General features: G+C 43.5%; 5 protein-coding genes and 1 long non-coding RNA gene across 16 annotated transcripts in view; 4 read left to right on the forward strand and 2 right to left on the reverse strand.

Moving 5' to 3' along the window:
• Nucleotides 1-420: 420 nt before the first annotated feature.
• Nucleotides 421-1,739, reverse strand: LOC124045061 (transcription factor HES-5-like). The gene is made up of 2 exons (XM_046364287.1): nt 1,603-1,739; nt 421-1,480 (listed from the first exon to the last, which is right to left on the reverse strand). The coding sequence occupies exons 1-2, from the start codon at nt 1,648-1,650 to the stop codon at nt 1,058-1,060; spliced, it is 471 nt and encodes a 156-aa protein (XP_046220243.1). The 5' UTR covers nt 1,651-1,739; the 3' UTR covers nt 421-1,057.
• Nucleotides 1,740-29,995: 28,256 nt separating this feature from the next.
• On the forward strand, nt 29,996-32,061 carry LOC124045062. 2 transcript variants are annotated; one of them, XR_006840774.1, is made up of 3 exons: nt 29,996-30,145; nt 30,591-31,186; nt 31,309-32,061. It is a non-coding gene; the product is annotated as an uncharacterized LOC124045062 (long non-coding RNA). The 2 variants fall into 2 exon arrangements; XR_006840773.1 differs by having other exon boundaries at nt 30,591-31,032; nt 31,309-32,058.
• A 7,662-nt stretch (nt 32,062-39,723) lies between these two features.
• LOC124045767 (protein-S-isoprenylcysteine O-methyltransferase-like) lies at nt 39,724-44,298 on the forward strand. Its single transcript, XM_046365361.1, has 5 exons — nt 39,724-40,350; nt 40,785-40,873; nt 41,322-41,491; nt 41,734-41,951; nt 42,293-44,298. Exons 1-5 carry the CDS (start codon nt 40,135-40,137, stop codon nt 42,476-42,478), a joined length of 879 nt encoding a protein of 292 aa, XP_046221317.1. The 5' UTR covers nt 39,724-40,134; the 3' UTR covers nt 42,479-44,298.
• An 11,685-nt stretch (nt 44,299-55,983) lies between these two features.
• LOC124045770 (60S ribosomal protein L22) lies at nt 55,984-58,666 on the forward strand. Its single transcript, XM_046365374.1, has 4 exons — nt 55,984-56,051; nt 56,565-56,678; nt 57,673-57,797; nt 58,474-58,666. Exons 1-4 carry the CDS (start codon nt 56,040-56,042, stop codon nt 58,616-58,618), a joined length of 396 nt encoding a protein of 131 aa, XP_046221330.1. The 5' UTR covers nt 55,984-56,039; the 3' UTR covers nt 58,619-58,666.
• Nucleotides 58,667-59,990: 1,324 nt separating this feature from the next.
• On the reverse strand, nt 59,991-67,202 carry rcc2 (regulator of chromosome condensation 2). 2 transcript variants are annotated; one of them, XM_046365372.1, is made up of 11 exons: nt 67,067-67,202; nt 65,743-65,963; nt 65,471-65,564; nt 65,158-65,301; nt 63,627-63,847; nt 63,395-63,509; nt 63,060-63,226; nt 61,991-62,171; nt 61,527-61,705; nt 61,307-61,384; nt 59,991-61,198 (listed from the first exon to the last, which is right to left on the reverse strand). In XM_046365372.1, the coding sequence occupies exons 2-11, from the start codon at nt 65,947-65,949 to the stop codon at nt 61,094-61,096; spliced, it is 1,491 nt and encodes a 496-aa protein (XP_046221328.1). In that variant the 5' UTR covers nt 65,950-65,963; nt 67,067-67,202; the 3' UTR covers nt 59,991-61,093. The 2 variants fall into 2 exon arrangements, with proteins under 2 accessions (XP_046221328.1, XP_046221329.1); XM_046365373.1 differs by lacking the exon at nt 67,067-67,202 and adding an exon at nt 66,737-66,890.
• Nucleotides 67,203-68,443: 1,241 nt separating this feature from the next.
• LOC124045768 (rho guanine nucleotide exchange factor 10-like protein) overlaps nt 68,444-71,163 on the forward strand; it is a 30,043-nt gene continuing 27,323 nt past the window's right edge. For 5 of the 9 annotated variants that reach the window (XM_046365365.1, XM_046365369.1, XM_046365368.1 and 2 more), the window contains exon 1: nt 68,445-68,957. The gene's annotated coding sequence lies outside the window, so the exon portion shown is untranslated. Of the gene's footprint in view, nt 68,958-69,188; nt 69,243-71,163 lie in introns of all 9 variants that reach the window. The other 4 variants (XM_046365362.1, XM_046365364.1, XM_046365367.1 and 1 more) reach the window with 2 other exon arrangements.

The following is a 71,163-nucleotide window of genomic DNA, read 5'->3' on the forward strand; positions in this document are numbered from 1 at the left end:
CATTATTTTAGGCACAGATTTTGTCCAACCACAAATAAACAATAGGTTTCAAGGTTGGGGTTTGTCAACCAGGAACCAATATCGATCTGACATCGTGGGACATCGTGGGATAGGTGCTCCTCACAATCTAGATTTAGGTTTGTGAATATAGTCAATCAATATACTTACTAGATAGTATGTTGTTGTCTTCATAAATTTGTGGATGAAAAAGTTAGCCACTACTGATGTCATCACAGTGGATGTGGGTGGTGAACTTTGTGCAGATATGAGTTGATACGACAGAGAAAATAGAACCAGAAATGTAAATGTTGAGAAACTTCAATTGAAGTTCATTTATTTTCAAAAGCTTGATGACATATCACTCCAAATAGTGTCATTTAAATCAATAAAGGCAAACAAACAAACTTACACAAACTCGTGTTGAATACACAACATCCCTTTATGAATGGGGTCTCTTCGAAGTTAGAATGAACATTTTAGCATTTTCCTTTGTATTATTAATAACATACATTTGACATAATCATGACATGATGTACATTTAAAGTAGATTCATTGGATCCATTTGTAGCATAATATTCATACATCACCAAATTGATACATTGTATCATTGTGACAATTTATTGTAAATAGTTTTTTTTTTATGCAAAAAAACCAGGTGGTGTCACAGACACCAAATAAACAGTAGCAACCCATTATGGGTTAGACATACAATAAAAGTACGTTATTAGCATAATTGAACTCTGTTTGTACTTTCAGAGTTATCGTTCTCAGACAAGAACATGCATAATAGTAACGCTGTTAATTCAGTGTACATTTTCATATACAGAGTATGTATCCAAACCAATCTGAATCATTTCATAGAATCCTTCCTTTCAAAGGAATACTGGCTAAATATGCCCTTGCTTCATCTGGATGAAGACTACCGACGTAGCATCTCTTGCCAAATGCAAAAGAATTAGACCTTCGTCACTCCGAACACCACTGTCCATGCCTGTCATAATATAGACTGGCCTGTCCAATTCCGTTTGTCTGACATGAAAAAGGTTGAAGCATTGCTCTACCAGGGCCTCCAGAGTGGATGGGAGACAGGACTCATCACACCCTTGGTGGTGGCCTGGTGGACTGGAGAGCCCGGCGGGGAGAAGGACCAGGGAGCCTGACTGTGTTGGCTGGATGTCTGCAGGCTCTGGAAGTGGCTCAGCAGCGAGCTGTAGGACTGTGTCTTCACCTCACACTGAGACAGGAAGCTGACAGCGTCCTGCACACAGCGAGAGTAGCCCTCATTGGCTGCTGCAGTGGAGGAACTTCCTGCCTGCTGCTGGCGGCTCAGGAAATAGACAGTCATCTCCAAGATGTCGGCCTTCTCTTGCTTGGAGTCGGGCTGCTGGCGGAGGAACTCGGGACCCAGGAGGGACTTGAGCTGCTCGATGCTGGTGTTGATGCGATCCCTACGCATCTTCTCCACCACTGGCTTCCTTATCTGCACAAAGAGAAAACAAGGAACAATTTAGTCAACTTGATCTGCCCTGTACTAGTATCCACAGCAATAGAATAAGAAAGAAATGTATTTATGTATTCAAAGACTTAAAAGCATTTGTTTACCTTAGTAAGTGAGAGGTGCTGCTTAGGGTTAGTCATCTGTCTAATCATAGTTGGTGCCAATGGATATAGCAGTAGTAGTTATTTTGAGCTGAAGTCTCAGTAAAGAGCCAATTGGATATGTGCTGTCTTCCCTCTGGTTCTCCCTCCTATTTATACTCCTAAATCTCCATATGAATGTGTGGGTCTTGGGCTTGTTGGAGTTTCTCACAGTCCGGAGCCAATGAGAGGGCTGGGAATGGCATTGATAGATGCTGGGCTGCCACATGCTCAATGAAGTGTTTATTGCTGAGGGGACAAAGAGTGTGCCTCCAGGGAGCAGGTGGAGGGATGGGGAGGGAGAGGGATGGGTGGGAGGGAGGGAGAGGGAGTGGAGGGAGGGGGGCGGACATGGCGCCGTGTTGTGGATCTGGGAAAGTGGTGACCCCAGAGGAAGGAGTGTGCTCGTCTCTTGCCAGGATCACAGAATAAAGGGTGAGCACAAAGTGCTTTGGCACAGGGCACACGTGGGTGTGAGACTGAGATAGGACTGTGAGTCAAATAGCTCATGGGGCTACTGTTTGTCCACTAGCTTAATCAAAAGGGTTGCTTTCAGATCCATGAAGATCTGTTCATTTCCTTGGATCTTTGGTGCCATGTCATGTAAAGATGTATTAATGGGGTGGTGATTGGGCAACATTAAGTTTTAAGTTCAACTTTGGTGTGATCTGTATATTTGTCAGGTAGTATATTTATGTGTTATAAACATTGCACAGTTGTAACTGCCATGAATAGTCTGCATTGTAACCCAGTATTTATCCAGAATTGAGTTTTGGAAACCAACCCATGTAGATATAGATTGCCAGCGTTGCTACAGCACACACCTGCTCGCTCTGCCTGCGTCCCAGTCACACGCTCCCCCTTCCTGCCCCAGTGGAACGTGAGAGCCGCCGTGCTCCTGTGCTTCCCACACTTCAGTGTTAATGACACTGGGGCGAACACACAAAGGAAGTGTGCCCCGTCAAACAAAGCTCGAGTGACCAGGGCCCCCCTCCTCCCTACTGCCCATGCACAGTGCAGTCAACAAGGCTCTCATAGGGATCTCACAGGAACACCATCTGGACAGATAGGACACTTATCACCCAATGGACCATGTGAGACCTGCTTTGTGAGAAACAGGGAGATTAAATAGAATGAGTGAGAAAGTAAGAGAAGGAAATAAAATAAAAAGTCAAACTTCAAAGTCTTTTAGATATTATGATGACTATTTGACTAATACATGAAAATGTACGATTTTATATTATAAACTGGGTGTTTTCGAGCCCTGAATGCTGATAGGCTGACAGCCATGGTATATCTGACCGTATACCAGGGGTATGACAAAACATTTATTATTACTGATCCAATGATGTTGGTAACCAGTTTATAATAGCAAAAAGGCACATCGGGGGTTTGTGATATATGGCCAATATACCACGGCTAAGGGCTGTATCCAGGCACTCCGCATTGCGTTGTGCTTAAGAACAGCCCTTAGCCGTGGTATATTGGCCATATACCAAACCCCCTTGGGCCTTATTGCTTAATTATACTATTACCACCAAATCAAATAGTCAATGCGAATGACTAATATCAATTTAGCAATACCATTTTAAAGGGCACCTCCAACCTGTTCATTTGGATCAGGGCCATTGTATTTAATTCATTCATGCACTTCTTATTGCCACATGAAATACAGAGTCATCCTCATTTCAAAGCAGGCAAAACAAGATCTTACAGCACATTCAACATGACAGCTCATGGCAGCTCTATGCTGACCTTTTTTTACAAGAAGCACACGTGCGCCTAAGTTGAAAACTATAGGCGAACACAAAGAAATGTAGGAGCACAATGAAAAATATTTGAGGTAATAAAGCTAGAATCGTACATTTAAATTCCAGGCCACACATCAAAATATTTAAGCTCATATGTGAGTAAAATGGTCGCACTGTAGAGCCCTGCATGAAGGACCAACAGACCCTGTAAAGACCACATCAAATGGACATGGATATTAAACTGATGAGAAGATGTTATGGGAGGTATATACTCTGAGGTTATTTAACATATGTTTCCCTTCTTTGTTCCCACAGTGGTAAAGAGAGAAAGTGCACTGACAGGGTGGAGAAACTTTACACAGAGCTCATGAGCCAATGCCATTTTTTGGGGTCTCCAGCACAGACAATGGGGTCTCCCACACGTCCTTCTCAGTCAAGAGTCCCCTGCTCTTCCACAATGGCTACTCAAAGTACTCCAGAGATACTCTACGACTGTCTCCATTACCTGTTGAAGATGTTGAAGATGTTGCCCCACTGTTTATCCAGTTAGGATCTCCATGGAAACACCAAAACCAGCAGTGGGACTGCGCATAGTAACCATGAGCAGTTTTTGTAGCCTATGCAAAGTTACTCTCACACCAAATCCATCTTTATCTCTGGAAGAATTAAAGATGTGGACTATGTCAATTGTTGTGGACTATTTTGCAACTGAAATTTACATTTACATTTAAGTCATTTAGCAGACGCTCTTATCCAGAGCGACTTACAAATTGGTGCATTCACCTTATGACATCCAGTGGACTGATTGGGATATATTTTTTTAACAATAAAATTATGTATATATTTTTCCAGAGACTATTATTGATAAAGTGATTGACTTTTAATCTATGGTCTTTTGTAAAAATAGAGTTTTGTCTCCATACTGTATGTATATGCTGTCCAGACTGTGATATTCTTTGGTCAATAAAATAACCATAAAATGTGCATTGTAGGCCTTAAGAAAAGCATGAGTTGCTTTAGTATTCATTGCAGAGATGTTCATTGAAGACTACTCTCTGAAAAGAAGAGTTGAAACAGAAAGCCATATTCCTTCATACAAAAGGAACAATATTGTTTTTATGCCTATGCTTATGTTGAAATAAGTATAGTATAGGCCAAGGGCGCAACTTTGGTTTTAGAAGTGCGGGGGACATCTTTTTTATTTTTTATCAAGTCGGATAAACACTCCAAACAGCCTACCCGAATGCTCGGAGTTGTCCACGCGGTCCTAAAGCACGCCTTTGCCTTGTTTGGTATCACATTCCATTGATAAATCCAAGGGGGTCAAAAATGCAATTTCAGAATGTGGGGGGGGGCATGTCCCCCCTTCCCCAGTGAAAGTTGCACCCCTGGTATAGGCTACAGTAGAGCCTCATGGTAGGCTAGAACACAAGTGAAATTATATATTTGATATGCAATGTAAAACATTTATTGTTCAAAAAAATGTGTCTGCTTTTTTTGTTCATTCTCAGTCATTTCTTCTCTATTGCTAAATCACTTGACAACTATGGATCATGATAAAGAGTACATCACATTTATTTAGTAAGCATTTCCCAAATAACATAATAGTCCTAAATGTGCAGCTCTACTAGCCAGTCTTTTCGTATGTTCATGTAACATATACATGCAAGCAGGCACACATTCAACTTTACCGAACCCAACACACAGTTTGCATATGGCTATTTTGCTGGTAGCCAACAAACAAATGAGAGAAGTGCTGCTTTTCTGTCTACTATTTTATGTAAACGATACTCAGTCTTATCTGGGTAATAAATGCATATTTTCTTCTTACAGTTCATTTTGTAGAAGGCCGACCTGGGTACTGCATGCTGCCATTAGCAACTTAATGATCCTGTGTGCGATTTTAACATAATCGGTTCAAGGCCATACATCTGGTGTAGTAGATGCAATTATTGGTATCATGATTGTCTTCCACAAATGGTACCAAGAATATGCATAATCCTTGCTTCAGGGCCTGAGCTACAGGCAGTTAGATTTGGGTATGTCATTTGGGTGAATATTGAAAAAAGGGGGCTATCCCTAAGTTAAATTATGATTTTAATGAATGGAGCGAATTTGGTGCGAGAGCTTTTTTTCCTGTGAGCGTGGCAGTTTTTAGCTGAGCGGTAGGAAAGGCCGGAGCGGATTTCCAACCGCTCAACTCAACTCACATGCTCTGATCCCATGTGCACAGAGACTGGCGGTACTACAGTTTAAAACTGATGCCAAGCCCAGAAAGACAATTCCCACAGACGCTCCCATAGAGAAGTACATTTACAACATTCCTAAAACGATACTTTGGTTATCACCTTTGTGCAAAAAATATCAATATTTTTTTGCATGAATTGTCTTTGAGGGTTATTATTTTTTCATCACTCACAGCCGAAGTAATGTTATATAAATATTCATACACATAGCTCATATATTATACAGCGCTAAGCTCATCCGCCTGACTCAAGTCATTTTACGTACCCCTGCTAAAACAGGAACCAGCTCACACACCCAGCAAAAAAACTGCCCCCCCTCAGCTCTGTTGTCTCACGACCCCAGAAAACACAGACATTCCATCGCAAGAACACATACACCCAGCCATAAAACTGCCCCTCTCAGTTTTCTACCTCACGTTCCCCTGACACACAAATATATTCTTGCTTAAACACACACATCTCAATCCCCTCTACTGGTCGGGTGCTCAGAGCAGAAGACTCTGATGTGCACCAATGGGGCTCCTGCTCTGGCTAGAGCAGGTCCGCCTCCAACCCTTCGGGACCATTCAGAAGACCAACACGACAAGACTCCACCTACATATTCCATGTATAGAATCTGCTGTAACCAATGTCTAAGTCCCTTTTTCACCTGACTCCTTACTGAGTTATATGAACTAGGTCCGTGCACGTTAAATCTGCAGGACAAGATATCTTTTGACTCAATAAACTGCCTTTTGTTACAACTGAAATCCACTCTGTCCAGCGTCCGTGATTTGGTCTCAACTCTCCAGTATTTAAACACTAACAAACTTGGTAGCATGAGGATGGTTATTCCTGAATTCGATCTATGATAAGTTGGTGTGAGAGGACGAAACAAATCAACGGCTCAAAATCAGACGGAAGAATGACCTGTCCACAGGAGAAAATCAGCCATTCATCTTGCCTCAGGAAACCTGATCAGAGCGCTCTACTTAAAAGGTAAGCAGAGCCTGTTAAATCGAAATCTGCATATTGTATCTTAGCCTAAACCAAATTTTGATCAGAAAGTACTGAGCGTGAGTATGAATCGTTGCCAAATTATTTTTACATAAGAACCTAAGGCATTGATCAAGGAGATCTTGTTTTGCTAAAAGAAGGGAAAATAAATATATATATATATATTTTATTTTTATTTTTAATTAATTGGCCTATACTGAGTTATTTTAATAGGAATATGTGAATTGTGATTGACCAATGTGTTAGATTCCTTCTGGGACCCTAATTGTTCTGAAATCTGCTTAGAAAACTGTCCTAATTATATAAATATTGGGTTGTGTATAGAGGTGACGTTAAATAGTGGCTGTGTTCTAACACGTAAAGGACACAATTATGGATGTTGGAAATTCAATGTGAATTTCGTACAAATGAATGTAGTATTGAGAAAACGTATGAACTAGAGTTGACATTCCACGATTTTGAGACCGGGGAAATTAAATTGAGAGAAACGTTTGTTGAGGAGTAACCGCCATGCTAGGTTACGTAACTGGGCTATTGTGTACGCGTACTGCTAGCCTAGCCACCTCGTAGTCGAATCACCGTGCAGCTTTGATTGACAGCCGCCGGGCTCAAACACTGATTTTCACTTTTTCATTCCTGTTGGTATTGCCTAAAGTTTAAAATTGTTCTGACAATTGTTATAGAATCGCCTGAATTTTCTGATATATTGTCCCAGAAGGTGATTGCTGAATTATTTTCAGAAAGTATTTAAATAATTCGCTGAACAATCTTTTAGTTTTCTATTTTTATTTGATATTTCCTAAAGCACTAGAATTATTCTGGCAATTGTTATAGAACCGCTTCATTTTGCTAACATATTGTTCCAAGAGGTGATGGCTGAATTATTTTCAGAAAGTATTTAAATAATTCGCTGAACAACTTTTAGTTTTCCAAATTTCTATCTACATTTCCTACAGATCTAGAATTACTCTGACAATTGTTATAGAACCGCATAAATTCACTAATCAAATCAAATCAAATCAAATTTATTTATATAGCCCTTCGTACATCAGCTGATATCTCAAAGTGCTGTACAGAAACCCAGCCTAAAACCCCAAACAGCAAACAATGCAGGTGTAAAAGCACGGTGGCTAGGAAAAACTCCCTAGAAAGGCCAAAACCTAGGAAGAAACCTAGAGAGGAACCGGGCTATGTGGGGTGGCCAGTCCTCTTCTGGCTGTGCCGGGTAGAGATTATAACAGAACAGGACCAAGATGTTCAAATGTTCATAAATGACCAGCATGGTCAAATAATAATAAGGCAGAACAGTTGAAACTGGAGCAGCAGCACAGTCAGGTGGACTGGGGACAGCAAGGAGCCATCATGTCAGGTAGTCCTGGGGCACGGTCCTAGGGCTCAGGTCCTCTGAGAGAGAGAAAGAAAGAGAGAATTAGAGAGAGCATATGTGGGGTGGCCAGTCCTCTTCTGGCTGTGCCGGGTGGAGATTATAACAGAACGTGGCCAAGATGTTCAAATGTTCATAAATGACCAGCATGGTTGAATAATAGTAAGGCAGAACAGTTGAAACTGGAGCAGGAGCATGGCCAGGTGGACTGGGGACAGCAAGGAGTCCTCATGTCAGGTAGTCCTGGGACATGGTCCTAGGGCCCAGGCCAGTTGAAACTGGAGCAGCAGCATGGCCAGGTGGACTGGGGACAGCAAGGAGTCATCATGTCAGGTAGTCCTGGGGCATGGTCCTAGGGCTCAGGTCCTCCGAGAGAGAGAAAGAAAGAGAGAAGGAGAGAATTAGAGAACGCACACTTAGATTCACACAGGACACTTGAATAGGACAGGAGAAGTACTCCAGATAAACAAACTGACGCTAGCCCCCCGACACATAAATTACTGCAGCATAAATACTGGAGGCTGAGACAGGAGGGGTCAGGAGACACTGTGGCCCCATCCGAGGACACCCCTGGACAGGGCCAAACAGGAAGGATATAACCCCACCCACTTTGCCAAAGCACAGCCCCCACACCACTAGAGGGAAATCTTCAACCACCAACTTACCATCCTGAGACAAGGCCGAGTATAGCCCACAAAGATCTCCGACACGGTACAACCCAAGGGGGGGGGGTGGACCCAGACAGGCCGACCACAACAGTGAATCAACCCACCCAGGTGACGCACCCCCCCCAGGGACGGCACGAGAGAGCCCCAGCAAGCCAGTGACTCAGCCCCGTAACAGGGTTAGAGGCAAAGAATCCCATTGAAAAGAGGGTAACCGGCCAGGCAGAGACAGCAAGGGCGGTTCGTTGCTCCAGAGCCTTTCCGTTCACCTTCCCACTCCTGGGCCAGACTACACTCAATCATATGACCCACTGAAGAGATGAGTCTTCAGTAAAGACTTAAAGGTTGAGACCGAGTTTGCGTCTCTGACATGGGTAGGCAGACCGTTCCATAAAAATGGAGCTCTATAGGAGAAAGCCCTGCCTCCAGCTGTTTGCTTAGAAATTCTAGGGACAATTAGGAGGCCTGCGTCTTGTGACCGTAGCGTACGTGTAGGTATGTACGGCAGGACCAAATCAGAGAGGTAGGTAGGAGCAAGCCCATGTAATGCTTTGTAGGTTAGCAGTAAAACCTTGAAATCAGCCCTTGCTTTGACAGGAAGCCAGTGTAGAGAGGCTAGCACTGGAGTAATATGATCAAATTTTTTGGTTCTAGTCAGGATTCTAGCAGCCGTATTTAGCACTAACTGAAGTTTATTTAGTGCTTTATCCGGGTAGCCGGAAAATAGAGCATTGCAGTAGTCTAACCTAGAAGTGACAAAAGCATGGATTAATTTTTCTGCATCATTTTTTTTTCTGCATCATAATATATTGTTCCAAAAGGAAATCGCTGAATCATTTCTAGAAAATACCAAAATAAATCGCTGAACAAATTCAAATTACATGCCGGAGAGGCACACACGTAACTGCCACCACATTACTGATAAAATCTTTCTGTGCGAGGGTGGGGACGCATGAGATAAGTCTGAGCCAGCACCACAATACATCCCTGGTCTCGATCAAGGACGGGGTAAGTATACAAAGATAACACATATAACACATATACACAGGACATAGGACACATTACAGACAGGAACTAAATAAGACCTTTTTCAGATAATCACTGCCTTAGTTATATCCTGCCTAACCTCGTTAATAATTACCTTAGCATTTCACGTAATTATTTTGTGATAAAATGGCTGCAGCCACCACGCCCAAACTTAAATTCAATGACTTTTTAGATCAGCGCATGACTGATAGAGCGGGAGGGAAAGGACAGTAATAGAAAGATACCCACATTGAAGGCATAGTGAAGGGAAAGGTGACGGACGTGACCGACACCCAGAGGGTCACCACCACCCGGACGTCTGTCCGACAGGCTGGACTGAGAGCTAAAGGTGTTACCGCTAGAGAACTCTGGGACTCTGAACGGGATGGAGCCAGCATGTATCCCCTACGCCCAGCAGCTGGTCCACACTACTTAGAGTACCAACCTTGGAAAATGACTGACCTGACCACCGGTCCACCCAGAGGGGTGTGCTACAACTGTGTAACTCCTGGCCATTATTCACGGTATTGTCAACAGCCACTCTCCACTCAGCAACAGCAATGGAGAGAAAGAGGACATGGAGGAGCACCAGGAAGAGGGAGAGGAAGAGGAGGACCCCTCATCTACACTACAACCACCCCGGACCTACTCACATGCAACAGCAGCAGGGAGGATACAACCAACCGCAGTTCCAGGGAATAGCTGGGGACACCATGCCCTGGCCATGAAGATGCCCACCACCTGCGGCAGGAGGGGGAGCCGACATTTTCAACTACACACTGAACCAACTATGATGTGTGTTGAGGGTGTTCCCCCATAAGTTCCTGGTAGACACAGGATGCACCTATTCTGCTATCAAGTTCCCTTAAATGCTGTCATCTGATTCCATATCGGTGGTAGGGGTCACGGGATCACCTGAGGCTCAAAGCCGCACTATCCCTTTAACATTCTCCTGGGAGAAATCTCAGTTGAAACACCAGTTCCTGTACTGTCCAAAATGCCCGATCAACCTACTAGGACGGGACCTCTCATGCAAAATGTGGTGCACCATATATCTTACTGAGAGTGGAGTGGCAGTATCCACCAACCCTCCCTCTTCAACACCTGATCGCCCAGTAAGAATTATGATGATGCCACTCCTGCCGACGCCCACGCTGTCTGAAACCCAAGAAGTGTACTGGCTAAAATGCCTACCCACAGGGCCTGTCACCCCTCACATCCAGTTTAAGTTCAACCAACTGAAAGCTCAAATCTACACTCTGCACCCATATAAGACTCCCCAAGCTGAGACACTGATGACTACCCCTACACTGAAGACTGGGACGAAGACATGATGCACCTGACCCCGCCTATCAGGTGTTGTATATTGTGTGTGGCCCAGAGGGGGTGGCAGCACCGGTCATCCTACGACCAAGGAACCTCCATGCATCCCTGGCCTGGACGGCTGAAGCATCAACAGCCATTGCACTCCTGAAAACAGATCTATCAGCGGCAGCAGCTCTGACTGCACCTGACTACAAGAACAAGTTCCATTTGGATGTTTCTGAAAAGGAAGGATTCACCTCATCCGTCCTATTCCAGAAACAAGAGGGGGAGAGAAGGGTCTTGATGTACCACTCTTCCAAACTTGACCACATTGAGGTAGGACAGACAACATGTTCCAGATACTTTGCTGCAGTAGCAAAAGCTATTTAAAAAACAGCTCACCTCGTGATGTGTCATCCATTGGAGATCCACACCCACCATGGCGTTGCTGCATATCTAATGAGTAAAGAATTCACGTTCAGTGCTGAAAGAAAAACCAAGATCCAGAACAAATGCACTCAGTCACATATCACGTTTGTGAACACCGACAAAAAACATGGCAGATGCACTCAACGCAGAAGAAGGACTGCCCCACTCTTGTGCTGAAAGAGCGGCACAAGAACTAAAACTGAGACCAGACCTGAAGAATGAACCACTGACTAATCCCGACCACTGGCTGTACACTGATGGCTGCTGCTACAAAGGAGGAGAAGGAAACATAGCAGCCTACGCGGTGGTACAGCAACTCCCAGACGGCTCACACGTCACACTTGAATCAGCCATCATCCCTCAACCAGCACCTGCCCAATTAGATGAAATCATCGGATTGACACAGGCCCTCATCAGAGCAAAAGGAAAGACTGTGAATATCTATACAGACTCAGCCTATGCCCATGGAGCAGTCCACACTGATGGACTGTTAGAGGAAAATATAGTTTAGATGATCAATTATGTATACATTAATGATTGGAACCATTTATGCTAATACTATTATGTTATGATTTGAAAAGTATGGGTTCTTAATTGTACTGTTACTGAAAATGTAAGCATAAATCAATTGTGTCTGTGTCTCCTGGGAAAGTTTAAGAAGGAGGGATAAGATAGTTTTTCAAACAGATAGAATGTTTTGGTTGGATTCCATTAGTGGAGAGAAGTATATCCTTTAGACAGGTTGGAATGTAGTTTATGAGGGGAGTGAAACTATCTCCAGGACCGAATACTACGCCATTGTAAGGCTGGGAGAGGGTGTGAAACTGATGACATCATTTTATGTCTTCTTTCTTTAAAATGTAATGTTCTTTGTATTTTGGGTCAGTACTCATCAAGAATAAATGCTGAACTTGTTTTTAAGACTGCTCTCTTGCTAATTCATGCAAATGATAAACTTACAACTTATCATGAATTAGAAATGAGTGCGAATTGAATTGATTTTGGCAATAAAACATAAAGGGATTAATAATTCCTCTATCAATTTGGTCCTTCGAACCGAATCTAAACATCTCTCTCTGTGCCTGGAGGTAGTAAGCTGGAAAATCGTGCACGGACGAGTTTGACTCGTTTTACTAAAGACCTGACCTCTGAATTGAGGTTAAAATTGAAACAGGCCTGCATATTATCACAGAGGACAGAGAGAGTGACTAGATACAACGAACATTGCTTTCCCAGTCGGCGATAAGGTCAGTATTTTTTATTCTTGATTTTGGGGGGGATTTGAGTTCTTTGATTGATGTTCTAAAAATTTTTGAATTCATCAATAAGGGGAGCTTTGCCATTCCCACAGGGTTTGTATGACCATCATACACTGGGTTTTGTATAACCGATATACACTGAAGCAGGTTTGAAAATAACCTGTGGTAATGTGCACTACCGTAAATAAACTAAACTTAATCATGAGAGGTAAAAACGCCCGAGATTAAGACGGGATATTAAAATAGGTACTGGGGGATAGGACGGTGATCTTGTAAAAATACTGGGCGTAGAGAGACGGCAAGCGCAAGATAACTGGATTGGTCTTGTGAATAGTGGCAGTATTGATCACCGTCCCGATTCAACTAATACTACGGGAAATATCCAAATAAGGAGGAGAGGGAAACTTAAATCTAAAGAAATGAGATAAAAGCCATATTTGTAGACATGAGGTTTCCAGGCGAGAGGGAAATCTAACAATTAGCGGCGTGAGATAACGATTATTAGCGTTCTTTAAATGCCCTCTGACACAACCGGAAAATACTAGGGCTTTACAAACCCTGGGCTTATGGTTGTAAGGTTAGACCTAATGTTTGTTTCAAAAGTCAAAGCTATTGGTAAGATTTCCATAAAAGAGCTAAACTTAATCATGAGAGATTACGACAAAAAAGGAAGGATTGTTTAGCCGAATAAGGGGGAGAGGGTAACTTAAATCTAATGCGAGAGGGAAATATAACAATTAGTGGCGTGAGATAACGATTATTAGCGTTCTTTAAAAGCCCTCTGACACAACCGGAAAATACTAGGGCTTTACAAACCCTGGGCTTATGGTTGTAAGGTTAGACCTAATGTTTGTTTCAAAAGTCAAAGCTATTGGTAAGATTTCCATAAAAGAGCTAAACTTAAATCATGAGAAACGCACCCGACCGAGATGGAAAATACATACTGATTATTTTTAAAGGGACACACACATAGGCAGGCAGAATAGTAACTAGAAGTAACTAAGTAACGGTAAATTACAAATTTATAGAACTGCACGCACATAGAATTTAAAATTATATAGAAAGGCATAGATAAGTGTTTAAAGACCATAGCTACTAGTAACGGTAAGGATTAAGAATGGGGAGAAATGCCTCCAAAGAAGCCCCAGAACTGACGGCGAGAGGGAAATATAACAATTAGTGGCGTGAGATAACGATTATTAGCGTTCTTTAAAAGCCCTCTGACACAACCGGAAAATACTAGGGCTTTACAAACCCTGGGCTTATGGTTGTAAGGTTAGACCTAATGTTTGTTTCAAAAGTCAAAGCTATTGGTAAGATTTCCATAAAAGAGATATTAACCATAAGGTGTTAAATATTGAAATGACTAGGCGTAAGTAAATAAGGATTCCAATAAAGAGAAATTAACATAAAGGGTTGAAGATTGGAATTATTAGGAGGGGCAGGAATTTATTATAATGGGTAGTAACACTTCTAAACTGCTTTCTGCAAAGACGGAAGATTACCGTTATATGAAACAAAAAGATAGAAGGAATGTAAATTTCTGTCCTAAATGGGAAAAAGGTATGGTTTTGACGGACGCCTAGATGTCGAAAAGTTAGAATCCCTTCTAAAACAGATACAAAGGGAGCGAGATTAATGAGAATCCTAAACTGAGAGAAAACGTTGGGCGTTTAAATTTGGGCTATTTTCTGTTGTCTAGATGTCGGAGTAACAAATACAATTAACTGTGAAAATGGGTATATTTGCGGAGAGTCTCAGTCAAAATCCATTGTGCTGGTAGGGGAGTGGTGAGCGCGGCAGTCTCACCAACGGTAATCCACGGTTCGGTTCCCGTTTAACTAAAATTGATTTTAGATCATAATTGACCTATTTGCATGTTTTGCCTGAAAAATATGGTCGCCAATGTTTGCAAAAGATATAACTGAACAGATATTATGTGTTCTAGATAGAATTGATAAAAGAAGTCATTAAAAAAACGGCGAAACAATTTCGCTCATATTTCGATACAATTTTGAATCATATTCCGCCCAAAATGATCTGGTGGAATAATAATGTATTGAGATGGGAGTCGTAATTAAATAGATGTATCATAGAGGAGAGAGAGTTACCTAAAGTTAAATGGAGGGGATAACGGAGAGATGCAATACAATTCCAGCCTGCCTGGACGTTATGGCTATTTATGAATCAATTGACATGAGAAGTTTAACACAAAAACAGGGTACGTTAAATGTTAGGGTAAATTAAATTGAGAAGTTCGGTTGGGTTTATTCTGATGATTAGAACTTAAAACTGAACTCAATCGGAATAGGGAATATATATTTTACAAAGGCAGGCAGATTTGTGTCTATAGCCAAGCAACGGAATTGCTAGACACTCAAATGGGGCTATATAGTGCAACGCTTTTGACTATAAATTAGGTAAGAATAGTTTAATCGTAAGAAGTTGTGATTGTTTTTCTGATTATTGATTTCTGGTTAAGGTAACGCCAGTGAATTTGAACAAAAAAGTAACGTATTCTAAAAACGATCTGGTTTCTGTTCTCATTGCGGGGAACAAATGAAAAGTCTTATCTTAAAGGGACAGTGCACGGTAATCACAGTGGTTTGAGTGTATGACAGTGGGAAAAAATATTGTGGGACGACAATTCGAAGAGAGAAAAACAAGTTACATGATACATCAAGAGATTTAAAACGAACGACGTGAAGGGATCATAAGAATTATTGGGTGTCGTTGTAGGAGTAAATGTTTGGGTTAAGGGGATTTCCCTGTTCCCAGAGACAAGGCATTTTTAAGGCGAGCACTCACTAATGCTGGTCTGAGTTTGTAATTAGACAAGTGAATAATGTATTGGGAATAGAGTTGTAATTAAAAATACTAAGTCAAAGACGAGACAGGTACTTAGAGCAAAATGGATTCAAAATGATAACAAAGAGACAACTATAATTCATGCCCATTATGCCCATCGAAATGTTTTTATAAAATTAGCGAATTGAGAGATGTTGATTGATGTTGTAGACTCTAATTCAGGATTCAACAGAGGTGATAAATTAGGTTTGGTTTATCGAACCCGAAATACTGTTGTCGCAGACCATTATTTACAATGAGTTGAAAATCGTTGCGATATGAGTCAAGGTTGAGCGCTTGTTGATGACATCACTCGCGAGGCTTCCGTCGCCACGGAAAATGATGTCGTGACTGGGGGTAACGGAGAAAGTGGTTCGTGTCTTTTAGAAGGAAAATGCGTGCATTATTGTTGAGTCACTTTCCAGAAGTTGATAAAAATGTCGAAATACATTTTAAAAACAAGTATGTAAGTCGTCAGGAAAGATGCAAAAAACTAGCAGCTGATTCGCTAGATGGGTATCATTGTTTTGTGGCGTTTATTTGGACTGTAATTAGGCCATGAGAAAGGGAAATTGAATGTCTGAATCGTAAAACATCGTGAGAATAGATTTTCATGGTTATTGATTCTTGGTTTGATTGTTTAAGTAACACCAGTTAATTTGAGCACTGTTTCCATTATGTGGAACAGTGTCAGGGTATTAATGGTGAAAAGCAACCTCTATAGTAAAAACATAATTATATATGTTTCGGGAAAGTAGCTAGGTTGAATTTGGTCATTTGAGCTTTTCCCTTGATACGTAGACATACGTAACAGGGGCAAGTTGTTTTTCCTTGAGGATGGTGTGTTGTTTTATTGAGATGTAAATGTAAATTAAAGGAGCCATGAGAGAATGCGAATGCATAATTATTAAATATCGGGGATTAAATTACGGATTCCTTACACTGCGAAATGTACGACATTTGCGGCAGAGAGAAAAAGTAATGCATTGAATAATAATGTTATCGGGTTAATCGTATCTAAAGGTAGCATGGTCATTTAAGTAAACATATCCGTAGACAATGTTTAAAACTTATGATTATTGATTTGAGTCAAAGGGGAATTATCATTAGGTTTTAGAGGCACGCTCACACAGGTGACTATTTCTATTGTAAGGATAAAGGGATCTTTATGTCTAATATGGTATGACCTTTTGACCTTATCATGACTGGCTTCCGAGGTCTGATCAGCCTCGGGGAGAGTCATTTGTATAATGAATGGGGTCATATTGAGTTACTAGTTTTAAGGTAAATTCATTAGAAATGAAGCAGTTTTGGTTGAGGGCTTAGAATTACTGTTTGAACCGCAAATGAGAAAGTGGTTCAGGATTATGTTTTATAACATTGCTGTGAAGTTTTTTTGAATAGGCTATTAGGGATTTGGTATTGTAACAGAGAGAAAGTCATATTTATCATTGAGAATAAATAGGGGGATTACATGATAACCAATTTGGGACAGTTCTGGGATTGGAGAAGAGGATATCCTTATAGCATAGGGAATACCACAAAGGTGGATAGGTTTTCCATGATATGGGGGAAACCTGGGAGCACTGTTGAACTTTGTAAAGGTGATGAAATCCTACTAACCATCAAAACTATTTAGCTCTCTGATGCAGGCACTTACACCCCCGGACTACAAAGGACCGGGACAGACACGGTGGGTGTGTTTTCTATTAAGGTACTGCCAAAACCGGAGGTCTCAGACGGACCAGGGTCGGACACCCTCCTCTATCACCCCTGGACCGAACCTGTCACCACTATGCTAAAAATCCCATTCAGGTAATTAATGTTAGACTATTCAGCTATTGATCAATTAGGCACGGAGACTGGTTTTGATGGTAGGGACAATTTGTGGCTGTCTTATACAGAATGGACTTGCTTAGAATATGCTTCTTGCTAGTCAGGGGGGAGTCTGAAAAATGTTCAGTGAACAATGTTGTACGTATATCCCTAATAACACCAGTCCAGATGGTAGTATATCTAAGGGCCTTAAATGGGCTTGATGCACTATCTGCTGAGATGAGGACCATGGCGGGGGTAGAGGAGTCTGACTGTCCACCTGGTTGGGAGACTGGTTTGGTAAGTATACTGGTATGGTGGTTACTGGATTTCTGACCCTAATTCTTGTATTGTTTGTTATTGATGTGATGTGTTGCTTGCATCATACCGTGTTTTAAGAAGCCTGTTACAGATGTGGTGAAGGCTTCGGGCATGATGCCTTAGCTTGATGCTCCAGTTGGAGAGGCTGAGGTGAAGCATGCTTTGAGGGGAGGATAAGACTGACTGAGGATGAACCATGTATGTTTGTTCTCCCTGTCGTGAAGGGTGGCATGGTGCCCACCTGGTGCTGGATAAGAATAGCTGAGAGGACCAGATGGGTTATAATAATGCTTTGTTCTGCTTTACTCTGTTTTACAGGACCAAAGTTTTATTCCACACTTTGCAACACATATTAAATCCATGTTATTGTCAGATAGAATACTGAGGGTCCCCAAGGAGAGGGCTTGTTAGTGTAGGAAGGATTTTTAATATGGTTAGCATTTATTAGATTATAAGTTTTTAAATAGTATTATATTTAACAGGAATATAGGACATCTATGAGGAGTTAGGATTATTGTTAGGATTAAGATAGATTGATTAAGGATTTTGGAGAAAAGCCACCCATAGACATGTTGTTTTTTTCTAAAAGAGGGTCCATGGGTTTGTAGTTCCCATGTAGTTCAAATTTGGAAAACATGAGAAACATACAGAGGAGCCCTCCCCCGCACTGCAGAGACCTTGAAGGTTGGAGAGCAGAGAAGTTAGAGGGGGGGCCAGGAAGAGCAAAGATAACATAGTGGGTAGATAAGTTACTGAGTGGAGACAAAAGTGAGAATTGGACATGTGGAAAATGAAAGGGACACTCCTAAATGGAATTTCAGACATAAGGATAATTCACTAAATCTTATCTAAGTCATTGTATAAGAATAAGGCAAGGTTGTTACCTGGGCAGAGCCAGGTAACAAAAGGGGGATGGGTAAATAGTGTTCTAGAATAGGATGTGACCTACGGGATAATTAACTAATTAAAAAAAAAAAATTGTTAATTGGGTTGACGAATAAGAAACTGTTTTATTAACCAAACCTGTATGGTCAAAAGTGTTATGCCCAGCAGGAGAACTACAGAGGGAGGTGGCACACGAGATTCAACCAGGAGACTGGATCTGGATCCAATCACTAAAGGAAAAAAAACTGGAAGCAGCCTCGGTAGGAGGGACCATTCCAAGTACTACTGGTGACTGCCTTCGCTGTGAGATTAGCCGAAAGAGCTACCTGGGTACATATCACACATTGTAAGGGGGTAAGTCACACTAGCACTGTCGGACGATCACAGGAGTAGGAGAGGAACCGTGACCCATATGGAACGGGGGTCAAACTCCTTCTGAAGATTACCTATACCCGACCTTTCCCCAGCTGTGAGCGTTCATAGAAGTGAAGTGATGGCTTGGCCTCTGGCTGTTGATATGTTCTCGGGGAGAGGGTGGGGCTTCACGTGCGCACTGACCGTCCTGAGCTGTTTTATTGTGGGGGCCATATTCCTGATTCACCATGATCCCCCGGAAAGTGCCAAAGAGGATAATTTGACTCGTGCTAGATGAGGGAAATGGGATGTTACCTAAGATTCTCAGAAGGTCACTGAAACAAAATAGTAAGGAAGTGAGGGTGGAATTGGGCAAGGATCTCTCAGTATAATTTTGTGTAGATCAATTGGGGTCATTCACCCCTTGGCAGTCTAGAACCATGGGACTCTATGGGAAGTATTTGTGTAAATCACCATATTGATCGTGGACAGGTCATAGCTCACACTGAAAGGGATGGCTACGTAAACCCATACACTCAATTTGGGACCAGGTGGAGTATAGTAAGGGTTGGCGTTTTGGACTGTGTTCCTGAACAGAGGAAGTATTGTATAAAGGTACGAATAGTTCAGACCAAAGACCTCAAAGAAGTTATAGAAGTGGAGACTGGGTTTGGGGAGTCCAACTTATGGTTGGAATGGATTCAATAACGCTAAACCCCAGTTAACAACTATCCCTTTCCCACTGAACGGAATTAATTCCCCTAAGGGAATGGCATGTATGGTAAAGCTGTTCATGAAAGCAGGAATGCCAAATAATGATAGTTGTATTGATTTACACTATATATATCCCTAGGGTCCACTTAAATCAAGACTTCCTCCCTTTACCGTGACGAGAGGAGAATATTACTGTTTGGCCAGATACAGTACACACGGGAAATATGTGGGGGAAGTTGGTACCTGTAATAAGACAGAGAATATTACCACTGACGAGACCATGTCTGATTTGACAGGCTGGTTGAACTCTGGAGATTTCAAAATTTTGAAGGTGGCCAGGGCTGACATCTGGTGGTTGTGCGGGGGAATGAGTTTGTGGCCGGTATTACCGACTGATTGGACTGGACTATGTGCTTTAGTACATTTAGGAATGCCTTTTACACTCATACAACACCAAGACATGAAGATAGCCAAACGAGAGAGAAGAGATGCTCCATCTGGGTCTTTTAACAACAGAGTATATATTGATAACCTTAGGGTTCCACGAGGTGTGCCGGATGAGTTCAAGGCAAGAAATCAGATACTAGCAGGATTAGAGTGGTCTACTCTCAATAAGAATGTAGACTGGATTAATTATAGTTACCAGAAGGGTTATTAAAGGGTTTGTAGAACAGACTGAAGCAATCAGCTGGAAGACCTGACAGAAAAGAATTGCATTAGATAAAAGGAGGAAGTGGGCGTGGTAATCAGGACCGTGTCTTACATCCCGGGTAGCACAGCTCCGGACGAATCAGTGCCCGAAGCCTCAGCTGGTTTGACCACCCTGGCTCACGGGTTGGCAGAAAACTCTGGGGTGGATATTTCCCTGACTAATTGTTTTGATAGTACATTTGGAAAATGGAAAAGTGTTGTAATCACGGTGTTTTGGGCTGTATCTACCTGTATGACTGTTTTAATTTTATGCGGCTGTTGTCTAATTCCCTGTGTGCGAGGCCTTGTTTCCAGGACTCTGGAAAGATCAATGACCCTACAGATGGTGCATTATGGGCCGATTCCAGGTTCTGACCCATGGAGGACTGAAGGCATGTCTACAGAGGAAGTGGACGAATCCGGATCTGTCATTTGTGGGGAATTTATGTTTGATGAGGCTATTGTTGATATGAAGGGGAATTAGATTGTAATTGGTTTCCATGATTAAACTGTTTTTTAATGAAGGTCGTGATGAAAATCCGGAAGGAAGAGTTATGATTCTGATGTAGGTTTAAAAACAGTTGGAGTTAAGGTTAGAATTGATTAATGAAATGTGACGAGTTGGATAAACATTTATAATTGAGCAGAAATCAATTGTGTCTGTGTCTCCTGGGAAAGTTTAAGAAGGAGGGATAAGATAGTTTTTCAAACAGATAAGAATGTTTTGGTTGGATTCCATTAGTGGAGAGAAGTATATCCTTTAGACAGGTTGGAATGTAGTTTATGAGGGGAGTGAAACTATCTCCAGGACCGAATACTACGCCATTGTAAGGCTGGGAGAGGGTGTGAAACTGATGACATCATTTTATGTCTTCTTTCTTTAAAATGTAATGTTCTTTGTATTTTGGGTCAGTACTCATCAAGAATAAATGCTGAACTTGTTTTTAAGACTGCTCTCTTGCTAATTCATGCAAATGATAAACTTACAACTTATCATGAATTAGAAATGAGTGCGAATTGAATTGATTTTGGCAATAAAACATAAAGGGATTAAGACTTCCTCTATCATGGACCCAGAACTTTTACGAGAAGCACATGGCCCCACACACGAAGGCAAACTAAAGACCCTTCAAAAGGTCTCGCACATCTGGTGGCACCCTCACATGAAAGAAATGACTGACTTATTTTGTGACGAATGCAACATATGTGGCAGCCACAACCCAACGAAACCATATCAAACACCAATGGGCTCATACCCAGTACCTAATGCATGTTTTCAGGACATTAGTATAGAATACACCGACATGGGCGCTGATAATGTAACCAAAGGGAAACGCTATCTCCTAGTTATGGTAGATAGGTTCTCCAAATGGGTAGAAGCAATACCAACAGCAAAGGGGGACGCTAGGTCAGTCGTTAAGTGGCTACAAACCTAACTAATACCCAGGTATGGCATCCCAAGACAAATCAGATTTGACAAATGGCTCACAATTCAGTAACAACCACCTAAGACAGGTGGAAGAAAGATTTGGCATAACACACAGATTCGGTTCTGTGTACCACCCCCCGGTCCCAAGGTCTGGTGGAATGTGCAAAAGCTAAGATAGCTAAAGTATGTGCAGGTACGAAGTTGACATGGGTTGAAGTCCTGCCTCTGGTGCTGATGGCCATGAGAGCCTCACCAGGAGCAGGCACCCATCTCTCTCCTCATGAGATAATTACTGGAAGAGTCATGCCTGGTCCACCAAGGGAGGGAGGTCATATGCCCGCTCTTGATGTACAACAAATTGTAATGTCTGATTATGTGAAAGAACTGACGGTTCTCTCTGCAGCACTCTCTACCCAGGTTCACAAGGTCCAGGAGGGGGAGCTTCCGGGGGACACGCCACCACTGAAGGTAAAGGTTGGTGACTGGGTGAGGGTTAAAGTCCACAAGAGAAAGTGGCTGGAACCCAGGTGGACTGGACTGTACGAAGTGAAGGAGGTTATTTCACACTCAGTCCAGGTCAAAGGTAAATCAGGCGCACCTTGACACCACCTTACACATTGCACTCCAGCCCCAATTCCTTCTAGAACACTGACTGAAGTCAGAGCTGATTTGAACAGCCTAAATTTGATTCCAAATGAAGAAAGTCCTGACTAAGGGGATGCGGCATCAAACTCCGCCTCCCCTGAAAAAGGAACTGCGCCCAGTTAGAGGGATATTTCTCTCTCCCTGGGCAAGGCTAGGAATATCTGAACCACTGTTTGTGATATTCCTACTGATATTTGGAGTAACCCTAGGCACTCTCACATGGTTAATAGAACAACAAACACATACTAAAGCATCAACCCCTCTCACCCCAACCCCTATCCCTGATACCATTCCTAGCCCCACTCCCTTCAATCTCACACACACCAAACATAGCACTACACCTACAGACCCACCATGCACAATAGACAAGGTTAGAAGCACCACCTTATGTATACCCACGAATGCAACCACCACCATTGCACTATAGTTTTCACGTCTTAAAAGACGTGAAGAGGGGGACTCAAAAATTTGGTTCCTACCAAATTGTTTGGTTGCTTCATATTTTAGTTCTATTGTTCACGTCTAATAGATGTGAAGAGGGGGATTTGTTATTGTTAGAGGAAATTATGGTTGAAATGACTAATTATGTATACATTCCAATCAGAACTGACTAGTCCAAATGCTATAATGTACTGTACATATGAATTTTCTCTCTTGCTCCCATTCCCAATTGTATATAATGTAGTCAGGAGTTTGGTAACAATGAAGGTCTGTTCCTTAGTTCATTCATTTGCACAATCTCTAGGTGGCAGGAACAGACTATCTCCAGACTGTCTAGAATGCTGATTTATACTGACCGACCTTGACTTCAGGCGTGGAGCGAAAGCTCGAGAAACTATAGGGCCTCTATGAAGAGAGAACATTAAAGAAAACGCTGACGTCAATTTCAGTTTATAACCTGTAGAAAAATGTGTATGTGCTAGTACTCTCTTGAATTAAACGCTGTTACCTGGCTTTTAAGACTGGTCTCGATCTACTTCATGCATAATTAATGAACTTACAAATCACTAATGAAATAGAAAGAGTGCGAATTTGGTTTTGGCTACAAAACATATAGGAATTTAAAATTCCACTAACAGTTATATAAATATTCATACACATAGCTCATATATTATACAGCGCTAAGCTAATCCGCCTGACTCAAGTCATTTTACGTACCCCTGCTAAAACAGGAACCAGCTCACACACCCAGCCATAAAACTGCCCCTCTCAGTTTTCTACCTCACGTTCCCCTGACACACAAATATCTTCTTGCTTAAACACACACATCTCACCCCCCCCCCCCCTCTACTGGTCAGGTGCTCAGAGCAGAAGACTCTGATGTGCACCAATGGGGCTCCTACTCTGGCTAGAGCAGGTCCGCCTCCAACCCTTCGGGACCATTCAGAAGACCAACACGACAAGACTCCACCTACATATTCCATGTATAAAATCTGCTGTAACCAATGTCTAAGTCCCTTTTTCACCTGACTCCTTACTGGGTTATATGAACTAGGTCCGTGCACGTTAAATCTGCAGGACAAGATATCTTTTGACTCATTAAACTGCCTTTTGTTACAACTGAAATCCACTCTGTCCAGAGTCCGTGATTTGGTCTCAACTCTCCAGTATTTGAACACTAACAGTAATTAACGTTTTAATCTTCATGTTGATACATGGACGAGATTGGCTCACAATGCACACGGAGGAAGAATGGAACAGTGGAATCACTCATGCACTCTTGTCCAGTACCTGCTCTTAGTGATCTAATATCACAGTCTCAGGTGAGCGTAATGTAATGACCCGACTAGATCATAAAGGAACAATTGTCCAGACAGAGGCTTGAGTTTACGAATTGACGGTTTATTACACCAACTTTACACAGGCTACTGTTTGGGCCGTAGCACACGCCAAATAGATGACACAAGCCAATCGTGACCTTCTCTTGTGAAGCCCAGACGTAAGAGAGAGAGAACAAAAGCTGAACCTGGTCTTAACTTCCAATGCTCCACCCCCCTGCCCAACCCCCCTCCACGCCACTCCGCCAACCACCAGGATGCCCGGCATCAGAACATTCCAGGCATTCCCGTGATTGGCAGATAGCAGGTTGATTGACAGGTCGGACCCCGCGAACACCGGGTACTGGTCAGTACAACACAACCACCTCCTAGCCTAACACATAACACACAGCTGTCTGTGCGGGTCGCTACACAGCCCCCCACCACAAAGTCCCTCGTCCCCGAGGGAACAAACAAAGTATCTGAAGCGACCCGGAGGTCTCCTTTGCCTGCGTGGTCGTGATGGTCGCAGAGTGCCCCTCTGGGACCCAGGGGATGAAGGCAGGGATATGGGTGACAAGGAAGCGGGAACGGGTAATACAGTCCGTGGCTCTGGGGAACCACGCGGTGACACAGGGGGAGACAGGGGAGTGGGCTGTCTGGAGCCTTGTCTGCGGCACCTGAGGGTGGGTGCCTGGAGAATGTCATTGCCAGAGAGGGGAATTGTGGGGGTTCCTGGGGTTTGGGGAGAAGAGGCCCCTCTGTATGGGGCTAACCTGTCCCGGTGCAGTGCCACCTTTCTCCCCCTGGGAGGAAGCTGCACCTGGTACACAACCTCCCCTACCCTCTCCAGGACACTGCAGGGTCCCACCCAGTGACTGTCCAACTTGGGGCATCTGCCTTTTTTTCCTTAGGGGCTGTAGACCCAGACCAGCTCCCCAGCCACAAAGTGCCTTCCCGGGTGTGCACGTCATAGTTCCTTTTCTGCCTCACACCTGCATTCACCAGCTGCTCTCTGGCGAAGGTGTGGGCTGTCTCCAGGCGGTCCTGGAGTCTCCGGGCATACTCCGGCCCCGGAGGAACATGAGGGCTATCCAGGGGCCGACCAAACGCCATCTCCGCAGGGGTGCGGATCTCTCTCCCCAGCATGAGGAGGGCAGGCGTGCAGGAAGTGGAGTCTTGGACAGCGGAGCGGCATGCCATGAGGACCATAGGCAGGTGCTTGTCCCAGTCACGCTGGTGTTTGGAAGAGACGATGGCCAGCTGCTGTCCAAGCGTTTTGTTGAAGCGCTCCACAAGGCCATCACTTTGAGGATGGAGAGGAGTAGTGCGGGTCTTGTGCATACCCAGCCTCTCACACATGGTGGCGAACACACGGGACTCAAAGTTTCTGCCTTGGTCGCTGTGGATGGACTCTGCAGCTCCAAACCTGCTGAACATCCCCGCTGTCAGGGCGTCGACGATGGTCTCTGCCTCCTGGTCAGGCAGAGCATAGGCCTCGGGCCATTTTGTGAAATAGTCCATGGCCGTGAGCACCCAGCGGTTTCCACTGTCTGTGGTGGGGAACGGCCCAACTACATCCACTCCCACCCTCTCCATGGGAGCCCCACTGGGAACTGTTGGAGCTGAGCATGAGAGCGGCCTGGGGGCCCTTTCTCGCTGTGCAGTTGTCACAGCGGCGACAAAAGTCCTCCACATCCCTCTTGTGCTGCCCCCAGTAGAAGCCCTGACGGAGACGGCGCAGTGTTTTTGTGACCCCAAAGTGTCCAGTCCCCACCCCCATGAGTACTCTGGAGCACAGCCTCCCGCAATGCTTTTGGGACCACCACCTGCCACCTCTCCTCTCCCGTAGCTGACTCCTTCCATGCCCGCTGTAGCACGCCATCAGCCAGCCGCAGTCTCTCAAACTTCGACCACAACCCTTTGGTCGCGAGTGAGAGCGCTGTCACCTCTTCCCATGGTGGCCTCACCTGCGCCTCTACCCACTGTAGCACTGGCTGTAGGTCTGTGTCCCGTCCCTGCTGCTGCCGCCATTCAGCCACGTCGACAGTCTGCAGCTCACAGCAGACAGGCCCGCTCGCCCGACACACTGTGGCACAGACACCCTCCTCTGCCCGCAGCTCTCTCTCCGTCCCTCTCTCCGTTCACAGTGGCGGCAGCCGTCTGCAGTACAGGGCCGACGGGACATGGCGTCGGCGTTGGAGTGGCGTGCCCCTGCCCTGTGCACCACCGTGAAGTCATACTGCTGAAGCTCCTCCAACCAGCGTGCCACCTGCCCCTCTGGCTCTCTGAAAGACATGAGCCACTGGAGAGCAGAGTGGTCAGTCCTTACAGTAAAGGGCAGACCACCCAGGTAGTACTTGAAGTGTTTGACGGAAGCCACAACAGCCAAGAGCTCCCGCCGGGTGACACAGTAGCGGCGCTCATGTTTGTCAAATGTTTTGCTGAAGTACGCCACCACTCTCTCCCCCTCTGGCCCCACCTGGGCCAGCACCCCACCCATGCCCACATTGCTCGCGTCTGTGTCCAGGATAAAGGGCAAGGTGAGGTCAGGGGGGGCGAGCACGGGGGCCTCGATCAGTGCACGTTTGAGGGTGTTGAACGCCTCCTCACACTCCACTGTCCAAGTGAAAGCCTTGTCCTTCGGCAGCAGGCGGTTCAGTGGAGCAGCAACGCTTGAGAAGCCCCGTACAAACCTCCTGTAGTACGAGGCCAGGCCCAGGAAGCTCTTCAGCTGACGCTGGTCGGTGGGGGTGGGCCAGTCTCTGACAGCCCCTACCTTGTCCTCCATGGTGCTGATCCCCTCCTTCCCCACTCGGTGGCCCAAGAAGGACACCTCTCTCCTCATGAAGTGGCACTTCTCGGGGTGGAGCTTCAGACCTGCGGCAGCCACCCTCTCCAGCACACGCCGTAGCGCCCCCAGGGCTGACTGGAAGGAGCTGCCATGGGCCAGGATATCATCGAGGTATACCAGACACTGCTGTCGGGGGATGCCATCCAGCACCCTGTCCATCAAACGCTCAAAAGTAGCTGGAGCGTTGCACAGGCCAAAGCACAGGACCTTGAACTGCCAGTGTCCTCTGTTAGTGGAGAACGCAGTTTTGGCTCTGGCCTCTGGGGAGAGGGGCACCTGCCAGTAGCCACTGCGGAGGTCTAGTGAGGAGAACCAGGAGGACCCCTAACCAGGTCCAGCGACTCATCGATACGTGGTATGGGGTATGAGTCCTTCCTGGTTACCTCATTCAGCCGCCTGTAGTCCGCACAGAACCTCAGCTTGCCCCCCTTCTTCGGAACCATGACGACTGGCGCCGCCCAGGGGCTGTCTGAGGGCTCAATGAAGTCTGCCCGCTGCATCTCCAACACAGCCTTGTCTGCCGCCTCCTGGCGTGCCAGCGGGATACGGCGGGGACGCATCTTGATGGGTCGAGCATCACCTGTGTCGATCTCATGCTGCACCAGATGAGTCTGACCCACCTCTTCCTCACTCAACGCAAAGCTGTCTCTGAATTCAAACAGCAACTGCCACAACCGTTCCTGCTGCTCAGGGTCAAGACCAACACAGTTCCTCCCCCATATCTCCCTCACTGCAGACAGTGTCCTCTCCTCTCCCATCTGGGGTAGCTGGGCTGGGGGTGCGACCCGGGCTCACAGAGGGCTGTGTCATGGAGGTAGCTGGGGGAATGTAACACACCGCCGTAGGTGACAGGGGGACTGGGGAAAAGTCACACACAGCTGTGGGGGGGGGCGCAGCCATGAGTCTCTGCTGCTTTAACTGTTGGAGTAAAGGGTTTGTTGGGTTGAGTGAATGTGACATTAGGGGGGCCATGGTGACTTCCGTCCCTCCCTGGAAGCTCAGTGTGCCCCTATTTAGGTCTAACTGGCAGCCTGTGCTCCTAAGAAAGTCCAACCCCAGGATACAAGGGTCCTGCACAGCCGCCACCCACACAGGATGACGCACAGTCCTGCCCCCTACTGTCAGAGTCATTATTCCCTTCCCTTTCATGGGTGCCAGCTCACCTGTGACTGTGCGGAGCTGCACAGTTGTAGGCTCACACTGAGTCCAACCTGGCACAATATCTGGCCTCACCAGGGTTACTGTGGACCCAGTGTCCACCAGGGCGGAGCAGGGCACCCCCTCCACAGTGACAGGGACATGACAAAAGTCCCCAACACAGGTCCGGCCCACCACAACAACAGGCTCCATCCGCTTGCCCTCGTCTGCTTCTGGGGGAAGTGGAGCCTTGCTTCCCGTCTGTGCCGGTGGGCTCCTCCTGAAGATGATGGTGGTTGGGATAGAAAGCCAGGGGTCCGCACTACCCGGTCTATGCGGACCCCGAGCCGTTTCCCTGAGCTCTGGGGGACATGGGGCAAACTCGGCGCAGATGGCCTGGCTGGCCACAACCCCAGCAGACCCTGGGACCAGGGCGTGTGTTTCGTTCCGCCTGTAGCGACACAGCACGAATGAGTTTTGTCATTTCGGCCACCCAAGCAGGCTTTTCCGTCTCCGGGCTGCTCTGCCCCCCAGCTCGCACAGAGGGTGTGTCTCCCTGCACCCCCACCAAAGCCCCAGCTGAAGCCCCAGCCCACACCAGCTCCCTCTCCAAAGCCATCTCCAAGGCTGTCTGCAATGACTCAGGATGAGCCAGCTGGGTCTGTATGCGCAGCTCCGTAGGAGAGAGCGCCTGTATGAACTGGTCCCGTGCTAGCTCGCTCTGCACGGAGGGGGCATGTGAGCATATGCCCGCCGAGAGAGGCTCTCAATGTCATTAGCTAGCACCCGTAGAGGCTCTCCAGGCTGCCTGCGTCTATTACTCAGTTCGGAGCGCAGTAGCCCGGGCTGTACACACTGTCCATAGCGCCTCCTCAGTGCTCCCACTAAAGCCCCATAATCATGCCTGTCCTCGGGGCTAATCAATATCAAACAGGCCAGAGCTTCATCCGTGAGGCATAAAGCCAACTGCAGTGCCCTTTCTTCATCCGACCACCCCTAAAATGAGCTAACAGTTCAAACTGAGCATGAAAAGCTTCCCAATCCGCCTTACCGGAATACTTCGGGGTCTTAACAGATACGGACGCAGCCGGGAACTGGGCGCCGCCATGTTTGTTTACATCCTGAGCCCCAGATTCCTCATCACGCCGCGTCGACGTCACCACTTCGGTCCGCCCACCAGAATCCGCGCGAAATACATTCGACGACGCACTCATGCCCGCTTCAGCCGCCATCGCTCTAACGTCCTCCCTCAAGCGGCCTCTGCGCTCCGACGCCCTGGCGATCTCCTCAGACAGAGCCCCGACGTCCATTCACACGCAGCTCCTTGGCCATAATCGTCCCCTACCTCCACCTTCACTTTCGGATTCCCTCGAAGCATTTTCCATCCCCGTTCTCACCTACGGTAGCTAGCCACATAAGTCAGCTAGCTAGCTGGCTAACTTGTATCAACGTTTTTACTTCTGACACCAATGTAATGACCCGACTAGATCATAAAGGAACAATTGTCCAGACAGAGGCTTGAGTTTACGAATTGACGGTTTATTACACCAACTTTACACAGGCTACTGTTTGGGCCGTAGCACACGCCAAATAGATGACACAAGCCAATCGTGACCTTCTCTTGTGAAGCCCAGACGTAAGAGAGAGAGAACAAAAGCTGAACCTGGTCTTAACTTCCAATGCTCCACCCCCCTGCCCAACCCCCCTCCACGCCACTCCGCCAACCACCAGGATGCCCGGCATCAGAACATTCCAGGCATTCCCGTGATTGGCAGATAGCAGGTTGATTGACAGGTCGGACCCCGCGAACACCGGGTACTGGTCAGTACAACACAACCACCTCCTAGCCTAACACATAACACACAGCTGTCTGTGCGGGTCGCTACAGTAATTTGTTTTCGTGAATTTTCATACCTGTTTGTGGCTAGACAAGCTCGCTAGTTGAGTGTCTTGATAATAAAAATCTAGCCAGCTAATGTTAATTTCTGTGCACAGCTGGTAGGTTAATTTCAATATAATTTCATGCTAGCTAGCGGTTTCCACTAGATAGCACAGCCACAAAGTCAAAATGGTCTGTCGTAAAAAATGCATATAAACAAAAATGAGCTTTTTGGTCTTAATTTAATGTAAGGGTTAGACATACGGTTAACGTTTGGTTTAAAATACGATTTTTATATGATAAATTGTAGAATATAGGCAGGGTTTATAACTTTGTGGTAACTAGTGATGACCCTACTAGATAACTAGCTAGCAAACGCTACTGTAACGTTACTGTACTTGCTATTGTGTGACTGAAAAATATTGTGTATAAATTGTTAGCTGGCTATTTACTTATAGGCTACTAGCTAGTCATGTAATGATGTTTGCTTGATGGTGGGGAGGGGGTCTGAGAGTTGGACTTTCTAAGTCTGTGCATACTGTTTCTGTTTCTCATTCCAAACAGCCTACCAGTTTATGAATCTGGAGACACTGGAGGTGTTTGGGGTGGAGAGGACAGTGGACTCAGTGGAGGACATCCCAGCCACTTGGCAGTAAGGGCATGCCGGGCGTGAGCCAACAGCCCAGCTCTGACCAACGGCGAAGTCAGCTCAAAGTTATTTGATTGCTTTTGATTTAAAAAAAAAACATTTATCTGCCTTCCCAATGAAAAATAGTTTGAAATGTCGAACATATATTTACAGAAAATAGATTTATGTTTCTGAATGATGCACCATGCTGCTTTGTTGACAACATGACTGAGCTGCACAAGATTACTGTTCCATTTGAGAAGGGCGCTCCTCCCTCACGGCGTTTTACCTTTCACGTCACTGACCATAGCTGGGTGCACCGCAGCTCAGGTTAATAGAACTCCCTCAGTGTTGGCACTGCTACTTCCTACCTGATGGGTAAGAGGACATCACACACAGAATTAGGAGTCTTCCACTATTTACATGTTTGGGTGTATGTGTGTCAGAGGTGAGGGATGATAAGCCAGTGTTTGAGTAGAAGCGTCTGGTGTGTTAGGACTTGTGGATGCACTCCAATTTCCTGAACAAAAAGGTGACATTTAAGTATTTCTCTACACCCTAACTATTAACCCCTACTCATACCCTGGCCTAGCCCCTTACTTTCAAACCAGTAAACCCATAAGTTTCCAATATGACCTGGTGTGTGTTACACAGGGTGTTACAGGAGGAATTGAAGGGGGAGCATGCCTTGTACCTGCGGCAGCACCCGGATTTCCGAGCCATGATGGCCGACTTCTTGCAGTTCCTGTTACTACAAAAACAAGCGACGTCATCATGTTCGCCTGTGAAGACTTCTCCACTGGGGGGCCTCTTCAACACCTCTTCACCTTGAGGACATACTGTGGCTTCCTCTCAAAGGCCCTTTAGTGAGGACAATACTATTCTGGTTAGCAGTTGTCACTAGTATGTACAGTGGCCCTCGAGATCCTAGAGTATTGTTTTTACATTTTGTAATACTGTTTTTACTGTCTACTGTTTTTGTTTGCATGAGCTGTATTGAAACATTCCAATCAACTCATGCTCATCTGACTCAAAAAGTAAACTATTGTATAACTTTGCTGCCCAGATTGCCTAGGAATGTAACAGCCTTTGAATAATACAATTATATGTGTATTAATAGTCCAGACAATCTTGCAAGGCAGACTAAAGGTCTGCTTAATAGCTGAAACAGTTCAGCAGAGTTTGTAAATATATTATGACTGCATTTTGTGATGTTTTGAACTTTAGTGAGTGTGTTTTTCGGCTGTTTGGATACAACAACAAAAAATCCTAGAAGCAAGCCAAAGTTCAGAGCCGAAGTCCATGTCCCTTCGTCGGGGGTGGGTAACAGTAGGGGTTCTTCAATAAATTATTTGTTGTCATTAAATGAGAGACGACTTGTTTTCATGCACAGTTTTTCATTGAAAAATACTGTACCAAACATCTTAGTTAGATGTAGAATTGCAGGACGAAGATCTCTTCGGCAAAAACGTCAGAATTAATGACAGATTTCCTGAGTTATCTTAGATTAGTTCGGACTATTGTGAGACTGGCTACGGCATCTCAAAATTGACAAACGGTACCATTGTCGCTTTTAAGGGAGTGAGAGCACACTCATTCGAGTGTGGATACACGCCAACCAAACTGAAACATACTGAAGCCTTATGACAGCATTGACTTTCCATACCAAACTACCTCACCCCTATAAAATAGACGAAATGGTATTTGAGTGCAAATTAAAAGCAACATTTCATCCATGTACATGTATCTACTGATGCACTGGCACTTCAGTGCACTTAAGAGAGAGGATTAACTCAGTGGGGACAGGTCAGGATGTTGAGCGCACACCAGATACAGCTACATTACGATCTTGCACTATAAATTTTCTACATGCTTTAGTTTCACAATAAGGGAATGTATTATCTAAAAAACAAACATGAGACACTGGGAAGGGGACTCGAGTCAGAATCTACTGTAGCCTACACCAAAGTCTAATAAACTTGTCTTTTTGATTCAGTTTTCAACAAAAAAAATAAACAAAATCAAAAACACCTTTGATTTGCTGAATTAAGAGGACTACAGTTCCCAGAGTACACTTGATGTTTCCAAGCTACAGTTGCGTCAAGTCACGGTTGTGTGATTGCGTTGTTTTAAACAGAAAATATCATACAACTGTCTCCTGAGGTGCAAATATATACTGAACAAAAATATAAACACAACATGCAAAAATGTCAAAGATTTTACTGAGCTAAAGTTCATATAAGGAAATCAGTCAACTGAAATACACTGCTCAAAAAAATAAAGGGAACACTTAAACAACACAATGTAACTCCAAGTCAATCACACTTCTGTGAAATCAAACTGTCCACTTAGGAAGCAACACTGATTGACAATAAATTTCACATGCTGTTGTGCAAATGGAATAGACAACAGGTGGAAAGTATAGGCAATTAGCAAGACACCCCCAATAAAGGAGAGGTTCTGCAGGTGGTGACCATAGACCACTTCTCAGTTCCTATGCTTCCTGGCTGATGTTTTGGTCACTTTTGAATGCTGGCGGTGCTTTCACTCTAGTGGTAGCATGAGACGGAGTCTACAACCCAGACAAGTGGCTCAAGTTGTGCAGCTCATCCAGGATGGAACATCAATGCGAGCTGTGGCAAGAAGGTTTGCTGTGTCTGTCAGCATAGTGTCCAGAGCATGGAGGCGCTACCAGGAGATAGGCCAGTACATCAGGAGATGTGGAGGAGGCCGTAGGAGGGCAACAACCCAGCAGCAGGACCGCTACCTCCGCCTTTGTACAAGAGCCAGAGCACTGCAAAATGACCTCCAGCAGGCCACAAATGTGTCTGCTCAAACGGTCAGAAACAAACTCCATGAGTGTGGTATGAGGGCCCGACGTCCACAGGTGGGGGTTGTGCTTACAGCTCAACACCGTGCAGGACGTTTGGCATTTGCCAGAGAACACCAAGATTGGCAAATTCGCCACTGGCGCCCTGTGCTCTTCACAGATGAAAGCAGGTTCACACTGAGCACATGACAGACGTGACAGAGTCTGGAGACGCCATGGAGAAAGTTCTGCTGCCTGCAACATCCTCCAGCATGGTGTGGGGTGGCATTTCTTTGGGGGGCCGCACAGCCCTCCATGTGCTCGCCAGAGGTAGCCTGAAAGCCATTAGGTACCGAGATGAGATCCTCAGACCCCTTGTGAGACCATATGCTGGTGCGGTTGGCCCTGGGTTCCTCCTAATGCAAGACAATGCTAGACCTCATGTGGCTGGAGTGTGTCAGCAGTTCCTGCAAGAGGAAGGCATTGATGCTATGGACTGGCCCGCACGTTCCCCAGACCTTAATCCAATTGAGCACATCTGGGACATCATGTCTCGCTCCATCCACCAACGCCACGTCGCAACACAGACTGTCCAGGAGTTGGCGGATGCTTTCTGGGAGGAGATCCCTCAGGAAACCATCCGCCACCTCATCAGGAACATGCCCAGGCATTGTAGGGAGGTCATACAGGCACGTGGAGGTACCACACACTACTGAGTCTCATTTTGACTTGTTTTAAGGACATTACATCAAAGTTGGATCAGCCTGTAGTCTGGTTTTCCACTTTAATTTTGAGTGTGACTCCAAATCCAGACCTCCATGGGTTGAAAAATTTGATTTCCATTGATCATTTTTAATTTTGTTGTCAGCACATTCAACTATGTAAAGAAAAAAGTATTTAATAAGAATATTTCATTCATTCAGATCTAGGATGTGTTATTTTAGTGTTCCCTTTATTTTTTTAGCAGTGTACATTCATTAGGCCCTAATCTATGGATTTGTCATGACTGGGAATACAGATATGCATCTGTTGATCACAGATACCTTTTTTTTTAAAGGTAGGGGCGCAGTTCAGAAAACCAGTCAATATCTGGTCTGACCACCATTTGCCTCATACAACGCGAGACATCTTCGCATAGAGTTGATCAGGCAGTTGATTGTGGAATGTTGCCCCACTATTCTTTAATGGCTGTGCGAAGTTGCTGGATTTTGCCAGAAACTGGAACACGGTGTCGTATACTATGATCCAGAGCATTCTAAACAAGCTCAATGGGTGACATGTCTGGTAAGTATGTAGGCCATGGAAGAACTTCCTGGAATTGTGTACAGATCCTTGCGACATGGGGTGATGGCGGTGGATGAATGGCGCGACAATGAGCCTCAGGATCTCATCACGGAATCTCTGTACATTCAAATTGCCATCGATAAAATGCAATTGTGTTCATTGTTTTTTAGATTATGCCTGCCCATACCATAACCCTACCATTGGGCACTCTGTTCACAACGTTGACATCAGCAAAACGTTTGCCCACATGACGCCATACACGTGGTCTGCGGTTGTGGGAGGCCGGTTGGACGTACTGACAAATTCTCTAAAATGACCGAGGTGGCTTATGGTAGAGAAATTAACATTAAATTCTGTGGCAACAGCTGTGGTAGATATTCCTGCAGTAAGCATGCCAATTGCATGCTCCCTCAAGACTTGAGACATCTATGGCGTTGTGTGACAAAACTGAACATTTTAGAGTGGGCTTTTTTTATTGTCCCCAGCGCAAAGTGTACCTGTGCAATGATCATGCCGTTTAATCAGCTTCTTATTATGCACCAGCTGTCAGTCAGGTGGATGGATTATCTAGTCAAAGCAGAAATTCTCACTAACAGAGATGTAAACAAATTTGTGCACAACATTTGAGAGAAATAAGCTGTTTGCGTGTATGAAACATTTCTGTGATCTTTTGTTTCAGCTCAAAAAACATGGGACCAACACTTTATGTTGCGTTTACATGTTTGTTCAGTGTAGAACAAGCTAGAGCACATTTCTCTTAGTCCTGAATAATGTACTTGCAGACAGCATTCTATTAATGTTACCAGTGGTTGTGTGGTGGCGCTTCATGCCTGCAGATTTCCCCTCCCCACTAAACGAATATTCACAACCCAGAAACCAGAACAAGCTTGATGTCAATTCCCACGAATTGGCATGTGAGACCGTGAGTACAGTGCATCCAGAAAGTATACAGACCCCTTGAATTTTTCCACATTTTGTTACATTACAGCATTATAAAAGGGATTAAATAAAAAACATTCCTATTCAATCTACACACAATACCCATAATGACAAAATAAAAACAGGTTTGTAGACATTTTTGCTTAATGTAAAAAAATAAAAGTGAAATGTGACAATTTCATAAGTATTTGGACCCTTTGCTATGCAACTAAATTGAGCTCAGGTGCATCCTGTTTCCATTGATCATCCTTGAGATGTTTTTACAACTTGATGGGAGTCCACCTGTGGTAAATTCAATTGATTGGACATGATTTGGAAAGGATCACACCTGTATATAAGGTTCCGCAGTTGACAGTGCATGTTAGAGCAAAAACCAAGCCATGAGGTCGAGGGAATTGTCCATAAGAGCTCAGAGACAGGATTGTGTCGAGGCACAGATCTGGGGAAGGGTTCCAAAACATTTTTGCAGCAGTGAAGTTTCCCAAGAACACATTGGCCTCCATCATTCTTAAATGGAAGAAGTTTGGAACCACCAAGACTCTTCCTAGAGCTGGCTGCCCGATCAAACTGAGCAATTTGGGGAGAAGGGCCTTGGTCAGAGAGGTGACCAGGAACCCGATGGTCACTCTGACAGAGCTCCACAGTTCCTCTGTGGAGATGGGAGAACCTTCCAGAAGGACAACCATCTATGCAGCACAACACCAATCTGGCCTTTATGGTAAAGTGGCCAGATGGAAGCCACTCCTCAGAAAAAGGCACATGACAGCCCGCTAGGAGTTTGCCAAAAGGCACCTAAAGGACTCTCGAACCATGAGAAACAAGATTTTCTGGTCTGATGAATTCAAGATTGAACTCTTGAATGCCAAGCGTCACGTCTGAATACTTTCTTAATGCACTGTAGATTACTTCAACAGTCGGCCATCTTGGAGGCTGTCTCTCCAGTTCTTACAACAGCTCAATGGCTTCAGTGCACTATCAAAGACAGTACAGTATGAAGATAGTTAGAAACTGCTTCTCCAATTGTCAAAACTATTGGTAGCTAAATCCGGGGGAAATGACGGACCATATAAAAAACTGTTGGTCACTAAATCCGTCTGGAATGACTACGTAAAAACAGTTAGCTGGTATGCCCTCAGCCGTCTGAGTGGTCAGCTGTGAATGCCCTCTCCACTATATACTTATAAGTGATTAGTTTGGTTCTGACCTCTATAGTGCTGTCTGGTTAGAACATGATGTTGAGGCCCATCACTGTAGTCTTGATCGTCTCCACCACACAGACACAACTGTTTCGATTTGAGGATGTTCATATGATTTTGGTAATCCGAATGACTTGGAATATTATTGTTGTGGTTATTTTAATGCATGCACAACCTTCAGACATTTGTGTTACTGTCAACAATAAAAGGTCCTCAGAAACATGCGTCTTCTCCCTTCAGATGACGATAAAACTCTGACCTGAGTGGGCGGGTGCGGTGTCAAGAGCAGCATTCCAGGCACTCTGATTGGTTGGGAATGGCAGGGCTATAATGGGTGAGGGATAACTAAGGTAGGTTAAACAGCCAAACTAACGGGATTTAGGGGAAATTGAAGGGATTGTGAGGGGAAGTTAGTTAGAGAGGAGAGGAGCAGGACGGTATTTTTTTTACACCAATAGAAAATCCAGATCACGCTTGTAGGCGATGTCATGGTGACGTTGGGTAGCTAATCATCCGGTGCAGAAACATGTCATCCGGTCTAACCATTGATGTGTCTACATGCTGACCAGAATGGACACGTCGCGTGCGTGAGCGTTGCAAAATTAATTTAGAAATCCATGTTATTCAATTATTGCACCCACACTGCTCGCTCTCCAACGAGCGTCTGCGTTGCCAAGGGCTAAAAATAGAAGTCATTCCTATTTCTGACACAGATCGCGCTGCAAGTCCTGCCTCTCCCATCTCATCATTGGTTATAGAAGCAGGTACCCACGTGCCATCTCCTCATTGGTTATACCCACGTGGGTGATACGGACTGTTTTGCCGGTCGTTGTGGTAATACTATGACAGTTTAGATGCCAATCACCATATAAGTTCAACATGAAAAGGCCTGGAAGGAGGAGAGATGACTAGAAACGATTCGGTCGGCCATTTTATGTGCGGAGTAGAGGAGCTTGTGCACTTCAGATAAAATAACAACTCAATGTTTCTATCCCAGGACAAATTAGCTAGCAACAGCAAGCTAGCTAAATAGGACAAAGTAGCTAGCAAGTGCAAGCTAACTTGCTAAATTGCCATACATGTTTAATGCTGTTCGACCTGTCCCCAAATTAATGTCATTGGTTCAGAGTTTGTTTTGATATTTTAACCTGCGTGTCGTGATCGCGTTTGGTGTAGGGGGACAAAATACATTTATGCACAATAAATCAAATCAAATCAAAATTGTATTTGTCATATACACATGGTTAGCAGATGTTAATGCGAGTGTAGCGAAATGCTTGTGCTTCTAGTTCTGACAATGCAGTGATAACCAACAAGTAATCTAACTAACAATTCCAAAACTACTGTCTTATACACAGTGTAAGGGGATAAAGAATATGTACATAAGGATATATGAATGAGTGATGGTACAGAGCAGCATACAGTAGATGGTATCGAGTACAGTATATACATATGAGATGAGTATGTAGACAAAGTAAACAAAGTGGCATAGTTAAAGTGGCTAGTGATACATGTATTACATAAGGATGCAGTCGATGATGTAGAGTACAGTATATACGTATGCATATGAGATGAATAATGTAGGGTAAGTAACATTATATAAGGTAGCATTGTTTAAAGTGGCTAGTGATATATTTACATCATTTCCCATCAATTCCCATTACCGGCGTGTAGCCGGTTTGGGTTCCGTGTAATCGTCTACAAATGTAGACATTAATAAATGCATTTCTATAGCTTACAAAATCTTTTTTTCAATGGAGGAGTACCAAGATGGCTGCACAGTGGCTTCATCACTAGCACCTTAGAGGCTGCTGCCCTATATACATAGTCTTGAAATCACTGGCCACTTTAATAATGTTTACATATTTTGCATTACTCATCTCATATGTATATACTGTATTCTATTCTACTGTATTTTAGTCTATGCTGCTCCGACATTGCTCATCTGGGCTCCCGAGTGGCGCAGCGGTCTAAGTCACTGCATCTCAGTGCAAGAGGCGTGATTGGGAGTCCCATAGGGCAGCACACATTTGTCCCAGCATCGCCGGGGTAGGCCGTCATTGTGAAAAACAATTTGTTCTTAATTGACTTGCCTAGTAAAATAAAGGATAACAAACATATATATTCCTTACTTTATGTGTGTATTGTTGTGAAATTGTTAGATATCACTTGTTAGATATTACTGTACTGTTGGAACTAGAAACACAAGCATTTCGCTACACCTGCAATAAAATCTGCGAAACAGGTGTATGTGACCAATCATTTTTAAAATTTAATTTGAATACAGCGCCCCTATCAGTCATCATTGGGGTTAACGGTTTTCCACTAGTTACCACAGCCACAAAGTAAAAATTATCAATATCGTAAAAATGTATTTTTTTTTTAAAGGTGCTTTTTGGTCTTCATTTTAGGTTATGTAGGCATCTCGCGCCGAACTGCAGATGCGCGTGCTGTCAAATCAAAGGCACTCCACTTTTTTAATAAAAATATAAATGTGGCAGTTTGTCACTTTCACGAGGTTGGAGTAATAACATGTTAAACTACTTAAGACATTGGCTTTAATGTAGGTTGTACTTTTAGAAAACTAACAAATAATGAGTCATTTTTCACTTCTCTCATAAGGTCATTTAGTTCTCAAACCCCCGGTCTGGTTTGCTTGGTCTGCTTCGCAAGCGTTCCCGAAAGTCTCTCGATGTTGTGCCTCTGTCTTTTAGAAACTCTGTGACGCAATTGATTCTTCACTTATGAACGAATGGTGTCACGTGATCAAGAGCTTTGTCCTTTCATATATGCAGTCATTGCTCTGTGCTATGTCCTCTGCTCGACAGTTGCAAAAATGTAAATGATGTCTGGTCAAACATTTCTTGCTGGTCTTCAAGAACTTTGATTATATGGCTTTAAAGCGCCATCTACAGCCAATAAATAGTAAAAGGTCCTCTGGCACGTCACGTATATAGGCTTTCCAGGTAGGTAGTCTTTATTAGAGTCGCGTTGCGAAGTTGATCACATTTCACAACGCCTGGAGAAGTGTTTAACGTGTCAGGGACAACATAAATAGAATAAAGAAATGTTCCCAGGCGTTCTCAGAAGATTGCTGCCATATTGATGTGGGTCCTGCTGAGTGTGTGTGATGATTAAGTGATCATATGCATCTGCGCCGCGTGACCACCTGGAACGCAGCCAAGATTAGTGAGTAAATTTTGCCATTGTGGAAAACTCGCGAGAGCCCATAGGGAGTAACGGTACTTCATCATGGCAGGCAAGTTGGTGTTAGAGGGGAAAATAAGTATTATAAGCTTTCTTTTAGGACTGGGTGTTGTTATAATTCCCCTTATTAGAACATTCGCTGGACATCTTGACTGGGTATTCGACTATCTCACTGGAGTGAGGGGGAAAATCGCTATTGCTGTGTACATCGCTGTTATCAATGGCTTCTTGCTTATCATATACAAGGGACCTCTATATAAGGTAAGCAAGCTAACTAACGTCTGAAAGATGGATAGCTATAACGTTAACTAAGCTCCTTAGATAGCTAGCCATCTTGATTTCTATTTTATTTGCCCATTAGCCAAAACGGCAGCCAGATGGCTAGGCTTTAGCTATCTAAATTATTGGTACACTTTCATTGCCCCTCTTCTTCCTAACAATATATTGTGCTAGCTAGCTAATCCTATTATCTGAATTGGATTGAGACAGCTGTCAGCTTGATTGGCTAAAGATAGAGCCCTAAACTGTAAATTAGATAACACTATTGAAGTTAGACAGATATTCTATGCCTAAGAGCAGGTTATTGTGTTAGCTATTGATTTGGAGCCAGCTTTCTACTTGTATAGTTCGATAACTAGCTAGTTAAACAAATTGAAGGTAGAAATGTGTCCTAAACATACTCTTCTTTCTCCCAGATTGCTGTGCGAGCCTGCTTCCTTGGCTTTACTTTTGGGTGTGGCTTGATCATAAGCTTTTCCCAAACCACATGGACACACTTTGGCTGGTAAGCAAAAACTTATTTTAAAAAGTTTCTTAAACTGAACGAAATGGGGAAGTACTTACCTTTGTTTGCCCAATAAAAACTCTAGTTTTGCTCTGTTTGGTTCTTAAACTGTTTCCGTAATGAATAAACCTTTGTACATGCTCTCTCCTCTCATACACATTCTCCGGGTTTGTTCAATATTACAGGCGACTGACAGATCTACAAAGAACCTTGTATCATAAATAACAACTTATTATTATTTGTAGATCAGTCAGTCAATTTACCCATGATACATTAGGGTTTTGATCCTCACGGACGCTGCATCTTCTTCTCTCTCGTGTGTGTGTGTGTGTGTGTGTGTGTGTGTGTGTGTGTGTGTGTGTGTGTACACACACACACATGCACAATACTACCGTTGTTAGTTCGATACGTGTTATGCATAGTTCTCAGTCAATGCATGTCTTTGCAGGTACATGTGCTCCTTGTCTTTCTTCCACTACTCCGAGTACCTGGTGACAGCCATCATTAACCCCCGCAGCCTGTCTCTGGACTCATTCCTTCTCAACCACAGTGTGGAGTACACCGTGGCTGCTGTGTCCTCATGGGTGGAGTTCACCATAGAGAAGCTCACTGTCCCAGGTCTGTCCTCCATACCACACATGGGGTCAATGGCAGTGTTCCAGCCCGACGACATTGCTTGTGTTGCATTGCATCAACCAATGATTGTGTGCCACGTCATCAATTTCAGTCGCGCATGCTTCTGCGTTGTAGTCAGCCTGGAACGTAGCCAATAACTTTTCAATGCCTCAGTTGAAATGGGCATGACATGTTGTCACAGTAGGAGTTAAATGTCTTAATAGGCTGTGCATTTTATGTCTCAGAGCTGAAGCAGCTGAGCTGGCTCAGCCTGGTGGGCCTGGTGATGGTGCTGTGTGGGGACTTCCTGCGTAAGTCTGCCATGCTGACAGCCGGCTCCAACTTCAACCACATCGTCCAGAACGAGAAGGCCCAGAGCCACGTGCTGGTCACGGATGGGGTCTATGCCTTCTTCAGACACCCCTCCTACGTGGGATGGTTCTACTGGAGCATTGGCACACAGGTACCAGCCTATTCTGTCAATAGCTAAGGAAACTCTTGAATGTGCAAGGCACGGTTCGCAAAATTCTGGAAATGTTCCCAAAATGTCCAGATCTTTCAGAAATCTCGGTAGAAATATTCCTGGAAACAGAAAATCTGGAATCCTCCAACTGCGATTTCTGGAAATTCTTGCAGTCTTGGGTTACCGGACTATTGCAACCCTTGTCACAGCAATATTAGCATGCAGGCTAATACACAAGCTAAACTCTGTTCCCTTTTAAGAATCCAGACATGTTTGTTTCTTAAACATGTTGTAGTCAAGCCCACTACGCTGATTTCACTTTTCTATGTCCAATGTTCCAGGTGATGCTGTGCAACCCTGTCTGCATCGCGGGCTATACCATGGCAAGCTGGCGCTTCTTCCGTGAACGGATTGAGGAGGAGGAGCTTTCTCTTATCCATTTCTTTGCAGAGGACTACCTGGAGTACAAAAAGAAGGTGGGCACCGGCCTGCCGTTTATTTCGGGCATCCGCATCAACAGCTCCTAGGTGTGAGAGATGGAGTCCTGGATGTATGAAAATTGCAGGCAGACAGACGGGCACTGTGAAGGGCAGCCCTGGTCAGCGTGTGGATTAGCTCCTGTGGTTGCCCGCCCTGGGGTGCTTAGAGCTCACAGAGACTGACACCTATGAGTGTTGTGAAGGGCTCCCATCCCCATACCACCCCCAAGGCCTGGGTAGACTCTCAAAAAGAAATCACCCCCCCCCCCATATATTCAACCACCTCTGTTTTCTCTTTTGTTTGGTTAAATTAACTACTAGAGACTTGAGTTTGTATTTTTCCTTCATCTCCAATGTTCTGATGAAGGCTCCCTTGTCTGTTTTTTCCTTAGAGAGGAGTTGAGTATCTTAAGGCCAGGCACCACACCCTAATAGGGTATTCCCCCCCCACTTAATCATATTACAATCAACTTTTACCAGTTGAGTGTGGGCACTAATATTTTTGTCTTTTTTTCTGAAAAATTGTATACAAATATGCAAATTAGGTTATACCATTAAATATTTGCATATAACACAAACCAATTTTTCTGGACACTGGTTGAAGTAAAAATCAACCTAAATATTTTGTTTTTTATTTTGTTAAGACATTCTAGCACTGAATTTACATACACATCTGATTGTGTCATAAACATATCAACAATTCCCAATATATAAGTCTGAGGAATACATCTAAAGATAACCACAGAAAATAAGTTGGTGTTTGGGAAGAGTGTGATTTTTCAGGAAATGGCAGTAAGACAAGGACTAAATTAAGACTACCTTACACCCAATCACCATATCTTCAAAGTAACATTCTCTAAGAAATAGACTTTTAAGTGATGTGTGATTTCAATGTAGTGAGCGTTCAAATTATGAATGTATGTCCATTTAAAAGTGGTTACAGTTCATGACACTGATGTTAGTATGATAAACTAACACAAATATTTTTATAAACCTTTTGGATATTTTTTACTTTAAAAAAAATACTAATATTATTTGACAAATACCCCCCTCCCCCAAAACTCTAAATTGCTAGGTTTGTGCAACATTTTAGCCTGTGGTGCCTGGCCTTAAGTGGATGCTGGATTGATTTTAGCTTTGGTTACTGAGTCAGAAGTGCTGTAATGAGCCTGGTTGAGTTTCTTCTATTCCTTGTTTGTCTGTCATATCACAGAGTCATCATTATTAGGCCTCAGCGTTGACATCAGAATGGTTTTACACAATATTAGGGATGCACACAGGGACCTAAAGTGTGACCCAATTTGGTTGCATATGCAGCTAAATATTTTGCTGTGCGAACTGCAGTTTTAATTTGGGAGTACCGGTACGGAAAGAAAGTACATTTTTATAACAATTAGTTGTAATGGTAAGGCTTCGCTGTACAGTTGTTTCCTGGGTGCAGATTCGTTAGTGTCATGCTTGCACAGCAAAAATAGCTTGTTTCTAATACAAACAGTTAAAAAACATCTGACCCATATCAGAGATACTTTTGAGATGGGGAAACCCCATTGGAATTGTATTGTCGCCCATGCGGCTTCAATGGGGCCGCACGGTGCATGCTGGGTCATTCTGGGACAAGGACATTTCTAACATTTCAGGTTTTGCACTTAATGTTTTTAAAGTTTGGAGCACCAGTTTGACCCATTATTTATTTTTTATGTAGAGCCCTGGATGCTTAATTTATCAGCCCTCATACATGCATTACATGAACAAAAGTATGTGAACATCTGCTTGTCGAACATCTCATTCAAAATCATGAGCATTAATATGGACTTGGTCTCCCCTTTGCTGCTATAACAGCCTCCACTCTTCTGGAAAAGCTTTCCACTAGATGATGGAACATTGCTGTGGGGACTTGCTTCCATTCAGCCACAAAAGCATTAGTGAGGTCGGGCTATTAAGTCTGGATTGCAGTCGGCGTTCCAATTCATCCCAAACGTGTTCGATGGGGTTGAGGTCAGGGCTCTGCAGGCCAGTCAAGTTCTTGCATACTGATCCCCACAAACTTGCTTTGTGCATTGGGGCGTAGTCATTCTGAAACAGGAAAGGGCCTTCCCCAAACTGTTGCCACAAAGTACAGAATTGTCTGGAATATCATTGTACTGTTTGCTGTAGCGTTAAGATCTCCCTTCAGGGGAAAGGGGCCTTGCCCGAACCATTATTCCTCCTCCGCCAAACTTTACAGTTGGCACTATGCATTGGGGCAGGTAGCGTTCTCCTGGCATCCGCCAAACCCAGATTTGGATTTCGGACTGCCAGATGGTGAAGCATGATTCATCACTCCAGAGAATGCATTTCCACTGCTTCAGAGTCCAATGGCGGCGAGCTTTACACCACTCCAGCTGACACTTGGCATTGCGCATGGTGGTCTTAGGCTTGTCTGCGGCTACTCAGCCATTGAAACCCATTTCATGATTCTCCCGACGAACAGTTATTGTGCTGACGTTGCTTCCAGAGGCAGTTTTGAACTCGTTAGTGAGTGTTGCAACCCGAGAAACAGGCCATTTAAAAAAATATATTAAAAAATGTATGTGCAATGCGATTCAGTACTCAGCGGTCACTTTCTGCGAGCTTGTGTGGCCTACCACTTCGCGGTTGAGCCATTGTTGCTCCTAGACATTTCCACTATACAATAACAACACTTATTGTTGACCGGGGTACATCTAGCGGGGCAGAAATGTTATGAACTGACTTGTAAAGGTGGCATCCTATGATGGTGCTACATTGAAAGTCACTGAGTTCTTCAGTAAGGCCATTCTACTGCCAATATTTGTCTATGGAGATTGCATGGCTGTGTGCTCGATTTAAAAAAAAAAAAAAAAAAAAAAATTATAATAAAAAATTTAAACTGTCCGCAACGGGTGTGGCTGAATCCACTAATTTGAAGAGGTGTCCACATACACACACACACGTGTGTGTGTGTGTTCTGTCCCAGTAAGAAACATTTATTTCTGAGTGACTTTGTTATACATTTACAAAAATGCCTGAAAGTTACGGAAATGGGGTCCCTTGCAACATGGTCTTTTCCCCTTAAGTTATTTCGCTCTTTCATAAATTCTAAGAAAAAGGCCTTTTGATGAATGTCAAAGTTATTAAAATAATGTATGCTGTGAAAATGTATTGGTTTTAGGTATCAGCCCAGACTTTCAATATTGATTTATCCTTACACAAAATAATGATTTATTTTAAATTCACATCCCATGTCCACTCAGGATCAAAAGGCTGCACAATCACTAATATTTTGCTAATTTGACAACCTGGAAAAGTTGCAGCCTGGTTCTCTGATTCTTCCAATCGGTACAGCGTATCAAGTCAGAAATGTCTACTTTGTGAATTATGAAAACATAATGAACACTGACAATCCATTCACTGTTCTATTCCAGTGTGCTGTAAGTTTTAACATTGTTCTTTGGTTTCTAAACTATGAATCAGGGGTGTTGTTTCTTCCATAAGGTTTTAACTATAGGGGCACCCACATGGTACAGTCATCTTTAAAATGCACTGAAGACTGTTTCTCTTTCAACCACCACTTGATCATCACTCCACCTGTTATTCATTTGTATTGAAACCAACCAATAGATGCATTCCTATGGCTAAGGGGTTCAGAGGAAAGGTCGTCTCCTTTGCGATAAGCTCAACCCAGCACTGCTTCCTCCTGAACTACCGCTTGTCTCAGGTGAAAGGTTGCCTCTGCCCTCTACTCTGTATGCCCAGACTGTACGGAGTGTGTGTGTGTGTGTGTGTGTGATTGAAAGAGAATTCCTGAAATTAGAACAGTCGAGCACTGTAACTGTATGTTGCACAAGACACGTGTGTGTGTGTGTGTGTTTTTAGAGTTTCTGAAATGAGGACAGTCGAGCACTAAAAGTAATGTGTATTAGATGAATAAAGATGAGAAGATTATCTGTAGATTCAATAATATAAGAGCACATTGTTGGCTGCAGACGTACAACTGTTTACTGCTCCAAGCATGATCCAGCTGAGCTGAACATGGAAAAAGCCAGTTGTTGCCCTACAGTATAACAATACTACAGTTTATTACAGGTAATGTAAATGTATCATGCAGAGAGAATATTTATCTCTCTTGGCTGATTACTTTTATTCACTTGACTGAAATGTTCTGAATTGATTGAACAACTTTGTCCTGTGAAATAAAATAAAATGTATCCTAAGAAAATTGTCTTCCTTTCATTGTTTTCTTTCATGGGTTTGCTACTGTAGTCCTAATATGGGTAATGTTAGAAACATGTAAATGTTATATTCAATATAATTTACATAAGTTATGGGTGAGCACATTGAAGTCTCATGACCCCATCCAGTTGCTTAGGGAAACATCTTCCAAATCTCTGTTTTTCTGCTTCCCTGGTCAGTATATTCTTGTTCTTGAGGGCAGCCTCGTCAGAGAGGTTGCTGAGAGTGTGGTTATCATCTGGTACAGGTCAGGTCATTTCTGCTGAGCATAAAGTTGAGGTTTAACAAAGAAGTTAGTTCTCACTCAAATCAATGATCAATTCTTCCAACAAGTTAAGTAATCTAGCTAGCTTACATCTGTGTTGTTAAAATGGTTTGTTTATCTGTGGCCATAGTGGTGTCTTCAGCATGTCCTCTGTCCTCTTTCAGTCTGTGGGAACATTTTCCCCTTGAGCATGTAGGTCTGCACAATTTCCATATGGTATGGGTGAAATATGACTCACATTCTGCTGGCATTGCCCAAACTCCATCCCAACACTCCCGGCAATGGACATGGAGCGTCTTTAGCCCAGCAGTAACAGAGACTCAAGGCAATAAGCAAACTCGGGCCGATATTCTGTGTTGATCTAAACCAGAAACATAGAAGAAGACATATGGGGTGTATATTTGGGATGTGACATGACCAAACATCAGTTGAGGAGGCAAGATGACAAGAGAGAGGGACTTAATACTGCTATTCTGAGCTGGTCTCAGTCTGTGTGGCAGTTTGTCAATCTTCTTTAGTCGCTGGATAACAGATATCAAAGTCAAACAAATTTGCTTAAAGAGTGTATTCATAATTGCTAATATTCCATTTAATGTTTTGGTTTGTGCCCTTCTGGATTCATAGAACCAGATTAGGCATTATGCATCATACTACACTATAGCAAGGTGGAGGAGAACATTGGCTTGAGTTGATTATATTACACCTGCTCAAGATGGAAGGAACATCAATTAGGATTACAAATACAGTTGGGCACTGTGAATAAGACATTGTAAAAATAGGCAACATGTATCACTACTCCAGGATAAACAGGCATACTATAGACAGGATATTACCTGGAGAGTGGGTAAGAGTGCAGCCAGATGAGACAGCTGTTCTCATTTGCTACTGGGTTGGAAGTGGTGCCAGGCATCCTGATGTAGCTAGTCCTGACACATTATTATTCATTTGGCTTTAATCTATATTGGTCTGCTGCCAGGGACACCTTAATCTCCCAGTAGGATCTATATATACATGTGGAACAGGATACATAGTAGACAGGCATTAGACAAGCCATTAGGCTGTTCAATATCTCTTGGTATTATACAGTCTAATGAATTCTCAAAGCAGGAAGTCTTGTGCACCCGAATGTCACACTATTTCCTATATAGTGCGCTACTTCTGGTCAAAAGTAGTGCACTATAAAGGGAATGTGGTGGCATTTGGGACGCATATTGTCTGTCTGTGGTAAGACTTCCTTCTTCGAGAGTTAATTAGGTTTACAGTGATTTTTAATGGTTAGAGGCAACCATTGAGGCTGAATCTGTGTGCGCTCTGTTCGGAAGGCCCATTCAAACAATAACAGGTTAACAGTTTCTCTGGGCATAGGCTATACATTAGGGCTACATGATAAACATGATTTTCATGCAAGGTAGCATGAAGCAAAATGTATTCTCACCTTTGCGCTGCTCTTAGGATAATTTGTTTTCGATCCGACAGTTTTTCATTCAAAAGAGGACAATATTATCTGGGTCATTTAATTGCATTGCAAATCTCTCAAGATTAAATTTACTGTACTCTAATGAATACTTTCCCAACCAAAACTAATTTACATAAATTTCCTCTCAGTTTGTAAATGAAAAGCACTACTTGAGCATTACAACTGTATCCAGTATAAGTCAATAAAATGTTGCTCTAATGTAATGTTGTGCAAGGTATTGAAACTTCAACTACTTTACGAGCTAGGACATGGACACCTTGTGGTAGAATTTAATACCATTTGCGGAACTGCATAAAAACAACAACGACAACATTGATTAATTGAGGAAATCGAGGGAAATTGTACAACAGACTTCCACATTTAACCCAACCCCTTTGAATCAGAGAGATGCCTTGCTCAAAGGCAGAATGGCAGATTTTTTCCACCTTGCTGGCTCTGGGATTCAAACCAGAGACCTTTCAGTTACTGGCTCTTAACTTCTAAGTTAACTGCCACCCTCTGAGTTGAGTTTAATGTTTTCAAAATGGCCGATGACTATGTCAGCTCACCTGCACTTTGTTGAAAATAGTGCTGATTGCGCACTCCTCCTCGATCATGGCCTTCAGCAGGATGATGGCCTCTGGCCGACATCTGGAGGTCCTTCACCGCCTAGGAGTCAGGGGTCACACCATGAGAAGGCACTAGACAACACCACACACACACACACACACACACACACACACACACACACACACACACACACACACACACACACACACACACACACACACACACACACACACACACACACACACACACACACACACACACACACACACACACACACACACACACACACAACAAACTAAACTCCACCAAGTTCCTCCACACGTATTGCTGTCTATAGGTATATACGGTGCATTCTGAAAGTATTCAGATCCCTTGACTTTTTCTACATTTGGTTACGTTACAGCCTTATTCTAAAATGGATTAAATAAATACATGTCCTCATCAATCTACACACAATACCCCATAATGACAAAACGAAAACAGGTTTTTAGACATGTTAGCAAATGTATTAAATACATAAAACAGAAATACCTTATTTACACAAGTATTCAGGCCCTTTGTTATGAGACTCGAAAATGAGCTCAGGTGCATCCTGTTTCCATTGATCATCCATGAGATGTTTCTACAACTTGATTGGAGTCACCTGTGGTAATTCAATTGATTGGACATTATTTGGAAAGGCACACACCTGTCTATATAAGGTCCCACAGTTGACAGTGCAAATCAGAATAGAAACCAAGCCATAAGGTTGAAGGATATGTCCGTAGAGCCCCGAGCCAGGATTGTGTTGAGGCACAGATCTGGGGAATTGTACCAACAAATATCTGCAGCATTGGTCTCCAAGAACACACTGGCCTCCATCATTCTCCAATGGAAGAAGTTTGGAACCACCAAGACTCTTCCTAGAGTTGGCCGCCTGGCAACAATGAGCAATCAGGGGAGAAGGATATGGGGAGCTGAGGTGGTGATGGTGACTCTGACAGAGCTCCAGAGTTCCTATGTGGAGATGGAAGAACCTTCCAGAAGGACAACCATGTCTGCAGCACTCCTCCAATCTGGCCTTTATGGTAGAGTGGCCAGGCGGAAGCCACTCCTCAGTAAAACACACATGATAGCCTGTTTGGAGTTTGCCAAATGGCATCTTAAGAACTCAAACCATGAGATCAAAATTCCCTGGTCTGATGAAACCAAGATTAAACTCTTTGGCCTGAATTCCAAGTGTCACGTCTGGAGGAAACCTGGCACCATCCCTATTGTGAAGCATGGTGGTGGCGGCATCATGCTGTGGGGATGTTTTTCAGCGGCAGGGACTGGGAGACTAGTCAGGATCGAGGGAAAGATGAACAGAGCAAAGTACAGAGAGAGCTCCTTGATGAAAACTTATTCTAGAGCGCTCAGGACCTCAGAACCAAGACAATGACCCTAAGCACACAGCCAAGACAACGCAGTAGGCGTTGGGACAAGTCTCAATGTCCTTGAGTGGCCCAGCCAGAGCCCGGACTTGAACCCGATCTAACGGCTCTGGAGAGCCCTGAAAATAATTGTGCAGCTATGCTACCCATCCAACCTGACAGAGCTTGAGAGGTTCTGCAGAGAAGAATTGGAGAAACTCCCCAAATACAGGTGTGCCAAGCTTGTAGCGTTATACCCAAGAAGACTCGAGGCTGTAATCGTTGCCAAAGGTGCTTCAACAAAGTACTGAGTAAAGGGTCTGAATACTTATGTAAATGTGATATTTCTGTTTTTTTAATTTGTATTATTTGCACAAAAAAACTAAACAGTTTTTGCTTTGTCATTATGTGTAAATAGATGAGGAGGGAAAAAACGATGTAATCCATTTTAGAATAAGGCTGTAACGTAACAAAATATGGAAAAAGTCAAGGTGTCTGAATACTTTCCGAATTAACTATATAGTGTAAATGTGATTGCATACAAATGTAGCAAGGTTCAAAATTATTATGTTTCAGTCAAATTTTGTATTTTTTGGCGCTTCCTGCGGTCAATTTGCAGTCTACAAATGATTTGTTATTATGTTTTCGGTTCATCTGCCCAAGATAAAATTGGCCCACGGCTGTAGGTAATAGAGTTATAATTAGGAGAATGCACTCACTATGATGGCTTGGTCCAGCCTTTCACAGCTTTGCATATGTGCTGTTTCAATATTGCTTAATAGTTGACTATTTAATTATTTAAGTGATAAAATATTAGGGATAGGAGCTGACTGTAACTCACACTTGCATGTCTCTGAAACAGTTGATCGACAGCATGGACTCCTCTGTGGAGAACATGATGTACAGCTAGCTCATCGTGGAGGGCTGTGGGTAGACAGACAAACAGTCACGATCAGACATACATGCAGACATTACAATGGAATCTCTGAGAACAGAGAATTTGAGTTTGAGAGCCTTGGATTTCACCAACATTTTCAGTACACCTGCTAGTTTATCCGTAAAATATTTCTAGCTGTTTTTAAAGGGGTACGTAACACTTTAAGATTGAAGAAGATTGTAGTTTTAACACACCACATGTTTTGTGGGCCCCATCGTGTGATTGGCAAGGGAGACAATGTCGTGGCGGGAGAGTATCTTGTTCTTGTGGGTTGTTTCCCCAAAAGCTCCACACAGCGGCTGGCTACAAGAGTGTGCAAAGCTGTCAAGGAAAAGTGTGGCTACTTTGAAGAATCTCAAATATAAAATATATGTTGATTTGTTTAACACTTTTTAGGTTACTACACTACTGGTACTGTAGTATCACACTGAATTCTGACAAACAACACTGCATATTACTTTACACCAGTGTGATTTCCCATGTCATTAACTGAATTAATCTCATAAACAAACATGTTACTAAGAGCATATTTTCAGTCTTTTAAGGGGAGCTAGAGGATTGACTAGACATGTCCCACACTTAGTAAGGTCCAGTGTAGCCTCTCACCCTCTCATGCAAGAGCATTGCAAATAGAATGCTCAGAGTTAGGCAACCCATAGAAAACAGAGCACATAGCCTATATGACAGAGCATTTAATATCCATGTCAGTAAGTTAGTTATGTCATGTTAAGCTTCATGTGATTTATGCTAAATAAACTCATATGCATCCTGGAAATACCACCACAATCTCATCTAAACTAGTTTGCACTGACATTAACATATCCATATCCACAGTACTGCAAAATGACAACGTTATATACAGTGCCATGCGAAAGTATTCGGCCCCCTTGAACTTTGCGACCTTTTGCCACATTTCAGGCTTCAAACATAAAGATATAAAACTGTATTTTTTTGTGAAGAATCAACAACAAGTGGGACACAATCATGAAGTGAAACGACATTTATTGGATATTTCAAACTTTTTTAACTAATCAAAAACGGAAAAATTGGGCGTGCAAAATTATTCAGCCCCCTTAAGTTAATACTTTGTAGCGCCACCATTTGCTGCGATTACAGCTGTAAGTCGCTTGGGGTATGTCTCTATCAGTTTTGCACATCGAGAGACTGACATTTTTTCCCATTCCTCCTTGCAAAACAGCTCGAGCTCAGTGAGGTTGGATGGAGAGCATTTGTGAACAGCAGTTTTCAGTTCTTTCCACAGATTCTCGATTGGATTCAGGTCTGGATTTTGACTTGGCCATTCTAACACCTGGATGTTTATTTTTTAACCATTCCATTGTAGATTTTGCTTTATGTTTTGGATCATTGTCTTGTTGGAAGACAAATCTCCGTCCCAGTCTCAAGTCTTTTGCAGACTCCATCAGGTTTTCTTCCAGAATGGTCCTGTATTTGGCTCCATCCATCTTCCCATCAATTTTAACCATCTTCCCTGTCCCTGCTGAAGAAAAGCAGGCCCAAACCATGATGCTGCCTCCACCATGTTTGACAGTGGGTATGGTGTGTTCAGGGTGATGAGCTGTGTTGCTTTTACGACAAACATAACTTTTTGCATTGTTGCCAAAATGTTCAATTTTGGTTTCATCTGACCAGAGCACTTTCTTCCACATGTTTGGTGTGTCTCCTAGGTGGCTTGTGGCAAACTTTAAACGACACTTTTTATGGATATCTTTAAGAAATGGCTTTCTTCTTGCCACTCTTCCATAAAGGCCAGATTTGTGTAATATACGACTGATTGTTGTCCTATGGACAGAGTGTCCCACCTCAGCTGTAGATCTCTGCAGTTCATCCAGAGTGATCATGGGCCTCTTGGCTGCATCTCTGATCAGTCTTCTCCTTGTATGAGCTGAAAGTTTAGAGGGACGGCCAGGTCTTGGTAGATTTGCAGTGGTCTGATACTCCTTCCATTTCAATATTATCGCTTGCACAGTGCTCCTTGGGATGTTTAAAGCTTGGAAAATCTTTTTTATTCATATCCGTCTTTAAACTTCTTCACAACAGTATCTCGGACCTGCCTGGTGTGTTCCTTGTTCTTCATGATGCTCTCTGCGCTTTTAACGGACCTCTGAGACTATCACAGTGCAGGTGCATTTATACGGAGACTTGATTACACACAGGTGGATTGTATTTATCATCATTAGTCATTTAGGTCAACATTGGATCATTCAGAGATCCTCACTGAACTTCTGGAGAGAGTTTGCTGCACTGAAAGTAAAGGGGCTGAATAATTTTGCACGCCCAATTTTTCAGTTTTTGATTTGTTAAAAAACGTTTGAAATATCCAATAAATGTTGTTCCACATCATGATTGTGTCCCACTTGTTGTTGATTCTTCACAAAAAAATACAGTTTTATATCTTTATATTTGAAGTCTGAAATGTGGCAAAAGGTCGCAAAGTTCAAGGGGGGCGAATACTTTCGCAAGGCACTGTAATCCAGTCCTGGACTCAGGTCTAGGGCTCAGGTCCTCCGAGAGAGAGAGAATTAGAGAGAGCACACTTAAATTCACACCGGACACCGGATAAGACATAATAAATACTCCAGATATAACAGACTGACCCTAGCCCCCCGACACATAAACTATTGCAGCATAAATACTGGAGGCTGAGACAGGGGGGGTCAGGAGACACTGTGGCCCCATCCAATGATACTCCCGGACAGGGTCAAACAGGCAGGATATAACCCCACCCACTTTGCCAAAGCACAGCCCCCACACCACTGGAGGGATATCTTCCACCAGTAACTTATTCATCCTGAGAAAAGGCCGAGTATAGCCCACAAAGATCTCCGCCACGGAACAACCCAAGGGGGGGCGCCAACAAGGCCCCTTAGTTGGTCATTGATTTGATAAAACAAAGGTAATTTGTTCCATAAGAAATTAAAATACTTATATCATGCCATCCACTAAATGAATGGAATGACCCATTTTATGTTTCCAAGCTGCTGTAATACAGTCACAAGAAACCAAACTTTCTTACCCACAGTGGCGGCAGGAGAGTTGGCCTTTGTGGTAAAGGTTCAGCAGACAGGGGTGTTTGTACTGCTCATGGCATACCAAGGGGTGACAGTTGGTACTGTCTGGATCATATAGCTTCTCCAAAAGGCAGAATATTCTTCCACACCACAGAAGGTTGGTGGCATCTTAATTGGGGAGGACGTGGTAATGGCTGAAGCAGAATTGGTGGAATGGTATCAAATATACCAAACACAAGGTTTCTATGTGTTTGATGCCATTCCATTTGCTCCGTTCCAGCCATTATTATGAGCCGTCCTCCCCTCAGCAGCCTCCACTGCTCCACACATCTGAAAATACAACACAGGAAAGCCCATCATAGTGATGCTGATCTATGTCAGTGACGTTTCAGAGAATGATTGAAAATGCACCTGTAAGCCTATACTTAATGAATATGTTAAGAAGCAGATACTTAATAAATATAATAAGAATATGGGCTGAACAATTACCTTGCTGCTTGCTGCCTTATCAAATCAAATCAAATGTATTTATATAGCCCTTCGTACATCAGCTTGTATCTCAAAGTGCTGTACAGAAACCCAGCCTAAAAGCCCAAACAGCAAGCAATGCAGGTGTAGAAGCACGGTGGCTAGGAAAAACACCCTAGAAAGGCCAAAACCTAGGAAGAAACCTAGAGAGGAACCAGGCTATGTGGGGTGGCCAGTTCTCTTCTGGCTGTGCCGGGTGGAGATTATAACAGAACATGGCCAAGATGTTCAAATGTTCATAAATGACCAGCATGGTCGTATAATAATAAGGCAGAACAGTTGAAACTGGAGCAGCAGCACAGTCAGGTGGACTGGGGACAGCAAGGAGCAAGGAGTCATCATGTCAGGTAGTCCTAGGGCTCAGGAATGACAGATATGAGGAGGGTCTTTGAGTGTGACTGAAGGGGATGGAGTGCTGGCCTAGTAGAGCCTCATAGGGGACACTGCTGGCTCCACTGACTCCTGCCAAATGTCATGCATTGGTTCCTAATGCAGAGCGGAACAATAAAGGGATCACATAGTATATCTTGTCATGTTTTACCTTGTTGTCTGCCTCTCTGCTCACTAAGAGTTTATTATGTCACTATTGGCAAGGAGCTATAGCCCAAGAACTGTATATGTCATTATGAAGGGACCAATCAGATAGGGTTATGATGATGCCATTCTGAAGGGATCAATCAGATAGGAGGGTTATGGCAATGTCATAATAAACAACCTACCAGAGCAGGGTTATGGTGATGTCATAATCAAGGGATCAATCAGAGAGCAGCGTAACAAAGAACCAATGAGCGAGCAGGGTTTTGACAACACCATTATGATGGACCTCTGATTCAGAGGGTTTGGGTTAAATGTGGAAGACACATTTCGGTTGAATGCATTCAGTTGTGCAACTGACTAAGTATCCCCTTTCCCAAATAGGTAAATATGGACCAAAAAACAACATCCTAAGTGTTTTCCTGTATATTTTTTGTTTGTATTGTTTTTTTGTTACAATTTGTAGAAGGATGTATTGTTTCTAACACGTTTGTACTTGTTATCCTTCAAAATATATGGAATTTCAATAAGATGTATAAACAATAATGTTAAGCCTTTTAATCGAACTCTGATGCCGTGATTGTATTGATTAGATCTGCGATTGATTCATCAGGCCAAAATGTAACGCACGCGCAAACCCAGCTCTTCCTTTCTGCTAAATTCTTCGCAATGGCTCCTGTGGTGGGTACAATCGCGTGTGGAAAATTGTTCAAATATATACATTTTTTCACACTTAAAATGGCTGTACATTATTTGTATAAATCGGGGCATATTTGAGAGGGCTTATGTAATCGTTAATCATGCTAAACAAGGCACTGAATTGGGTTTTGTTTTTCACGAGGCCCGCTAAATTAGCAAGTTTTTTTTAAGTTTAGCTAACGTTAGCTTGCCAGATCCACCACGTTGTAGCTACACAAAACTAGCTTAACATTTTTCTGTTCGTTTTATGGTCAGCAGTAGTTTGATTAGTTAAATAACAAAAATGTTGGTCTTTACTTATAAGGAGCCACCTGACAAACGTCATCTTAATTGGGGATTAGCCTAGACATAGTTGATGTCTACGGTTGTAGCGCGTATGGTGGTGAACTAATGTTAGGTAACGTTAACTGTTAGATTCTAGGCAGCTAACTAAACGGAACAGCTACAATGGTAGTGACTGTCATAGTTTTAATTGGCTGTCAATCTTATCTGCAGAAGAAGCAGAGCACCAAGGGGTCCAAGGGTGGCAAGAAGAAGAAGCAGGTCCTGAAGTTCACTCTGGACTGCACCCACCCTGTTGAAGATGGCATCATGGATGCTGCCAACTTTGTAAGTAGTTTAATAGTTACACTGACAGGTTTTATACCTGTGCCTGGTTGCAAGGAAGATTATAATATTTTAGTTGCACAAACGCCCTTATTCGAAACCCCCATTAGCCACAATCCTGAATGATTTCTACCTTTCCACAATGGTCACTTGGTTTAGTATAAACTGAAGGATGGAAGGAGCTTATGAAATGACAGTTCATGGGATCGACATGTTGAACAGAATCGTCCAATGCAGCTGTTTTTTTTCTCATCAATTAATTTATAGGTAACAATAATGTACTGTACTGTGATTGTTTCTTTATCATTTTAAGAGAAAACATAGCTTCTTAGCAATGAGCAATTTCTCAAGCAAGAATTTTGGTAGGGCTATAGGAGTGGTCTTAAGTGGGGAGGAGGACACTGAAAATGTGCTGTCATTGGTAGGTTTGGAACTCTGATTGGTCTATTAACTAATTTACTGTCTAGTGATGTCACCAGGAAGGACAAACCACCATTCCACCAAAACAGGCTTACATTTCAGGCTGTTGTTTCAAACAACTTACACTAAAAGGGTTTTTATCATCTTCACAATTTCACAGCATTATTCCAACCTCATAGTGTGGAAATGTATATAAAACTGGGCCTTTAAATTTCAAGTGGGGTTTACACTAGCTAGCGACCTGCACAACAACACACAACTAAAAGCCAACTGTGTTTGCTGACAGAGCAAGAGACTAGTTGGTCACTCCATGAACAACAGTTTGCTTTAGATCCAAGTGAAGGTGTGATGTCACTAATGTGCTCCAGCCAACAGGCTAGTTTCACATCCACTACACTGTTGTTGTCGCACTGCTTTGATTTATCTTGGCCAGGTCCCAGTTGTAAATGAGAACTTGTTCTCAACTAGTCTCTGGTTAAATAAAGGTGAAATAAAAAAGTAACGTTGGGCAACTGTCAATCTTTTGTTGTTGGAAATTAGAAGTATATGCTTACAACGTATGTTTTAATGGTTAAAGGAGCAGTTCCTCCAGGAGCGCATCAAGGTGAATGGGAAGGCTGGAAACCTGGGTGGTGGTGTGGTGTCTATTGAGAGGAGTAAGAGCAAGATCACAGTTTCTTCCGAGGTCCCCTTCTCCAAAAGGTATGGTAACTGCACTGGCAACTCAGGACTGTAGTAATCATATTGCAATGCAGACATTTGTGTATTTGTTCTTGGGAAAAAAATAAAATATTTATTAAATGTCTTTCACCCAATACATTGTTTACATGTTCAAGCTATTAAAACGTTGGTAAATGCTTATGTCCTCACAAAATAATTGCTCATATGAATAATTGACTTACACTTTTGCACTGCTTATGATGGATAAGAGGCCCTGTGTTTTTGTAGCCTTTATCTGTAATATTTTTGTTTAGGTTGCTGGTGTTGATATTGATGATGCCAATATTGACTTTTGGCTATGTAGAATTCAACTTAATAATTCCCACTTAACCAACTCCCAAATGCTTTATGACTTTCCTCCTGCATCTGTCATGCACCAGTAACATTATGTGCATGAATATACACTGGCTGTGAACTGATTTCTCCCTCTGACTTCGTTGAGTTTATCCACCCCTGCCCATGAATACGCTAACTGCACGTGACTGCGCTACAGTATCATTCTTCAACCTTTGTGCTGTGTTTTTGTGATTCATTAAGTTGGGTTGAGGTGTACAGCAACATCAAAAAACATTAGGTTGTTTTGTATGTGTATATTGTTTGGGGAAAACATTGAAAGCCAAAGCGCAACCTCACACATCTGAATGCCATCTGTCTGTAGATATCTGAAATATCTGACCAAGAAGTACTTGAAGAAAAACAATCTTCGCGACTGGCTGCGTGTTGTGGCCAACACCAAGGAGAGCTACGAGCTGCGTTACTTCCAGATCAACCAGGATGAGGAGGAGGAGGAAGATGAGGATTAAACCTCCTGTCTGCTGGATTTTGTACATTTAATAAATTCTTAGAGTACTTCTTTTGTACTTGTTTTTCTCTATGGTGACAAGACAACAGGTATGTTCACTAGGAACCAACAAAAGCAAATGGTTCAAAAAATGTGAGGGATCTAGCTGAATTTGTCCAGCAAGAAACTCATTTTGTATCTGGGTGACGATCAGTCAACAGTGTTGTGACAATGCAGTACACGAGATCAGGGATGGGCAACTGGCAGCCCTTTTTGAAGGCCATTGGATCTATTTAAAATAAAATTGTCAGGATCTCGTATTATTGCAAGTTAGAACAGACAAGGTGCAATTTAAATTTGGTTGTGCATCAGTTTTTCTGCTTATATCAGTCACCAAATTAAAAAAAAAAATATTGGTAAATTAGTCGAGGCCATCTAAATTTAGTAATCATGGTTGAATTACCGGCCTGGGGGGGGCCATTGATTTTGTTAGTCTGATTGAAACCGGCAAATATTTTTCACCCTATGGTAAAATTGCAGGAAATTAGCGGTAGAACAGCTCACCCCCCCCCCCTGCTAAAACGTTTAGTTTGCAATGTCACACAGACCAGGCAAATGCAGCCCCCACCCCCGCACAAGATGAAGCTAGCCATTTAAAAATCTGGACAGTAGTCAACCTACTGCTGTTAATCCAGCATAACCAAATAAATGCCAAGTGTTGGGCCACCGTAATAGCTTCAAAGCACCTTGGCATAGATTCTACAAGTGTCTGGAACTAGATTGGCAGGATTCAACACCATTCTCCATCATTTGGTGTAGGTGAAAAACGCTAAGGCACTTCAATCTGACTGATACAGCCATGGCATATGGTTTAAATCGATTTCATGCTCATAAAACCAGTCTTGTGACCGCTTGTGGATGGGAGCGTAGCCATCGTAGCCAAAATAAATTATACATGACCAAGCATGATGGGATGTTAATTGCTTTAACACAGGAACAACACCTGTGTGGCACCTGCTTTTAGTGTACTTTAGATCCCTCATTTACTCAAGTTTCCATTATTTTGGTAGTTACCTGTACATCATGAATCTTTAGTATTTGGCAACTCTGAACCTGTGTAAGGAGTGATATGTTCATTAGTAAATGGGGAAATGTGCTTATGGCAGACAAAGCCTGGTAAGATGAATTAGAATAGTGACACCAAATGAAGTAGTGGATATAGCCATCAGTATGTACAAAACTGGCCTAGCAACTGCAAAATACAGTGGCTGATTGGTTATCAAATGTACTCACACCAACAGTAGTGATAAGATTTACTGAGACTAGCAGAAGTTAGCATTCCCTCCCCACTTGAAGTGGTGTGGCAGGAGGCAAAAAAGACTAAAGAAAAATCACCCAATTTACATAAACCTTTATTACCATTTCCATGAAAAAGTTTCAAAATGTTGAACAAGATGTGGGTCTTCTGACCCAGACAAAAACTATTTGTTGCAATACAGGTAGACTAACAAATGAAAAGAAAACCCATCTTGATTTAAAACCAGAATATCCACTCATTGCATACATACTTAGTTGACCATTTGCACTAAAACAGAAGCGTAAGACTCAAGTCCTCACAACCCACATTTCTGCTGGTTTTCATTGCCAAGAGTGCACAGTGACCACATCTGGTTTCCCAGGCTAAAAAGAGTCACTGAAAAAAAAGGCAAGAATGACAACAAGCAGACACTGGCATTTGAGGGACAGTTATGCATCCTCAACACCAACATTTAATCATACAAATGAAGAGACATAAAACCAAGGAATGTAACAGAAGTCAATGGCTGGAGAGAATCGACTTGGTGGCACATCTCAGATCCTGATTATGCTCTGACAGTGCACACCGATCAACCAGACACAAACAGTAACACTGCCATGGACTTCAAGAACAAAGTTTAAACTACATTTTGCTATTAGTCTTTGGGAACAAATAACAAATGCATTCACTCCATACCCCGAAAGACTGTTTCAAAAGGCACAGATATGGAGTGTTGGTCTTGAATTGATCCCTCGCTTGGAAATTAAAATCAGCCCGAAGAGGACTTTGATGTAGCACCCATTATTGTGAGGGAGACGAGGGCATTGATCAGTTCACAACTGAAGAATAAAAAGAGACGTGAAAATAGAGAATGCTTCAGTGGACTTGCAAGGGGAATAAAGGAGAGTATGAGTAGTAGAGATCCTCTCTCCAGCTGTAGATGTCTGACTGTTGTGAGGTCAGGGCGAATTCTGTCCAGAGTGGATTTGTTTCCGTTTTTGCAGCGTATTTTCTCTGAATTAACCTCAGAATATATGTAGGCCCGACTTGTTTTTCAAGGCGTATGTATACATACATACTCGTGAGAGCCCACCCTCCCCAGCCATCCATCATGACTTACAGTTGACCTAGAGGGCCTCTGAAGTGAAAGCAACAACAAAAAAAAAAAAAAACAGTGAGAGGTGGCTGGAGGATACCATATTAGAGTGTGCGTGGGTTGTACTCTGGCAGCTTCTTGAGCTTCTCTTGTTCCTGTGGAGTGTCCTGTCTGGCGATGACCAGGGAGTGTGCATATCCCATCACCACCTGTAACCACACCACAGTGAGAATGGGCCCAAACTAGTGAACACACAAATGCAGTTCCCATCTACAGAATGATTCAGTGTTTATTCAGTCTCTGTTGCCGCTCCATACCTGTTCAGCGTAAACTCCATCCAGGCTCTTAACCTCCTGAGCAGTAGTGGAGGACTTGGCCTTGTTGTCACCGTAACCCTGTAACAAACACACGTCATAATAGGTGGAAAACCTGGAACACATGCGCCAATTCAGCAGTCTTATGAGCACACCAGCACCTCGGTATGTTTCTAAAATGGTGTGAGAAATATGTTTTATACATACAAATATTACGTCTTACCAGCTCGCCAAAGGTAGGGGAGGGTCCCCAACTGATGGTGCTGTCGTCTGCAGCGATAACGATACTGCTTTTCCCGCAGGCCAGACTGCGGACCTTCCATCCACACAGGTCCTGTACAGCCTTGGGGTACATGGTAGATTCCCGCGAGGTATTTGTGACCCCCCAGAAAAACAGCCCCCCTGGACACGGAAGGTAATTAGCATAGCTTCCTTATTAAAAACACCAGCATCCTGGTCAAGAGTTTCCAAATCACGTAATGGCTATGGCGTTAGACTGACAGATGCTAGGTTCAAAACCTGGTTAGTGTACCCTTTGAAATCACCACAATATACATCAGGTACTTAGGGAAGTAACAGTATTATGGGTATAGTGGTGTTATATTGAGAATAGGGGTTAAAAAACATTTAAATGTTTTATCTATTCATTACTCAACATTCAAAGGAGTTACGCATTGTATCCCATACCCATTTCATTGACAGCGAAGGAGCACTGGTAGCCAGTGTAGATTTGGGATGCCCCGCGCCCGGGGAAGTCAAAGAGCTTCACCAGTCTGGGCACCATCTCGTCCTTCTGCTCTGTGTGACCCAGCCGCCCATAGCCACCAAAGCCCCAGGAAAACACCCGCTTCTGGGAATCCAATATCAGCTGGACACACACACAAAGTTTACACACTGACCCGAGTTAGCCTCGTGCAAAAAAAAAACCATGGTAGAAAAAAAGGTATTTGTGAATTAACCAGAGCCATTGACAGTGAAAACACATTGAGTAGAGTATCGCTTTCAATGCAGGCTGGTGCCAAATGTTCAGACCAGCTTAGCTCCTTTTTGGACCCAGATTTAAGGATCAGAATGGAAGGGTCTCCATCTGCAGGGTTCATTAACTATGAAGGGAATACTCGACATTCAGAATTTATGCAAAAGCAGAGAGTAGGCTCAGTTGGTAGAGCATGGCGCTTGCAACATCAGGGTTGTGGGTTCCACGGGGGGACCAGTAAGAAAATGTATGCACTCACTGTTATGTCGATCTGGATAAGAACATCTGCTAACTGGGGGGGGGGGGGGACAACTAATGTAAATCAACATTTTGGCTAAAAGCACATTTCTAAAATTCACATTTCCACATTTCTGTCTGATGGGGGTTATTCATAAAGTGATTCAAAGCAGCAACTCCCCCCTACAGACTAGGGAGAGAGCCATGAGTCTTCCAAAACACGACCATGCCGAGCCGCTCTGCTTCTTGACACACTGCTCGCTTAACCAGGAAGCCAGCCGCACCAATGTGTCGGAGGAAACACAGTCTAGCTGGCGACCAAAGTCAGCTTGCAGGCGCCCAGCCCGCAACAATGAGTCGCTATAGCACGATGGGAGAAGGAAATCCCGGCTGGCCAGACCCCCCCCCCCCCAAACGGCGCTGGGCCAAACGTGTCTCCCGGTCACAGCTGGCTGTGCCTTAAGACTGCTGCACCACTCGAGAGGCCCTCAGCATTCCTTCTTTAAGACAATGAATACAGGACCTGTTTTTTTCTCTCCTCACCGTGTGATTGCCTCCGCAGGCGACATCTCGGACCACCACGTTGGGTACTGGCGTCACCTGGCCATCCTTACTCTTCTCGATGAAGATGGTCACGCGACGTGCAATGGTCTCACAGTCGAACTCAATGCGCTGGGCGCGGGCAATGAACTTTCCATCAGAGTTGTGTCCTGTGACCCAAAACAAGGTAAAAATAAGTGCTATGTCAGTGTTTGATTTGGAATGATTTTTGACTGGGTCACTGTGCTGCCATTTAACTCTTTAAAGAACAACTTTGGCGAAGATATACATATATATATTTTTTTTAATCGGTCCAGTACTATTAGTTAAAACCATACCTAGCTGGCCATACTCTGGGCATCCGAACGAGTAAAGGTTCCCTTTGCAGTCCACCACCATGCTGAACTCTGCCCCACACGCCACCTTGACCAAGGGCTGCCCGTTGTACTGGATCTGAGAGGGGCAAGGAGAAGATTCAATAAACACAGGCTCATTAAGTGGCCATATTAGACCTATAATAAAGCAGCAACAATAATGAGGCATATGAATAGGGAAGTTTATGTTGCTTACCGGGGCTGGACTGAGGACTGCATCAGTTTGGTTCCCCTGGCCCAGCTGACCCAGTTTGTTCTCGCCAAACGAGTAGGCGGTGCCACCCTCAGTCAATGCCAGGGTGTGGTTGCGTCCACAGGCTGCAGCCACCACCACCTCGTCTGCGAGGGCCTCAATCAGCTTTGGGGCCTCCAGGCGCTTAGTGTCCCCGTGACCCAGCTGACCCTTTTCATTTCGACCTAAGAGGCAGGAGGTCGTCAACATGGACCTTTCCTCCTGGACTCAAACCAGCTAGAATGATTGCATCGGAGATATACAGTGCACTCAGGCCCCTTGACTTCTGCCACATCTACAACCTTATTCTAACATGGACTACATTAATTTTTAACCAATCTTCACACAATACCCCATAAAGACCAAGTGAAAACAGGACTAGAAATGTTTGCAAATATATTAAAAATAAAACAAAAATACCTATTTACATAAGTATTCAGACCCTTTGCTTTGAGAGTTGAAATTGATCTCAGGTGCATCCTGTTTCCATTGATCATCCTTGAGATGTTTCTACAACGTGATTGGAGTCCACCTGTGGTAAATTCAATTGATTGGACATGATTTGAAAAGACACACCTCTCTATATAAGGTCCCACAGTTGACCGTGCACACCAGAACAAAAACTAAGCCATTAGGTTGAAGGAATTGTCTGTAGAGCTGTGAGACAGGATTGTGTCGAGGTACAGATCTGAGGAAGGGTACCAAAACATTTCTGCAGCATTGAAGGTCCCCAAGAACACAGGGGCCTCCATCATTCTTAATTAAAAATAAGTTTGGAACCACCAAGACTCTTCCTAGAGCTGGCCGCCCAGCCAAACTGAGCAATCAAGGGGAAAGGGTCTTGGTCAGGGAGATGACCAAGAACCTGATGGTCACTGACAGAGCTCCAGAGTTCCTGGTGGAGATAGGGGGAACCATCCAGAAGGACAACCATCTCCGCATCAGTCAACCAATCTGGCTTTTAAGGTAGAGTGGCCAGACGGAAGCCACTACTCAGTAAAAAGGCACATGACAGCCAGCTTGGAGTTTGCCAAAAGGCACCTAAAGACTCAGACCATGAAACCAAGACAATGCAGGAGTGGCTCAGCCAGAGCCCAGACTTAAACCCGATCGACCATCTCTGGAGAGACCTGAAAATAGCTGTGCAGCGACACTCCCCATCCAACCTGACAGAGCTTGAGAGGATCTGCTGATAAGAATGGGAGAAACTCCCCAAATACAGGTGCCAAGCTTATAGCCTGTAATTGCTGTCAAAGGTGCTTCAACAAAGTACAGAGTGAAGGGTCTGAATACTTATGCAAATGTGATCTTTATTTGTAATAAATTTGCAAACTATTCTAAAAAAAAATTGCTTTGCCATTATGGTGTGTGTAGGAGTTGAAAAACAATTAACCATTTTATAAAAGGCTGTAACAATGTGAAAAGTCAAGGGGTCTGAATACAGTGCATTTGGAAAGTATATAAACTACAATCTATTACAGTACAACATTCCTACCCCAGCTCCAGAGCTTGCCCTCTGTGGTGATGAGGAGGCTGTGGGCGGCACAGGGCCCAGACACCACACTGCTGACCTGCACGTCATTCAGGCAGCCGTAACGGTGAGGACCCCACAGGTTCTGGCCTAGGTTCCTGAAGGCCGCTGCGAGACCACACACACACACACCACAAGTGACTTCAATACTGCAGTCAATTAGGATGATTACTTTAAACTTCCAAAGCAGGTAGCACTAGTGCTATTGAGGGATAGCTTTGATTCTGGAGCCTTGCACTACGCAATGTTTTCATTACAGGACTTGGCAGGGTTATACCTTGTGCTTTCGGAACCTCTTTTCTTCCAATGAGATCCCAGTTGGTGGCCCCGAAAATGAGCAGTTGACCTTTGACTTTAGGTAAGTCAAGTTTCTACGAAAATGACAGATCAGTGTTTAAGATCAGTGGGTCTTTTTTTAGTCTGCATAACCACTCCTTATTCATTTGACTAATAACATATCTAGTCATGTTAACCACAATTCTATAGTCACAAACCCCTCTTGGTGAGCTGGACGTTTTGATTTGACCTCCTGCAGGTCAGGAAACTTACTATTTTTTCTTTAATGTCGTCAGGCACAGTGACTGGTTGAAGGCCTGACTTTGCAGCAGGCTTGCCAGGTTTCTTTGTGTTCTCCTGCTCTTCATAATCATCAAATTCATCATCACTGCTAAACTCCCTTTCCTTCTTTTTGCCTCCTGCCCTCTTCCTCTTGATCCCACCATTTCCAGAGACTTCAGTTACCTTCTTGCGTGGCATGTTTGTGAAGGTATCTGGGGGGAAACAAAACAGACATGCATTGTGATATCAATGGAGCGGCAGGTAGCCTAGTGGTTGAAGCGTTGGACTAGTAACTGAAAGGTTGTTAGATTGAATCCCCGAGCTGACAAGGTAAAAATCTGTCGTTCTGCCGCTGAACAAGGCAGTTGACCCACTGTTCCTCGGCCGTCTTTGAAAATGTGTTAACTGACTTTCCTAGTTAAATATTTTTAAAATCAATACCGAAATCAAACTCTTGCTACGCTGAACTGATGACATAGCAATTTGCAATGCGTTTGAACTCAAGGAAGACATGTAAACAAACAGTCAAAGAAAACTAAACATATACGTAAACTTAACATGAAGACTAAGTTCAAGTATACAAGCCAAAGCCACAAATGCTAGCCAAGATTAGCCATAACGGCTCGCGGGTTAGCTAGCATTCCTGTCCGCATTTCTTTGTTGTCTACGTGCTAGCATAATCAGTGGCTACTAGATAGTTGCTCAAAAAAAGGGCCTGTTAGCAAACATACCACTAGCTAACGTCAGTTAGCTACGGGAAATGACAAATAGCCACACTGACGGTTTACTGGACTTTGTTAAATGAGTTAGCAAGCCAACAGTGCTAGCTAAGTAGCTAGCTAGCGTAAACTAGCAATCGATTTCTAAACTAAGACAAACATTGGGTAACGTTAGCTAACTAGTTACAATACACCCGATTAAAATACTTCCCCCCCCCCCCCCCCAAACTGTAAAAGTTGAAGGTGAGAAGAAAATTTAGCTAAACCTTTTGGCTTCAGATAATCTTCCTTCTAACGTTAATTCGGTGACTAACGTTACTGTAATTAACAAGCATGCAAGAGAGATATCCTAATTCTGCTGCTGTCGTGCATCTGTCCGTCTTCCACGTCTTTGATTGATTTTAAACAATAGAATATTGCAGTCTCCGGCTCTATGAAACCACGTGGGTACTGCCTTACATTGGTTAAATTCTAGTTAGTTGGATAATGCAAAAAGCCATAACTTGTGACATACTTACAACTTTGCCTTTTGTATATTAGCTGCTGCATGTGATTAAAGTTGTAAAATATAGCTAGTTATATGTTTCAATGCTTACCTGGGATTCGTTGTGGATGTCTGGCCTATAGGTCTTTTGATTGATGGTCTTTTATCGTTATGAGTCCTCCCTCCTTTTCTTCTGTCTTCTTTGTTAAAATGTAAATATGTGCAGAGACGTGACATACCGGTCGGTACTACAAAACACATGGGACATAGAAAATGTAAAGAAAACTACAACCCATTAAGCTACCAAAGTATTATGTCGCCCTCTTGTGGCGGGGGTGTGAATTACAATCCATGAGTGTAACATGTTTTACAAATGCAAATTGTTTATTATTATTTTTTGTATTTTATTTTAAATGTAATCTTTATTTAACTAGGCAAGTCAGTTAACAACACATTCTTATTTGCAATGACGACCTATACCGGCCAAACACGGACGACGCTGGGCCAATTGTGCACTGCCCTATGGGATTCCCAAACACGGCCGGATGTGATACAACCTGGATTCGAACCAGGGAATGTAGTGACGCCTGAGATGCAGCGCCTTAGATCGCTGGGCCACTCGGGAGCCCTCTATATAAGATAGAGCCACAGATAAAAGCGGACTTAGTTAAAACAATTATTTGCCAGAGCTAATTGCTCAATGTCAGTGAATTACATCCTTTTTAACTGTTCATTTCAACAGCCTGCCACTTTGTTTGGTAAATTTAGGGATGGGGTTTGGGAAATGTCACCACTGAAAGTCCATGAGCTGGCATGATCTTTTGAAACACATTTGGAGCTATACATGGTAGACAATGTATTTTAAAAAATAGGGCAATATAACCTTAGATTTTTATAATAGGGTAAATTTAGTGACAACAGTATAATGAGTTAATACATTGTGCCTGTGTAAATTAGTAAAGGCCTATAGGTGTCAGTCTTGCCTCTGACATCTGATAATGGTCGAGTTTGATTTCAAGTCGAATCAAATTGTATTTGTCACATACCCGAATACAACAGGTGTAGTAGACCTGACCGTGAAATGCTTATTTTACTAGCCCATAATTAACAAACGATGCAGTTCAAGAAAGAGTTAATAATTTTTTTACTAAATAATCTAAAGTAAAAAAATAATAAAAACGAACACAAAATAACAATAAAGAGGCTATATACAAGTGGTACCTGTACGGAGTCAATGTACTGGGGTACAGTTTAGTCGAGGTCATTTGTACATGTATATGCCCCGGGTAGGCGGGGTTTGCTCATTTTAGACAATACCACTGGTCCTTAGGAAAAATCTCCACTCACGTGGGGCACCGGGCCATGCAAAACGAACTCAACCATTGCTCTCCAGGGAGGGTTGTATGTAAAGATGTCGTCTGTACAGTCTACTCTCACACAGCAGGGTTAGCCCTGAGCTTCTGGCTGTAACCAAACAAAGGCTGTCACTAGTTGCTGTCCCTACACTAGGATTAGGAAACTCTCCTCTCTCTATGCTTTAGCGCTCAATCGCCCTCCCTTTTCCTCCCTCTTCTCCCGCAGTGCGTTAACCGGCACATCCCTACACGAGAGGCATAAATGCGCTCAACACCCCACCAGCCAATCAAGAGCCGGTTAACGCACTGCGGGGAGAGAGGGAGCGAGAGCACAGAGAGAGGAGTTTCCTGATCCTAGTGTGGGAGCAGCAACTAGTGACAGCCTTTGTTTGGTAAGAGCCAGAAGCTCAGAGCTAACCCTGTTTTATGAGAGTGGACCGTACAGAGGACATCTACAACCCTCCCTTGATTTAGCTTCAAGGGAAGGGGCTTGGTCATCAAGTCAAGTGAGTGTATTAGGGATGGTGCAGACTCGACAAACCGGCTTCGTTGTTAACACTTGGGGGTGTGCAGAGGAGAGTCCTTGGGATTAAGGGCTGGAGGAAGGCTTTCGGCTGGCTGGTGGTAATCTTTACAGAGAACAAGGAGGTGAGATCTCATTGTTTTTGCCTGTCCATTACACTCCGTTTCTCTGCATCATCACATTGCAACAAGGACTGGACCCCACTATGGAGGATGGGGAGGTGTGTGTGTTGGGGAGTGACCTCCAGATTTCAGGAGAGTGACCTGGTGCACTTGAAAATCTTACAGAGCAACCCATTTTGAGGAGAAGTGCATTCTGAAAAGATTGTAGATAACAAATTCTGCAATACTACACAGGGTCTTTAAATGCCTGAGGTTGACTCCTTTTGACTGCTCGAGAGAGAGAGAGGTGTAAGTATCTTCTAAAATATCCAGTGGTTTTACCTAGGGAGATAAGTCTAGGTGTAATGACATAAAGTACAACAGTTTCATATATTATTTTTGTCTTTAGATGGGATGACATGGTAAACTTTAGTGTGCAGCACCTGCTATAAGAACAGCTATTACCTTTATTGATGCATGTGGTCTGTCACATGCTCTTGTAAAGTCTGGGAAATGTCATGTGTGGGCATATTTTCTTGCAATGTTATGTGGTGCATTTTGAAATGTAATACTCACTTGCTGGTCATAAAATGATGCAGGTTAATTTTCATTCCCACAGTATTGTCTGACTCTTATGTTTGATCAAGCAGAACTGACTATTGCATAGTAATCCAATCTCTTGTCCCTGACCAAATACATTTAACCACCCTTATTACTTTAAATACCAACACAACTAATCTGCTAGTTGAATATAGATATCAATATTAAAAGTGACACGTATGAACTATTAAAAACTTCAGTGTTGCCGCTGTAACACATGTTGTCAGTAGTTTTTACATGCTTTCTTGCTACAGTGGGGCAGTGATGTTTGCGACATACATCCCAGAAACCGGGATAGAGGTTTCGATTGAGTAATGTCCTTGGTGTGGGAGTATGGAGTCAGTCACTGACTGGGGTTCCCTTCAGCCAAACAATCCATGCGCTGTTCTCTGTTCTCAGACTGACTGTAGATCAGAGGTTTCTCTCCGTTGGGGTCTATTCATAAGACCGCTCCATCTATGGGCGTCCTTCTCCCCATAGCCTTGTGAATTATTCATCAAAGTTGTATCCCAAATGGCACCCTATTATCTATATAGTGCACTACTTTTGACCATAGCTCTGTGGGCCTATGGTCTCTGGTCAAAAGTAGTGTACTATATAGGGAATGATATTCCATTTGGGACACAGGCCAGGAATGACCCTCCCTGGAGTGTGAGAGCTAGAAGTTCAAAACGCCCCCTCGAACAGCACGCTGCTACCACCTTCATTTATCAGAGTGTTTGCATTCAGCTACAGCCGCTAGTTGTTTTGATAAGCGTTCTTTGAATGAAGACCTTTGACCACAGTGTGGGTGTGTCTTTAGAATTAAAAGGTCCACCGAGTTGGGAGCCATTTTGATTTGTTAATCATTAATGAGGAGCATTTATGATCTTTCATGCCTGAGATGATAGTCATCCTGTGTTATGTGTTTATAGTTTCTGCCTGCCTTGCCCAGATCACAGTTGAGTGAAGTCAGTCTGTACTGCATGTCTGGATCTGCAACACACATCTGAAGAATGTAACACACGCAGGTAGCCTATGGCAGAACAGTCAACTGTGTGCATGCAAGGAACTGTCGCAAGGTGTACGTGTGTGTTTGTACTGTACATATAAACTCACCGGACAGTTTATTAGGTACAGCCGCACGTTCACAAAAATGGATCACTCCTACAGACGTGGCTTGTTATATAAAACAGGCATCAAGGCATTCAGTTACTGTTCGATTGAATGTTAGAATGGGCTAAACGAGTGACCTTAGCGACTTTGAGTCTGGTATGATTGCCGGACCCAGTATCTCAGAAATGGAATCCCTCCTGGGCATTTCACGCACAACAGTGTCTAGGGTTTACAGGGAATGGTGCTACAAACAGAAACATCCAGTCAGCACCAGTCCTGTGGGTGAAAACAGCTCGTTGATGAGAGGTCGAAGAAAATGGCGAAAATCGTGCAAGCTAACAGGCGGGCTACAAACAGACAAATAACAGCGCTTTACAACAGTGGTGTGCAGAACGGCATCTCGGAACGTGCAACTTGTTGGTTCTTGTCACGGTTGGGCTATTGCAGCAGACGACAACACTGGGTTCCACTCCTATCAGCTAAAACCTAGAAGTTACTGGCTCTAGTGGGCACGCGATCACCAACACTGGACAAC

The sequence above is a fragment of the Oncorhynchus gorbuscha genome, linkage group LG10 (genome assembly GCF_021184085.1).
Source record: "Oncorhynchus gorbuscha isolate QuinsamMale2020 ecotype Even-year linkage group LG10, OgorEven_v1.0, whole genome shotgun sequence".
NCBI lineage: Eukaryota > Metazoa > Chordata > Actinopteri > Salmoniformes > Salmonidae > Oncorhynchus > Oncorhynchus gorbuscha.

Excerpts from the sequence above, each read along its gene's own strand:
- LOC124045770 (XM_046365374.1), top strand. Across the intron at positions 56,679-57,672 it reads TCATGGATGCTGCCAACTTT|GAGCAGTTCCTCCAGGAGCG; the intron begins GTAAGTAGTTTA and ends TAATGGTTAAAG. Across the intron at positions 57,798-58,473 it reads GAGGTCCCCTTCTCCAAAAG|ATATCTGAAATATCTGACCA; the intron begins GTATGGTAACTG and ends ATCTGTCTGTAG.
- LOC124045767 (XM_046365361.1), top strand. The coding sequence starts at position 40,135 with ATGGCAGGCAAGTTGGTGTTAGAGGGGAAAATAAGTATTATAAGCTTT. Across the intron at positions 40,351-40,784 it reads ACAAGGGACCTCTATATAAG|ATTGCTGTGCGAGCCTGCTT; the intron begins GTAAGCAAGCTA and ends TCTTTCTCCCAG. Across the intron at positions 40,874-41,321 it reads ACATGGACACACTTTGGCTG|GTACATGTGCTCCTTGTCTT; the intron begins GTAAGCAAAAAC and ends ATGTCTTTGCAG.
- LOC124045061 (XM_046364287.1), bottom strand. The coding sequence starts at position 1,650 with ATGATTAGACAGATGACTAACCCTAAGCAGCACCTCTCACTTACTAAG. Across the intron at positions 1,481-1,602 it reads AGCACCTCTCACTTACTAAG|ATAAGGAAGCCAGTGGTGGA; the intron begins GTAAACAAATGC and ends CTCTTTGTGCAG.
- rcc2 (XM_046365372.1), bottom strand. The coding sequence starts at position 65,949 with ATGCCACGCAAGAAGGTAACTGAAGTCTCTGGAAATGGTGGGATCAAG. Across the intron at positions 65,565-65,742 it reads ACGACATTAAAGAAAAAATA|AAACTTGACTTACCTAAAGT; the intron begins GTAAGTTTCCTG and ends TCATTTTCGTAG. Across the intron at positions 63,848-65,157 it reads GGGCAAGCTCTGGAGCTGGG|GTCGAAATGAAAAGGGTCAG; the intron begins GTAGGAATGTTG and ends CCTGCCTCTTAG.